At 36.6% G+C, this 62,566-nt stretch overlaps 1 protein-coding gene and 1 long non-coding RNA gene across 3 annotated transcripts; both read left to right on the top strand.

The window, feature by feature from the left end:
• The first annotated feature begins 6,049 nt into the window (after positions 1 to 6,049).
• LOC131994031 (uncharacterized) lies at positions 6,050 to 8,257 on the top strand. Its single transcript, XR_009396385.1, has 3 exons — positions 6,050 to 6,498; positions 6,615 to 6,783; positions 7,110 to 8,257. It is a non-coding gene; the product is annotated as an uncharacterized LOC131994031 (long non-coding RNA).
• An 8,107-nt stretch (positions 8,258 to 16,364) lies between these two features.
• On the top strand, positions 16,365 to 58,892 carry LOC106088627 (puromycin-sensitive aminopeptidase). Of its 2 annotated transcripts, none has more exons than XM_059360111.1 (7): positions 16,365 to 16,457; positions 16,751 to 17,118; positions 47,484 to 48,300; positions 48,364 to 49,468; positions 49,527 to 49,746; positions 49,833 to 49,955; positions 58,312 to 58,892. In XM_059360111.1, the coding sequence occupies exons 2-7, from the start codon at positions 16,990 to 16,992 to the stop codon at positions 58,519 to 58,521; spliced, it is 2,604 nt and encodes an 867-aa protein (XP_059216094.1). In that variant the 5' UTR covers positions 16,365 to 16,457; positions 16,751 to 16,989; the 3' UTR covers positions 58,522 to 58,892. The 2 variants fall into 2 exon arrangements, with proteins under 2 accessions (XP_059216094.1, XP_013109678.2); XM_013254224.2 differs by lacking the exon at positions 16,365 to 16,457 and adding an exon at positions 16,465 to 16,584.
• The last annotated feature ends 3,674 nt before the right edge of the window (positions 58,893 to 62,566 follow it).

Consider the following 62,566-nt stretch of genomic DNA (forward strand, 5'->3'; position numbering starts at 1 on the left):
ACATAGTCGGAGCGATGAGTACCGCGCCCACAAGGGCACCGGGACTATTCTACATATCCGACCCATAGCCATACAGATTAAGTTTGGGGCGCCGCTGTGGCTATGAGACTAGGAGAATGGACAGAGGAAAGAAGCCAGACACAACATCGCGGTATAATCGAGCCAACGATGGGAATACCTGAGACGGCACTTGAGGTCGAGTGCGAGGTACTCCTGCCAGCGGCACAGTCTTGAATTGGCTGAACACTGGTATTGTCGTCTGGAAGATCGTACTACACAGATGGATCAAAGCTAAAGGACAGAGTGGGCCTGGTGGTCTACATTGAGACAATGAGGGATGGATTACTGTGGGAAACGCAAGAATAGAAAAAAACGGACTCTTATAATGTTGGCGACTCATGCCTTATTTGCATCCATTCCCCGACAGAAGACAAGTACAAGCAGACCAAGGATATTTTCTACGAGCGCCTAGACAGAGAATACGATCGACATGACATTAAAATCGTTCAGGGAGAGTTAAATGCGAAGACAGGGAAGGAAGGAATTTTTGGTCCAACAATCGGAAATTTTTGCCTCCACTATATAACGTGCGACAATGGATTTAGGCTAATAGATTTCGCCGCGGCAGAAAACATGGTAGTTAGAAGTGGAGAAACATCTCTTCCGAAGATCTCTACCAAAGAATGATCACGTAGAGACAGATGGAAGGCATTCATCCATCGTGTTAGATGTACGATCGATCCGAGGAGCAAATGTAGATTCGGATCATTACCTTGTTGCGGTAAAGGTTCGCACCCATTTGAGTATGTCGAGAAAAGTATGATCTGACAATGCAGGGAAACTGAACATTGAAAAGCAGCAAACGCAACAAATTGCCACGGCATACTTGAAAAGCTCACTTTGTCAGTGGAAAACCATTGCCCATTTCATGGTAAATGTCCATTGTACGACCAAGAGAGTCGTGATGCTAATGAATCCAAGAATGCGGCATACAGGTAATGTGGATTTACAGAATTACCTCATTGACTTTAGGTTTTAATCTTTAATCTTGTATGCGATGAGGAGGAGACTTATTCTTCTGTAGTTGGCACATTCCGTCTTGTCTCCTTTCTTGTGTACGGGACATAGTACGCTGAGATTCCAACCATCGGGTATGCGTTCTTCTAGCCATACCGCGCAGATAATCTGATGCATACGCCTTATCAGCGTGTCGCCTCCGGTCTTAAACAGTTCAGCCGGCACGTTATGCGCACTTGGACCTCATTTTGACTAAGAGGTATGCATTCTATATCATCATCTGCGATAGGTTATGAGGTATCCTCTTCGCCAACATCGTCGGATACCAGCTGCTAGGACAAGTGTTCTTTCCATATCCTCAGAACACTATCTGTATCAGATTTCCTTCTTTGTCTCTGTAAGAGGTTGCGCCTGTACCAAAGCAATCGGTTTGATGTTTAATTCTTTGGTAGAGATCTTCGGAAGAGATGTTTCTCCTCTGTCCTTTTCTCAGCATATCTTTCCTTCGCCTGGCGTGTTGCTACTGACTGTAATGTCGCCCTGTATGCCGCATTCTTGTCTGCAGTAGCTTTTTGGCACTCATGGCGTACTATGGTATCCAAGTACGGATGTTGCGGCTCTTTCCATGGATTGGACAATGGTTTACCATTGCGCTGCTATACTATCGGGACAGGGTGTGCTTTCTTCAAGCAATTGCGTCAACCAGTTAGTGGAGTATACTGCTGCCACGTGTTGTGTTTGCAGTTTTCCGACGTCCAGCTTCCGTGCAGTGTCAGATCGTACGTTTCTTGCCACACTATGACGAGTGCGAACCTTTGCTGCAACAAGTTGTTGATCCGAACCGATGTTCTCCCCTCGGATCGATCGTACATCTATCACGCTGGATGAATGCGTTCCATCTATCACAACATGATCTTGAATTCTTGAGTTTTGATCGGGTGACAACTATGTTGCCGTGTGATTCCTTCGACGTTGGCATCTGGTGCCGCTAACCACCATGTTTTTTGCCGCGGCGAAGTCTATAAGGCTCAATTCATTATCGGAAATTTCTTCGACTGTTGCGCCAAAGATATTTTCCTTCCCTATTTTTGCATTAAAGTCTCCCAGAACGATTTTAATATCATGGGTGGGACAGCGGTCATATTCACTTTCTAGGCGCTCCCCGTCGGGGATTGGGCGTATATAACGCTGATGTTGAAGAATTTTGCCTTTGTGCGGATTGTGGCTAGCCTCTCATCCATCGGAGTAAAGCTGGAGACAAGGTGTTTAAGTCTCCGACTAACCACAAATGCACAGCCAAATTCATGCCTCGTTTCATGGTAGCTAACACCACTCGGTGTTGTTGTGAAGCCCTTCCCGAGCCATCGCACTTCTTGTATGGCATTAATGTCTGCCCTGTATTTCTCCAATACATGTGACAGGACGTATACTGCTCCCTCTTTTTAAAGAGTCAGGACATTCCCGGTGCAGATAGGCAGATCATGGTCCTTAAAACGATTGCGGGGGTCGTTAACATAGGGGGATCGGTTTTTAATCATCTTCGTTGTTTCAAAGTAATATCTTTAAGTTTTCCGGGTGACGGGCTACTAACCCGGTGCGCCAAACCATGTTTTATAGTTGTACACGTGAACTGGTGCACATTTCAGTTCACTACTTTTAGCGGATTAGAGGCAGCTACCCAGGTGACACCGTGGGGAGGTTTGTGTCCACATTTGAGATGAAAGAAAACCAAGATAAGCCTGGATTTTGCTAAGTCAAAACTAATCAGAACCGTTGTCTTGTTGTAACATCCCCAAGTCTCTGGGTGACTAGTTTATAGCAATTTTTTAAAGCATAAAAATTGCAAAAACAATTTCCGCTACGAAAATATCAAACATGCGCTGATTTTTTATTTGTATGCCAAATTAAACGTAATATCTACATTTAACGTGAGAAAAATAATTGGGACACTTATGGTTCTTAAGCGACTAACTGCAAAACTAGAAAAAGGAAAGCATGTTTTGAGTTACGGACTGGCCATCAGGGCAACAACAACCAGGACGATAAGATCACAAACAGTTTGGAATGTGAGAAGGAAATTAACGCCTTCTCTGAAGACGGACACTTATGGTTTTTAAGCGACTAACTGCAAAACTAGAAAAAGGAAAGCATGGTTTGAGTTACGAATGTAGCCAAATTTTGAAATATTGTAGCTTATTTCTTACTTAACGATCTCTTGTATTTAAAAAGGGCTGGGATCACCCTAACATAAAGTCGGTTCAATTCTGGCGAACCAAAACTGGTATATCTACCAACGAAGCTTAAATATTCATTTAATTAAAATTCATCTGAACCAGAGAAACGCAATCTTCTTATTTAAATTTTAACGATATTCAACAGACTTTCAATCGAAGAAAGATTCGGAGACTGGGGGACACTCCAGGACAAACTTGTTATATCAGTTGGAAAATTTGTCTTACTCGCCTGTGGTCTTCCGATAATGTAAGGATATAATTCTGTAAAATTTCAACGTCATTTGAACATATTACGATGACCTGTATACAATACAAGAGGCTCACTCCGTTGTGTGGAAACATTCCCAAAATCATCATATTTCCACCGACATGTTTGACGGTTTATTCGATGTACTTGGGGTTTCTTGTGACTTCAGCCTGTCCCATTTGACCTATAAAAAATAAGTTTTAGCTATCAGATAAAAGAATTTTGCGCCTTTATTCTTTTGGCCAACTGAAAACATCATATTTGACTGTTTCGAGTAAACCAACCTTTATTGTACAGATTTTTTTCTGACCGTTCTATGTTTCGCCTCATAATTTTCGATTTTCTGGCGCAAGTTTCTTATTTAGGTATCCATTTCGTAGCATTTTCCATCTGAATTGTCCAAACTGTAACCAATTCAGCGACTTTCCGTTATTCATTTTCCAAGTTTGATCAAAGTGTCCCGATCTTCCTATCTTCAATTAAAATAAAATTGACTACTGTCCCTATTATTTCGCATAACCAAAACTTTTACTTGTATGCAATAAAAAATTGTTATGGACTATCGATCTAACTCACACTTTTCGCGCTTTAGGATCCTTTATTTGTTTGTATATCCGCTGTCCCTATTTTTTCGCACATAACTGTAAAAATACACTTATGCAAAATCGGTGTGTAGGGTATGTGGGGAGGATGATGAGATGTTGGAGCAATTCTATGTAGAGCGGACGAGCTTGCGAGGCAAGGTACTACCTTATACACTCCAGGGAAACTGGAATCTGTGGTGATGTCTCTAGCGACATGTAAGCTAAGTCTTCAGTATTGCGCCCGAAGGGCAACGGATGATAGATGGGTTGTGGGGGGTTGTCTTGACTTGAAGAGGTATACCGCTCCAGCGGACGTCTCAGTCTTTGTGTTTGTCATGACAGGTCACTGTCTGATCGGAAAACATGCTGACAGACTGAAGGTTGCAAGTAACGACTTTCGCAGAAGATGTTAGGACATCGAGGAAAAAGAGACTATAGAACATCTTTTGTGTGTGAAGAAGGAGTTCCACTTTAGGTTCTCATTTCATTGAGAACTCGCCAGTTTTTAGCGGATGTGAACATTTACAAGTTGTTGTGCTTTTTAATGCGATCTAGATGGTTCAAGGGACAACTTAAAGACATCTTCCTTCTTCTGTTCCTGTGGCATCACAATGAACGAAAACGTCTGTTTATTTATTTCTTTGGTTTGCATTCTTATTTATGTGTGAACAACAAGATTTAAAATCTTATAATTACAGTGTGTGATTAGAATTCTTATTCTAAGAAAGGGAAATTGTTTTTATTACAGAGATATAGAGATTCATCAACAATAATTAACCAAAAAGAAAAATAGCAAAAACAAATAAAAATAATTTAATTTAATTAACAGCCTTTGAAAGGATTTTGAAAATTTTGTGTGGACTTATTTGCGTTGCCAATAAGTTGAATAGATGATGGGAGGGAGTTCCAAAGAGGGTTACAGTAAAGAAAAATTGCCACGAAAACGTTTAAGTGATAGCAGATCGCCACTCAAACCTAACCTAACTATGAGCATCACACCCGCCACGGGATAGCTGTGAGAACCACACAGGCTGGAACATTGAGGTCCGATCTGTGTGGTGTTTATTGCTGTTATGAGCTTAGCTGCGAGCTATCGTGCGCATCCACAGGTTGCGGGTAGGGGAATGCTCCTTACGGCACCGGCTCTTGCATAAATCCTGAGAGCTTATGGTGCTCGATATGACAAGGCGAGTTATAGGCGCATTTAAATAACCAATGGCCACCCTGTTCCAGCGGCGATCGATGCTTTGGACCCGAACGAAATTGCTCATCTTATTTTTAGAAAATAAGTCGGAGGATTAATTGATATAAACTTTGCTGTTCGATTTTTAGCACCTCTTTTGGTAGTACTTCTAGTTCAAACGAGAGCGTAGTACTTATTATATTTATTGAAACTACAATACATACTAAGAATGGTACAAAACGATGCAATTCAAATATAGATTAAAGTAAGTTGTGTACTTTGCTAGCGCAATTCTATTTTGTTCTGACCCACTCCTACACTAATTCGATTTCAGATAAGACCCTACTCTTTAATACCACTTACTTGAGACTTAGGTTGTGCCGATCGTTCTGCTTGTCCGCTCGGAAGGATATGGATTTGATTTACAAATTGGTAATCTAACGGCAAATGCCTTTCTATATGAGGATCAGATTCGGTTTTGTTCTCTACTTTAGACTGCCTTCAAATTTCTGTTAAGTCGGTTTACCCATCACCCATATACGACGATGTTATATGGTGAGGGCGAAGCCTCACAAAATTGGCGAAAATAGTGCATCGTTGTTTGCGCTGAAATGTATTTGTATTGAGAAAATTTCGCATGAGTACTTAAAGCCCATTAAAATCAAAGTGTAGATAAAATATAATGTGAATTTTCTTCATTAACCCTCGCCTTTTTTATTTTTTGGCACACCCTGTTATATATGTATGTATGTACGTAATCTTTACAAAATAAAAGAAATAAGGCATCTCTTTTCTTATGGCATTTGAAGGACGCCGTGAAATTCCAAATTAAAACGTGGGTACAGATATAGCGGTATAGAAATTTGCATAAACCTAATTGTGTGGACCGTGCAGACATAGCTATAAATTGAATATGTATAAAAATGTGATTAAATGTGGTGCAAGAACAGCAATGCAAGCCTGGAAGGCCAAAAATGGTAATATGCCATCAACATTTTAGGAACGCAGGAACGTTTAGCGGAACCTGTTGTATAATTTTATTTATTGCCAAACTAGTGGATTTCGGCGAAGTGTTCATGACACATAACAACAATACAATTTAGTTAAACTTGGCATACTTGTTTTCTCAATCTTAAATATTTGGGTGCATAAATTTCAGGGTAAGAAAATTGGCCATTCTCTACACATCGCAGGGAATCCAGATTTAAAATTGTATTAAGTCCCATCACAAAGGTAATTTTCCAAAAACCCGTTTACATATTGTATCCCGACGCGGGATATATATGAGCATTACGTACGCTTGAACTTGATCTGCGATCTGTTTAATGTTCATCGTTTTATTGTTGTAGCCACGTGACATATGTAGTGGTGTCATCCTCGTCAAGCTTCTATAGGCGAGCAAGCCCGTTCCTGTCCATAGAAACGATCGCCGCGGGAACAAGATGAGCGTTAGTTATTTAAAGGCGGCAATAACTCACCTTGGCGGCAATAACTCGAACCTCATAGGCACTCACATTGGTATGTATTTACAAACTTAATGAAGATTTGAAATATTGGGTTGCCCAAAAAGTAATTGCGGATTTTTGAAAAGAAAGTAAATGCATTTTTAATAAAACTTAGAATGAACTTTAATCAAATATACTTTTTTTACACTTTTTTTCTAAAGCAAGCTAAAAGTAATAGCTGATAACTGACAGAAGAAAGAATGCAGTTACAGAGTCACAAGCTGTGAAAAAATTTGTCAACGCCGACTATATGAAAAATCCCCAATTACTTTTTGGGCAACCCAATACGTTTATTTGACAGCTTTTCATTATAGAACTGTCATATAAACCAATTTTAAGGTTTCATTACGTTTTGTGAATACGGCCGTCAGTATTTAAGCGACGACAATTGAATCTACTCCAGCATTCCACTATACGCAAGCTTCAGGTGATAAATACGAACAGCACACAGATCGGAGCTCAAAGTACCAGCCTTTGTGGCGCTCACATTTATCCCGTGCCGAAGATGTTCACCATTATCATGAGAAGCCCAGCTGAGAGATACCGAGCGCGTTTACAGATAGTGGACAGTGGAATTGCCGTAAAGTATAGCTGCAGTCTCGTACAATCAGCGGTTAAAGTGGCGAATTTCAGTGAGATACAGAAAGGCAAAAAAATTAATAAATATGTGGGTACCATGGTTGAATTAAGAAGGTTGGCTCAATTGCCCAGCTGATGGAATTGCCCAACTTCAGAGTTGAATGCAAATCACACTAGACCGTCAAATGCTTGGTTTGGATTTTAAATTTTTTTTCACAATTTAATAGTTTTAATTTATAATTTACACGTTTATAATTATAAATCTTTTGATCTTGTGGTGGCTACACATGATAATACATATAACGAGCGTGTGTCGAATGATAGCAATCTCCTATGATCAGATGTAAAAATGACGGTGAGAAAAAAAAATCATTTTGCTGTGCCAATCGACCATTTTTTCTAACACTGACAAATTTTGACGTTTGGCAAAAATCAAAAGTAAACATGATGTGCGCGCCACATAATAACAGAAAAAAGACAGAAAGTAATAATTATTTGCGTAATGAATATTTTTTAAAAAATATTTTCCATTACTGCTAGCAGTTTTAAATTGCTAATACGAACGTTGCAATATGGAAATATTTTAGGTCTTGCTTTGGAAAAGAGGAAAACATGGCGAGTAAGACAAGTTGTGTTTTTTTAAAGACATCTGTATTAATTATATTAATGAAGTTTTGTACATGAAACCTTCTTCACGAAAAATGAATGCAAATGCAAATTTGCCTCTATTTTTTCTATTGTTTACATTAAAATGATGAACGAAACTCATGCCAGTTAAACAAACTTTTAGTGATTTTTCTACGACGCTGTAGAAAATCACTAAACGGCGGCATTTCAATCATTTCAATAAACTACAAACACAATACTGTACTTTTGTCATTATTGTTAAATAACAACCTTTTAGAATCTCCTTGCCAATGATAATAAACAGTAATTTTACTTATATTATGCCAAATTAGTCGTTTTAATTTAGTGACATCTGCCCACAAATTAGGCGGCAAAGTTATGCCGCACGTAAGTTGGTTACCAAAACGCATATGAATTTACAATTACTGACATGGGACTTTGCTCAATGAAACGTCAAGATTTGCTGTACTGTCAAAAATCTTACTAGCCCCTGGGCTTTTCAAAAATTGTTCACCACACTTAACGTCATATTTTTACTATCCCTACAACTTTGCTACCATTCGACAGTAGTATGTAAATTAGGAAGTGTTCGGAAATTCGACAGCATAGAGGTAGTGTCATTAGCACAACAACAAAACCCCATGGTTGAATTAAAAAGGTTGCCTCACTTGCCCAACAACAACGAAATCGGCTATACAATTCTGTGTTGTTGGTGGCGCAAATTCCCACTAGGCTAGGAGAATGGGTAAGAGCTGTCAAATGTGACGCCAAGTATTTTGGGACATTTGATGGTCGAAATCATTTCTTCATCGACCATCACAGTCAGCTCGGTATTCTCCTCATGCGTATTTGTAGTGAACAATTTTACTGAAGATTTGGTGGCAGATATCTTCAGATTTCTTGCTGCGAAATCAAGGCGGATTCAAAAAGGTGGTCTCACGCGAACAGCTATTAACAGCCGGCCCGGTTTGACGGTATTAAGATGTCAGATTTTTTTGCATTCTTTTTGTTTTTATCTTCTTTCTCGCATATTCTCTGCTCATGTACGCACACATATACACACTCGTACACAAAATATTTTGTGTGTGTTGGGAAAACGTCGATCAGCTTGATGACAAAATGACGGATTGCACCATATGATTTGGGGTTGTTGTGCAAATGAAACCACCTTTAATTGTTTCGCCATCCAGCGAGGTAGACGTTAAACTTATCACAGATGTCAACAATGGGGGGGGGGGGCCCTGACGCCATGATCGTACAATCGTCTGCCAGTGATACGATCTCTATGCCGTCTGGAGGGGTCGGAATGGAATATAGGTGGAGGTTAAACAGTACCGGAGATATCACCCCGCAGGAACAGAAACTCCCTGTTTACTCTACGGTGCTTTGACTTCTTATCCCTAAATTCAGCGATTCAGGTCTGACTGGAGAGACGTGTTGGCGATGTCCTCAAATAGTTTGGTATGGCTGACCGTGTCGAATGCCTTCGATATGTCGAGTGCCACGAGAACCGTCATATCGCATTGTTTGGCCTTATTGAAGCCACGGGAAATGTGTGGGGTGATGGCATGCAAAGCTGTTGTTGTGCTATGCAGTCTTCAAAATCCATGTTGATGCTCGACGAATGGAAATTCTCCAAAGAGGCTCGGGAAGAGTAATGGCTCAAGCGTCTTTGCTACTTGTGAGAGAAGGGAGATCGGTCTGTACGACTCCCCCAAACTCGGGTCCTTCCCAGGCTTTAGCAGCGGGATCAATCTGCCCATTTTCCAGACATCGGGAACCATAAGAGTGTTTAAAGACAGGTTGAGGACAGTAGTAGGGTACTCAACTCCAAGTAAATCCAGATTCTTCAACATCAATGTAGAGATTCCGTCGGGGCCCAACGCCTTAGATGATTTGGCGCCACGGATGACATTCGTAAGTTCGCCCACGGTAAATTGTATTGCTGCCCATCGGGTCGGAGACCACGAATTCGGCGAATGGCTCTCCTCCTTGCCCTGTCGCTCTCTGGATGCACAATAAATTGATTTTTAAACAACCTGGCGCATCTCTTCGGATCAGTCACGAATAAGTCGCCTAAAGTAACTGAGGTCCTGTTATTCCGTCTACCGGGGTTCGAGAGTGACTTAACAGTAGACCACAGTTTGTCTAAACTGATGCCTAAGTAACATTGCTCCAAGTGTTTCAGCCACAAATTCCGCTTATGTTCGTTGACTACCCTGTTTATTTTCAGATTCAGCTCGCTGGTTCTGGAGTTAGTGGAGTCCGTACAACGAATCTCATCACGCTCGTCTGTGAGTACCACTGCCTGCGTCGGGAAATTGGGCCGCACTTGGGGAATTCGACCGGCTGGTATAAAGCGAGCGGTTGCTCCGTTAATGATGTCTCGGAATTTCCTCTCGGCAACTAGCACATCCGAGGGGGTGGCAGTTCACCGAAGCGGCGATTGGTATACTTGGTATGGTGAGAGTTATGGGGAGATGATCTGACCCCAAAGAGATGACGGCTTGCCAGGATACGTCACTCAGTAGATCAAGGGACGTTATGGAAATCTGGCGAGCTGCTGCACCTCCTCGTATTCCTAGTGGGGACATCCTCATTCACCATGCAAAACGTGGATCTTTAATTCTGCTCTGCCACGCTGGTCGTTACCTAGGGGAGAATGCAATGACGTGTGATGCGCATTAAAGTCCCATAGAATCAGACGATTAAGGCCAGATAGCAACTCACTTATGTCGGGATTGTAAGCCTGGAAATTAATCGGGACACAACTACTAACCGGCGGTATGTACACGTTGTATAGCTCTATCTCGGCAGTACCGGATCTGATTGCTATCCGCATGCACTCCATGTAGGGGTCACTAGCGCCAGGCGCATGCGAGATGGGTGTGTCACGAAAGGCCAATCCCCCACCTCCATTATTTGTGCGATCCTTACGTAGCACATTGTATCCGTGACATCTGTACAAGCTGCAGGTGTCGGTCAGCTTTGTTTCCTGGATCGCTGCAACCAATATGCTCTTCCGACTCATAAAATCGACAATCTCATCGACCTTGCCACGGAGACCATTGCAGTTCAGTTGCAAAAATGATATACTTCCCGGTACTGGTCTGACAATATTGCGGCTGGGATGCTGCTGTTGCGTATATTGCCGCACGGGAGAGGTCAGGAGGGTAACATAGTCCGACGACGAGGATGCAGAAGTCGACGAAGACAACGCTTGTGACCCACTGGCTATGTTCGCACAGCACCTTGCAACATACTCAGTGTGACTATACTCCCGTAGTGATGTGAGGCCAGAGCAGGATCGGAAATGTACCCACTCCATGCACCGGTTACACCTCACCGACACCGGCGGAGGCGGTTCTGGCAAACCGAACAGAACCAGGGTCCGGGGTTCTTTTCAATCCCGGCACGGACCAGAAGCGTGCAGAGAAGGCACTCCGGGATGTGCCTCTCCCATGACAAAAACAAGACGGACACGTACACTGAGGCGGCAGCTCTTGCCGAAGAAGGATTCCGTCGGGTCAATCCGGTGCGTACAACAGGCTGCCGTGGGATTGTTCTTCAAATGTTTTTTATATTTATATCACTACAACACTGTGTTGTTGCTTATGTGTGAAATATCGGATCAGGTAGTTGCAGTTGCCCAAAAACAAAATATTGAGTGTACTATCTATCAAAATCAGTGATTAGTGCAACTCGGACTTTGTTTATGTTTCTAGTTCGCACCATTTTTCGTTGTTTGTGTGTTATGGCTCTTAACTATAATATACACACACAACCAAAACTCGTTGACAGATAGTGCACTTCGCGAGAAAAAATTGTACTCAGCTGTTTACGGTACACTACCTGTTATTAATAGCGGTGTTCGGGAACTCATAAAATTGTGCAAATTTGCACAAATTTCGTTCGCGTACTTTATTTGTCAGCAGAAGAAAGAGCGAGATAGAGCAAATTTTGACAGTTCGAAAATAGAGAACCTGCAAATTTCTGCTGGGACTTTTTTGCCAGCAGAAATTCGAAACTTTGAACGGATGTTTCGTAAAGGTCAGCTGTTTTATTAAAAGCAGCTGTTACATGAAAATACATAAGCTTACATCAAAATGGATCAAAAAGGCAGAGGTAAGAATAATAAATAAAGCAAATAAAAATAATGAATGAAATCAGCAAGTTTTTCCTTTCCTTCCTTCCTCCTTCGAAATTTATTATCTAGAAAAAGTAATCACGAAAAAATGTCGCGAAAAATAAATATAGTACCAGCCATTAGAAGGTAAGTGCAAAATTTGCGTATTTATTTGGAAAATCTTGAAAAATTAAAATATTGTATCCTTCCAGACACCAAGAACAGAGCAATTATCGGTTTCTTAAGTGTTTTGGTGGAATCATCCTCATCTAAGAGCTATGATGAAACCAACACCGTTCCTTTGAATTTGTTAAGGAGGAAAGATGCTGCCATGGGATTAGGAGTGTCGATTAAGGAGTGTCGCACAATGGGATTGGAAAAAATTAGTGCAAATTAGTCTGCCAATTTTAAACGGATACATATATCTTTCAAGTTTTTTTGCCTGTTAGAGCGAGATCATTAAATTTTACAATTTTTGTTTGTTTCTCTTTCGAGACGAGATGAATGATCGAAGATGCAAATGGAAAAGGAAAGCCAAAGGTAGCAACACACACCAACCACTATGGGAAGCGTTTCGTCTTTGGTTAGAAGACTTTTCAATCATATTAGGTGTGATGGCTTCAAGGGCCGAGTGTTGGTATGTTGTATTTAAATCGTATTAATTTCGAAAACGCATCTATGATACAATTACCATATTAACCAAGCTCGACAACCCTGCTTATAAGCTGTAATTTTTCCAATGCATTTATTTTTGTGTAATGGCAGACATTCTGTCTGTGGTAAATTACGCTTTCTTTCGTACCACACATGATTTGTGCATCTGTTGGAAGATATCTTTAATGATAACACAGTGTCCGTAGCCGCCACATGACCAAATGGAAAGCTCCCTTAGCCTCACATCAGTGGTCGCAGCAATTGGTCTAGCCACAATATCCAGAAGCATAAGGTGGTTAGTCCAAGGTTTCTTTGTCAGCACACCAAGTGCTGCCGACAAGGGACTTGAGAACGTTGTTTCTACTTTTGTGAACGGTGATGACATGTAAAGCAGTTGCAGTCCTATGCAGCGGTAAATTGTAATGGCTGTCCTGCGACACGGATATCACGGAATGGCTCCCCTTCTAGCCTTGTCACTCTCGGGTCAATAAATAGATGTTTATATAAGAAAATACCTCAACACTATCGCCAGCATTTTTTTTTATTTAAGAACTATTTTTTTCTAAGCAAACAAATAAAAAACCAACCAATTCAAAAATTAGCTGTTCCGCCAGGATTCACTAATAGAAGGTTAGGTCACATGCAAAACACAAAGTGGATAGGCCCCATAAACATCATTGAGGATGTCAAATCTGACGATTGAAAATGTCATCATATAGGAGAAAACGTAAACAAAGAATGAATGTAAAAAGAGAACAAGTTGACATCCTCAATGCCAAGTACTGCCAAATATTAAAAAAAAGTATATCGGCTGATCGCTTGGCTTAACCTTATTCAGTGAATCCTGCTGTTCCGCAAATTTTCACTGGAAGTCGTTTGCGTACTTTTGCTAGCAAAAGTTTAAAGAGAGTAAAATGGCCCTTACTCTCCTGTATTTTTTTACTGGAAAAGTACGCGAACACACCTTGCCATGGTACAACTAAGAGGTAATGTCATTAGCACAACAAAAAAAATCTACCCCCAACTACCTTGAGGACAAATGCCGTAAATTGAAACGTCAAAGTGGTTTTAGAAATACACTTTATTTTACAACTCATCTTTTACAAATGTGTTTAATATTTGTATATGTGTGTTATATTGGATCAAACAGAACATTTTTTTACAGATTTAAGAAAAAAATTACAGCTGTGTTATCAAGCCTTTGACATTTAGATTTACTGAAAAATCAAAACAAAAATAAAAAATTGAACTGAGCTGTACGCATGACCTCGCCTTGTAAGTGCATCCTGGTGAACACTGGGAGAAATCAAAATCGCCAAAGTTCGATGACACTATTTTAAAATCGATTACTCAACTTTGACTTTTCATCACAGACAAGAGATTGATATAGATGAATTTTCACTCTCCCAAACAAATGGCAACAACGAACAACGATAAGAAATCTGACGTTTTCTTTTGTTTCATTCTTACGAGTCACCTATGGATTTGACCAAATGGATTTGGGTGAACATAAAATCAGCATATATATACAAGTTTATTAACAAATATAATCTAACAGAGTGTTTTGTAAAAATAATTTAAAATAAAAAAAGTGTCTACAATCCATTGAAAACTCATTTATTGTTCATACACAATTATTTTGAAATTCTCTCTTCTCTTAATTTTCTTATATTTATACAGATGTTCAATACATAGATGAATATCAACTAGATGTATAGACGAATATCAACTAGATGTCTTATCGTTTTCTTTGAAAAATTACTTTGAGTTTCAGCGATTAGAAGTGAGAAGAAGAAAATAATCGGGCAATATCCGATTGTATGAATTATATCAAGAACAAATAAATTTAGCGAAAAATATGTAAATGAACGGGAGGCATACAGCAAACGGTGTAGGCTGCAATATGCTTACATTGAAAACTTACTCATATGGCAATCGACGATTACTTAGAATAGCAGTTGCAAGTGGGTTTGTTTGTAGTAGTTGGATGTCTTCATTTGGTATAAACATATCGAGCCGAGTAGTCTTCATTTGTAGTTTTCGCTACAAATGACAATACTGTTAAGAGCATAGTTTCAACCTCGAAGACATACCTTTTTGACAAATCCTACCGAAGAGTTTAGGTGGTTCCATACGAAATCGTGATCTAGGAAACCAGTCAAATGCTATTAGAAAGCAACAAACACATTTTCTGCCTAAAGGCTGGTACTACGTTTTTTTGGAGAGAAAATTGTTCCTAAATCGTTCTTTCGGGGGTTTGACAAGGTTACCACATTTGATTTTTGGGGTTTCTTTGGCCAAAATGTTGTCATTTACATATAAAAATTCATATGGCACCAACCAATTTATAAGCTGCTTATGTACATGGTTACATACAAATGTGAGCGTGTGACACACTCAAATTCACATATGTTGTTGCCAACAAAACCCACCCCTTCGAAATTAATAAATAATGAAACACAAAACTATTTAAAAGGTATATTTATTATTTTAGAAATCGATTTATTTATATACAAATAGTTTCTTATTTATGCATCCACAAACAATATTTTTTTCCACCCCGAGTAAATACATGTGAGCAAGATCACTAACATTAACAAACACTTAGTTACAATCAAGATATATTCATTTCCAGGTAGTGGCAGTTGCCCAACAACAAAATATTGAGTGCACTATCTGTCAAAATCTATGATTAGTGCAACTCTGATTTTGTGTATAGTACTTGTCGCGCCATTTTTCGTCGTTTGTGCGTGTAATGGTTCACACAACCGAAACTCGTTGACAGATAGTGCACTTCGCGAGAAAAAATTGTACTCAGCTGTTTACGGTACACTACCTGGTAGTTATGTCATGCGAACAACTGTCAAAACGCACTATAAAAAAATTGTGACGAAAATAATGCAAACACATTCCGTACAAATGGCACGAAACGGGCCGAATAAACTCTGTTCAATACCGTTGTCTACGTTGTGTGTTGTTATTTGACTTTTGTTTGTGTTCTGACAAAGAAAACAATTCATCGGATTTCGCTATAATTTAATAGGCCTTTTCGCGGTAAATGAAGTCAGTACTAGGCTTAACAGGCAAAAAGTTTGAAAATGAGTATACATGTTTTGTAAAAATTATTTATAATTCAAAAGCAAAAAAAAAATACAAAATTGATGTTATTGTGGCTAAAACATCTTTTATCGTCATTCACAACAATTTTTGAATAGTCCGGTTTTGTTTCTACTCCTTGAAATTTTCTTAAATTTCATCGATTATTTCTAATCGTTGCAACTGAAGATTTTTAAGAGTCGGATGAGACATCTATGTAATGTACGAATCTATGGTTTTGTGAATTCAGCTGTTCAATTTAAATAAATAGCAAAAGAGAGTAAGGGGTCCTCTTACTCTCCTGCAAATTTTTACTGGAAAAGAACGCGAACAGACCTTATATCAATCTATTGCCTGTGGTGGTGTCGCTTAAAAGAGGCGATGGCACATCTATACCTATTGAACATCTGTGCTTTTCATTTTCACAGAAAGTCGGATAATCGTTTAGTTGAAAAGTCGACTTTTAGATCTCTAATTCCTAGTCATCATATTTTCTCGTATAGTGAGCTAACTAAAACTTCAAATTCATCAATTCATTGCAGAAATTAATAAATTATGCTTAGATATACAAAATACTGACTTTTTTGAGCAGCATTTGTGCAAAGGTACGGATTCAGTAGCATGATATTTTAAAGTTTTGTTGTGAATTTATGGAATCCGCCTGGCTGACTAAAATAACGAAAACAACATTTCAACTACCGGTGCTATACTACTACAACCTTCAAACCCAAAGTCAGTTCCTTGTGATTAACTTAGCTCTGTTGCTTGATTTTCCTTAACAACTTAAATTAGTGCTAGCCAACATTGATACCAAAATAATTTCTGTGTTGTAGAATTCTAAGAATTCTTGTTAGTTGTTAATAGCTTTTCAATATATAATTGTATATTTTTCCAATAGAAAATTGTCATCTGAATTCCCTTATCTCGGGCAAACAGTTTGTGAAATTACAAAAGCAGTTTTATCGCGACTATAGGTCTGTGACATTGGGAAGGCCATCATTAAAGGATTGTGAAGCACCATTGTTGGGAGACCTTTGCGCAAAGTATCGCGGCGTATTGTCACGCACTTCCGCTGATTTGGTGTCCTCTACACAATCGAAAAACAGCTTGGAGAAAAACGACCACAAAACTTCAGACATGGCCTCCGATAAACAAAAGGAGTTCCAACGCCTACCAAACAATGTGGCTCCATCTCATTACGAATTGGAATTGAAACCTAACCTGGAAGCTTTTACATTTGTGGGGAAGACCAGTGTGCAATTGAAGGTATGTATCCTCCTCTGGAGTAAGAGTTTTTTAAGTAGCATATGTTGCAAATTTCACATTTCTACTTTGAACCTTCCTTCTACTTTCACTTTTTGTATCGGTTTAAGATAATAAAGGGGTTCAAGGCTTGTTTTGCAATAGCCTTCATGAGAAAGACACGTATATATTAATATCTATTTTTTTTGTTTTTGCACACACTTGCATTGTCAAAGAGTGAATGCTTAATGCCACCCGTAATATCGCTTTTATGAAGTCTTATGTACATTCGCAATCTCATTGTTGGCGCTCTGATAAAAGTATTGTATAAATAGCAAAATAGCACTTAAATGCTTGATATTGAAATGAAATCATTCTGACTGCATGCTATATGCAGAAAAGTTTACTCTAGAAAAATAGGTATATTAGAAGTTTTTCTTACTTTACAGTTATAAGCTACAACAATTTTAAGAAAGAAGATAAGTTGAAAAATTGTTGTAATATTGTAAAGTCAAAATATCTCTTTCTACTGAAGTTTTCGATTGCTTCCAAAAGGCATGAAATCTTTATTTAAATCGATAGTACGGTCCATATAATTTAAAGTTTGAAGATTATTTCATGCAAATGTTGACCGTAACTGCACCTCAAATGGTTGTTGTAACAGTTTTTTGTGTTCTATCTTTCGTCTGGTTGATTCTGTTGAGTGTCAAGATCCAGGAACTCTGCGACGTTACAGGTGACGTGTACCGTGCGGTCCATGGTTACAATCTGGACATATATCTTGCACGTCGGCGGAACGTTATTGAGCCAGAACAATGGGAGACGGTCGTTCTCCAAGGACTACATTCACCCGGTGGCTATTGACCCCATCTGCTACAGTGTCTGCATGAATGTTGTCTAGATCATGATCGACCTGGAGGTTCTCTCTTATAACGGTGAATCTCATACTCTTCTGGACGGTGGATATCTATCCATAAGATGGTGATTTGGATGGTCTCTGCAATAACAGCCCAAAAGGTATTGCTTAAACAGCATATAGTTATGTTTTCGCACTGGTAGGATCTGTGTCCCCTGATGGAGGAGTCCACATGAGAACTTACGCTGGGCTGTGTGGCATGTGGCACCGTCTTGTTGAAACCACATGTCATGCAAGTAGAGCTCTTGCATTTTGGGTAAAAATAAGTTGGACATCATCTCACGGTAGCGCTCACGTGAGTAAGCTGTTTAAACAAGCGTTGCCAAGAAGATAACAGCTAAAAAATCACCCTTTATCAAACAAATTTACCTTTTGCCACTCAGAGCTGATCAATTGGTAATCCCAACCATTTCTCTTTTAACTTATTGAAAAACTGCCTAGCGTGAATTAAGAATTTTCAAAAATCGTGTAAATTGTTTCGTTCACGCAACACGATGGATAATATTGGCTACTTTGTATTAAGCAAGCAGTTCAGTAGCAAAGACACCTCTCGACAGCCGAAAATCAAACTACACAAGACACTGGTACTACCCGTGCAGTTGTATGGTTTGCGAAGAATGGTAATTGCGAGTGTTTGATAAAGATCCTTCATAAAATATATGGAGAAAGATTTCTCGAAACTGTGTTGTTGTTGTAGTAGCAGTGTGTGGTACACTGAGGCGGCAGCCCTTGCCGATGAAGGAATTCATCGGGTCAATCCGGTACATAAAACCGGCTGCCATGGGATTGAAACTCGAAACTGTGTGTCAGATATTTGAGAAGGTGGGCAGAAGATCGAAGTGCTTGTTTTACGTTCGGCTAGTGGAACAAATCTTATGTAATCGCCATCTATGTAAGTAAAGTTGTAAATTATTTTAAAATAGAAAAAAATATCACACAAATTTTTTTCTATTTTTAAAATTAGAAGCAAGAGTCAATAGTCAAATCATGAAACGATTTTTATAACGAATTAAAAGAAGTGCAAAACAAATAGATCTATTATGTCACACAAAGAATAAAATTTCCCATTTTCATGACTATAACGGATGAATTTTAATGAATATACTTATCATTACTAGTAGATGTCATAATAGATTAGAACTCAACATTTTTTCGAATAACATTCTCAAAAATCACCTAATAATATAAATAAATAATTCATCCGAGACGACCTCGATTGTTCCAAAAAATCTAAATAAATCGCATGTTATATTAAAATTTTTGCGAAAAGCGCTCTGTATAGGAGGAGGAGGGACCCCACATTCTTTGTGAAATTGTTAAAGATACCTATGTGGTCGCTATTATGTGCAGGAACTGACCCATCGGCGGTTACATTTGGTCATAAAGTCATAAAGCTGAATTTTGTACTGATTTTTACGAAGAACCATCTACATTCTGCTTTAATGATATCACTACTTTCTTCTTCGAACTTAATTAAAATCGATCGAAAATCCGTTTTCGATGGAAAAGATGTCCGACAGAAATTACATCCAACTATATGTCGTATATGCTTATAATTGCCATCATATCTTTATAAATTCTAAAGTTTTCCTAATTTATTAGAGATAAAATAAGAAAGGGTGGTAGAACTAAAAATCAGAAACACAATAAGAGATTTTTACGTTAAAGCAGTTGTAACCTTTTTTCTTTCTTTGCCAACTAATTGATGTCAAATGAGCTAGCGGCAAACGTAAGTGTAATATAAAATCTTGCTCTCACAGATAAAAGTCTGCTGACTAATAATATGTTAACGCAGTTTCTCACTTAAGGTGTGTATTAAGATCGTATTTCACAGTGAATAAATAAAAATAAATATAAAAATAAATAATGTTTATGATTGCTTTTTGAAGATAATAGATGTTGAAGGTAAACATTTTTTGATTTCATTCATTAGGGCATTCCCATTAGTTGCGATAACATTTTAATAAAAGTGTAATGTTATCAGTGATATTTTTGTAGTTTTTCACAAAAGTAATCGTAAAAAAACATGGGTATTTCACTGTGAAACACTAGCATAATTCACACCTTTTTGCAAAGGTGCAATTTGACTCGTCGAATTTCATTAAAGATTCGACACATTTTCTTCGTAAAAAGATTTTGTTGGAAGAAAATTAAAAAAATTAAAAAAAGTAAATATAAAAATGTTTTAAATAATATTTCAATCCTTACGTAATGAAATTTGAATTGGCGTTAAGTGGGCGAATGAAACCAGTTACAGCAATTTTTCCCTTCAAGTTTTGGGGGGAAATTGGGTTGTCGAAAGCCACCAATTTTTATATCCCAAAACTCAAATGAAAAAAATTTCTCAAAATTCTTAGGAGTGAGATATCTGGAATTCGTTTTAATGTCTTGTTTCATTAAATGGTTTCTATAATAAAAAAATAAATTTATGGCAATCTGCTGTCAAAAAATTTCTTTTGACAGCAGATCCGATTTTAAGCCAAAATCATTAAATCTAGCTTTCTTCGCTAAATAGTCATAAAATATTAAGAAAATGATTTTAGAGGTTTGGGAAATATCAATATAAATTCTCTAAACTTTGAATATATAAAATTTTATCAAAATCGGTCAACGGAATCGAGTGTCAGGCGTAATGGGTTGAAATTTTGTCTTTAAAAATATTTATTGAACTTTGTCTATTTTAATCTTAAATATGAAGTTTTGTGATTTAAAAAAATGTTACTGTTTTGTCCAGAATGACCCCCCCCCCGAAAAAAATGTGGGGCACCCCACATTTTTTCAAAATCGAAAATTGCCAAAAAAAAAAAATCTATTACTGTGAAATTGGTAAAGATACCATTTTTGTTTTTGAAAATTGTGGTCGTTATTGGGTGCAGGAAGTTACCCATCGTCGGTGACATTTGGTCATAAAGGTAGAGTTAAATTTTGCAATGATTGGTAACACACTATTTATAAGTCGATCCCAATCTTTCAAATCCTTCAAAGTGTGGTTGTCTGCGAATACCTTAGTTTTATAGTGGAATTTTCGACGAATCAGCTTTAGTATTATGATGACATTTATTCATTTGTGCTCATTTTTGCTCCCAAACTAGTTTTATGATTTCAACATGTCATTGTTTTTGTCGGTCTATGGATTTAAAATAAAATTTTAAACACAAACAAATTGAAAACATTAAGCAACTAAAATTGTTAAATTTTTCAAAAAAAATAATTTTGACCAATTTGTACGAGGAACCATCAACATTCTGCCTAAATGATGTTGCTAATTTCTTCTGCGAACTTAGTTAAAATCGATCGACAATCCGATTTTGATGGAAAAGATGTCCCGTAAAAATTGCTTCTAACTATTGTCGTATATGCTTATGAATTCTATCATGTCTTTATAAGTCCTAAAGTTTTCCTAATTTATTGGAAAATAAGAAAAGGTGGAAGAACTAGAAATCAGAAACACGAAAAGATTTCTAAGTTATTGAAGTTGTACATTTTTTTCTTTCTTTGCCCACTAATGGATGCCAAATGACTAAGCGGCAAACGTAAGTGTAATACAAGTAAAAGCGTGCAAAGTTCGGCCGGGACGAATCTTGGGAACCCACCACCATGGATTCTGCTAAAAATTTATACAAAATAAATTTAGTTGAAGGGCATATTATTATTCTACATACCAAACTTCTGTCAAACCAGCAAAAATTAAAGCTTCCAGGAACCGAACAAGGATGATCGAGAAGGGACCGGTTTACATGGGAGCTATTGGGTTGCCCAAAAAGTAATTGCGGATTTTTTAAAAGAAAGTAAATGCATTTTTAATAAAACTTAGAATGAACTTTAATCAAATATACTTTTTTTACACTTTTTTTCTAAAGCAAGCTAAAAGTAACAGCTGATAGCTGACAGAAGAAAGAATGCAATTACAGAGTCACAAGCTGTGAAAAAATTTGTCAACGCCGACTATATGAAAAATCCGCAATTACTTTTTGGGCAGCCCAATATATCAAGTTATAGACTGATTTGGACCGTATTTGGCACAGTTGTTGGAAGTTGTAACAGAACATCGCATGCAAAATTTTAGCCGAATCGGAAAAAAAATTACTGCTTGCAAGTAGTCAGATCGGAAGGTCGGTTTATATGGAAGCTATATCAGGTTATAAACCGATTTGGACCATACTTGGCACAGTTGTTGGATGTCACAACAGAACACTACATGCAATTTTCAGCTAAATCGGACGAAAATTGCGAAATCCAGGAACTCAAGAAGTCAATTCGGGAGATCGGTTTATATGGGAGCTATATCTAAATCTGAACTGATAAGGCTTATTTGCAATACCCAACGACCTACATCAATATTAAGTATCTGTGCAAAATTTCAAGCGGCAAGCTTTACGCGTTTGACTGCTATCGTGATTTCGACAGACGGACGGACATGGCTAAATCGACTCAGAACGTTGAGACGATCAAAAATATATATATACTTTATGGGGTCTTAGATGAATATTTCGAGGTGTTACAAACGGAATGACTGGATTAGTATATCCCCATCCTCTGGTGGTGGGTATAATAAAACTTGATCTCATATTTAAAAGTCTGCTGATTAACATTATTTTAACACATTTCCTTACTTAAGTTGAGTTTATATTCGAGTTTCACAGTGAAAATTAATATTCTTCACGATTACTTTTTGTAGATACTAGATTTTGAAGCAAGAAGACTTTCTGATTTCATTTATTAGGGCATTTCCATAACTTATGATAAAATTTTAATTATTTTATTTATTTCTTAATAGTAACACACAAGCCTCCTCGGCAAAAAAAACGTATTACAACGATATATACTCCTTAATAAAAATTAAAAAATTTACAGTTACAAAAAGATGTAAGGTTCTTAGCCTAATTCATTTTAATTGGCTCCCCAGCCATAACAAACATTTAAACAGTTGGATTTTTTAACAAGTCCCTTGTTAGCAATACAAAGAGATTCAAGCAACAACACTAAGTTTGATCTGTAGAATATAAGTTAATAAGGCAATACATTCCAATACCTGGTCACACGAATACAGAATGATCGTTCGAAAACAGACCTAAGAGTACGGGGCAAGTTTATCTGAGTTCTCCTGTTCGAGCGAGAAAAATTGAAGTATCTACGCAGTGTTACCGGTGGTCCACCTATTATAACTTTGTAAAAGAATAAAATATTTCGTAGATCAATAAAACGGTCAATAGAAGTTCCCAAAAAGGTTTTGACATACCCTGAAATGTGGCCACGAACACGTACATTATATACAAACCTAGCTACTGCATTCATCACCCGTTTCAGTTTTAGAAGATTATAGTCAAACGTTCCTGACGTTATCTCCAAGCCATAGTTGCCGAATACAACCGACGCAAAATACCATAAACACGAGAATAAAGAGAGAGTCAATATGACAACCGAAATTAAGGTATTTATCAATCACTATCCCCAAACATTTAATCCTATTAACAAAATTAACGCTAGAATTCCACACTAAAATATCAAATCCAGGCTGCGTTATCAGTGATATTTTGTAGTTTTTCAAAAGAGTAATCGTGAAAAACATAGGTATTTCACTGTGAAGCACGAACTTAACAACCACCACCTTTTTGTAAACATGCAATTTGACTCGTCACATTTCATTAAAGATTTATGTACATAACAGATAAGGAAATCATTATTCGCAAAATTTTTTCATTGTAAAATTATTTTCTAAGAAGAGAATCAAAACCTCAAAAACAAAATTGTTTAATAATATTTAACTGTGCTCAAATCTACGGTCAAAGCCAACAGAACTAACAAATTTCTACTAGAATTTTCGTCCCTTAATCACTATGAGCTCCGTATCAATTGCCCGTATTGAGAATTATGGAATTCCAAGAAGAAAAAAAGCAAAATGATTACATTTGAAATAATTATTTTAAAATGTAAATTAATCGGGGTGGGGTTTTAAAATGGTTTTTCCGAGTCTTTAAGATTTTTCATTTCATCGCTAATGTAATTCAAATAATTTATATTAAATATTACTAATTATTCTCTGGAAAGGTTTTTCAGTTTTTTGTTAGTACAGCAAAATATTAAATTTAAAGTCGTTTTTTAAACAATATTTTTTTTTAAAGATGAAATTTCAATTAAAATAATAATTCGGAACAACTTTTATAAGCATTTTTTGGCAAGAAAATTTAATGAAGTTTTTGGCTTAAATAAACTTTTAAAAACTTTTCGTTTACAACAATTACAAAAACTTTATCTTTTAAAAAAATTAAAAATTAATCGCCAGATTCGGTCTTTAAAAAAATTGCATAACCCATTCTAGCTCAAATTAGGTAAGAGGACGACTGAAAACTGAAAACAGTTAAAACAAGTAAAAGCGTGCTAAGTTCGGCCGGGCCGAATCTTACATACCCTCCACCATGGATCGCATTTGCCGAGTTCTTCTCCCGGCATCTCTTCTTAGGCAAAAAAGGATATAAGAAAAGATTTGCTCTGCTATTATTATATTATTACACGTTGGAGACCTATGTAAAATGTCAGCCAAATCGGATAAGAATTGCGCCCTTTGGGGGTTCAAGAAGTAAAATAGAGAGATCGATTTATATGGGAGCTGTATCGAGCTATAGACCGATTCAGATCATAATAAACACGTATGTTGATGGTCATGAGAGGATCCGTAGTACATAATTTCAGGCAAATCGGATAATAATTGCGACCTCTAGAGGCTCAAGAATTCAAGACCCAAGATCGGTTTATATGGCAGCTATATCAGGTTATGAACCGATTGGAACCATACTTGGCACAGTTGTTGGATATCGTAACAAAACATGCCGTGCAAAATTTCATTCCAATCGGATAAGAATTGCGCACTCTAAAGGCTAAAGAAGTCAAGACCCAAGATCGGTTTATATGACAGCTATATCAGGTTATGGACCGATTGGAACCATACTTGGCACAGTTGTTGGATATCGTAACAAAACATGTCGTGCAAAATTTCATTCCAATCGGATAAGAATTGCGCACTCTAAAGGCTCAAGAAGTCAAAACCCAAGATCGGTTTATATGGCAGCTATATCAAAACATGGACCGATATGGCCCATTTACAATACCAACCAACCTAAACTAATAAGAAGTATTTGTGCAAAATTTCATGCGGCTAGCTTTACCCCTTCGGAAGTTAGCGTGCTTTCGACAGACAGACTGACGGACGGACATGGCTAGATCGACATAAAATGTCACGACGATCAAGAATATATATACTTTATGGGGTCTCAGACGAATATTTCGAGTAGTTACAAACAGAATGACGAAATTCTTATGGTGGAGGGTATAAAAAGATTTTTTTTTTTAATTTTAAAATTCAAAAAATAGCTACAGCGGTCAAAAAAAGTATTCATCATTCAATGTTTTTTTTTTAATAAGTCTACAAAAGACAATTGGAATAAAAACATATTAAACTAATGATGCAGTAGTGCTTGTGTGATATATATGTACACAATTTCATTGTTTTTAAAGAAAAAAATAGTATTTATTGGAACAAAAAGGGCCATTTTACAGCTGAACACAAAAAATTAAACAAAAAAAGTATTCATCATTGCAAAAAAACAAAAAAATAAATAACATAATTTAAAAAAATTAATACATACTTTGTTATTCGACCACCGCGTCTTATAACTTCTTTTAAACGGTTTGACATCGATTGGACTAATTTAGCGGTTATATTTTGGTCTATATTAGTCCATTCCTCCATTATCACCTGTTGCATTTGACTCTTGCTCGAAAAATTGCGCGTTCTCAATTTGCGTTCGAGATGTTCCCAAAGATGTTCAATTGGGTTCAAGTCGGGACTTTGAGGAGGAGTTTTAATGACTTTGGGGCAGTTATACAGCATCCACATCTTGGTATTTAAAGCAGAATGTTTGGGGTCATTATCTTGATAATATTGAAAGTTATTACCAAGCCCAAGTTTTACAGCACTATCTTTTAAATTCCTCTTTAAAATGTCAATGTAATACTTATGATCCATTACTCCATTAATAATTTCAAGATTTCCCGCTCCTGAAGCCGCCATACACCCCCAAACCATTAAACCACCTCCACCATGTTTTACAGTAGCAACTGTGTTTCGTTCTTCAAGCTCTGTATTTGGTTTTCTGTACACTATGACCTTTCCATCGCACCCAAAAAGATTAAACTTGCTCTCGTCTGCAAAAATGACCGTTTTCCAAAATGATTCGGGCTGTTTTACATACATTTTTGCGAAGTTTAGCCTTTTCACTCGGTTTATTTTATTTATAAAGGGCTTCTTACGTGCAGTTCTTCCTCTGTAACTATGCCTTTTGAGTGTATTTCGAATTGTTTGTGTAGTAACTTCCTTCCCTAAATATTCCATAGTGTTTTTACGAAGAATGGTAGCATTTGTCTTCGGAGTTTTCTGAACTTGCCGCACTAGCCAACGCACATCTCCAACTGAAAGTGCTTTTGGTCGACCAGATCTTGGTTTATTGTCAACAGTTTTCGTTTCTGTCCACTTTCTGATGATGGATTGTATAGTAGATCGTGGTCTATTTAATATTTCACTGATAGTTTTTTGAGTTAAACCATTCCTGTGGTGTTTTATTATCAAAACTTTTACCTCATCAGAAACCTCGTTTTGCTTACGACCCATTTTGACAAAAACTATATTTTCAATGAAATTAAATATTTGCTGTCAAGGGCAAAGCCTCCTTTACTAAATAAAACAGAAAAGGGGGATTCCCAAATAATATTTGAATTTGACTTTGATGATAGCACATCAATGATGAATACTTTTTTTGTTCTGTTTTTGGTGTTATTATATAAAATTGCATTTTTTGCGCTAATTAAATTTATTTTTTGAATTTATTTTAAAACATATTACGAAAAATAAACTATTGCATAAAACTGCATTATTTGTTTACTTTAAATTTTCTTCAATTACCCAAAATAAGTGAATTTATTATCAATTTTGCTAATGATGAATACTTTTTTTGACCGCTGTACGTCAATTTAAATTTTTTATCAATATATAGAATTTCATCAAAATCGGACAACGAAATCGAGGGTCAGGCGTAATGGGTTAAAATGTTGTCTTTTAAAATACTAATTTTTCTATGGAAAAAATTTTAAGAAAATATTGTTTAGGACAGATAAGCCCAATAAGAAGACTAGAAATGTTTATGCAAAATGTAGAATCACAAAATGTAAAATTTTGAAGTTTCTCGCTGAAATTTAGTCCTTAAAAAATTTCTTTTAAAATAAATCTTTAGAGAAAATTTTATTGAATTTTTTAAAATTTTATTAAAATTTTGCCATTAGAAAAAATTAATTGAAATATTGTCTTTAGAAAAAATTTTAAAGAATTTTTGTTATTAGAGAACGCTGCGCTGAAATTTTGTCTTTAGAAAATTTTCATTAAAATTTGTTTAGAAGAGTTTGTTTTTGCTAAGAAATTCATTAAAATTTTTTCCTTAAGAAAAATAATTTTAAGGCGTTGAAGTTTTGTCATTTTAAAAAATGTTACTCAAATTTTTTGTTCAGAATAAACTAAAATAAAACCTAAATAAACCTAACATTAGACAAAATCATTTTGGGGGGCTCGAGCTCAATAATGCAAGCTAGAGGATACAACACATCAATCGTGGAATGACGAGTTTTGACGCCTTGGTTAAGGAGTCCATCATCAGATACCGCTTTTGTGTGGAGGCTTCAAAGGCCGTACAATAGGTAGGTTATACTTACGTAGGTTGCGGCGGAGGAGTGGCCATCCCACCTATCGACACAACTACAGTGATCAGTGATTTTTTTTGGCATTTTTCGAATATTCATAATTATTTATTTCAATATAACAGAGCAATACCGTTAACGCTTGCAAAAAAAAAATACTAATTTAAAACCAATAAGGAAAGGCAAAAGTCGGGCGGGGCCGACTATATAATACCCTACCCCACCGAGCCTACGTACTACTTTCAATACAGACTTTAATTTTGCATCTCTATTGAAATATTGAATAGAACCTTGTAAGATTTTCCTACGGTAGGACCTAAATTGTGGATACTACAGCCTTATATCGGATGAAAGATGTTTATGAGAGCTATATCTAAATCTGGATCGAGTTTGAAGAAATTTAGCACACGTCTAAATCAAAAAAAAAATCTCACGCTAAATTGTTCAAAGATCGAACCAATATTGCAGCTTCTATAGCCTTAAAAGGCCATATCAGATGAAATAAATAAATGGGAGCTATACCTCAATCTAAACCGATTTTTATGAAATTTTGCACATGTATTGAAACGTTAAATAAAACATTTCATTTGAAATTGTGGCGACTACTGCCTTCAAAGGCCATATCGAATGAAATATATTTATGGAAGCTATATCTAAATCTGATTCGATTTTTTTCAATCAATAACGTTCATTCTTGGACGAAAAAAGTGTCTTGAGCAAAATTCCATGACAATCGGACAAAAAATGCGACATATACCTTGATCACAAGAATACATGGACAGACAGACAGACAGATGGACGGACAGCGGACAGACGGTCATAGCTAATAGAATCAGCAAGTGATTCTACGCCATTCGGTATACTTATAAATGGGTCTAGCTCTTCTCCTTCTTAGCGTTGCAAATAAATGCTCAAAGTTATTATACCCTGTAACCCACCACTGTGGGGTGAGGTATAAAAAATACAACAATTAAGATTTAAAAGATTATAGATTATAATAGAGACTAAATTTAACTTCCAATGAGGTATTTCGATATAAAACAGCTAAATTTTTATCACGCCAAAACTTAAAACCAAATAATCAGACCTGGTCAATTTTTACCTTCAAGAAAGCTGGGATAGCAAGAAGCATTCTCGCCAATTTTCAGCCCTACAACTCTACTAGTTTTTAAAATATTCATTTTATACGGCTAGATTGGCCATTTCGTCCACTGTGCGCTGGCAGGAATTGAAGTGCGAATACACTGTGCAGATTGGAAATATCGCTATCAAACAGGTATATAAAGCAAAAAATCTTGGTGTAATTATCAATTAAACACTAACATGTGTCAGTGACTGGCAAACACTATAAAACACATTTATACACACAACAGAACATCAGATCTCTTTTAGTGAAATCATATTTCTTACCTGTACTCCTATATGGCTGTGAATTGTTTAGCCAATGTGACTCGAGAAGCAGAAATCGGTTGGATTTGATGAAAGTGTTTCAATGTTTACCAAAAAGTAGCAGGTATCGTAAAATTGGTAGATCTAGTAGATAAGTTGTAATGATACCCATTCGATATCGTCTCCTGATACCAGAATGGCAATTTTTCTACAATGCTATTCGCCTTTGGAACTCTCTGCCTCCTCATATTCAATTTATTGGCAACGGAAATGCTTTTAAGAAAGCTTTATATGAATATTTCTAATAATTTTGAAACCTTGTATTAATGTGAAACATTCTCCACTTATGAAAGGAAACTTATTTATTTGGTTAATTGTTTAATTATCTTATCAATTTTTTTTTTGTTTAATGCGATTTTTTCAACCCAATTTTCAATTTTACTTATTTAATCAACTATTGTAACAATCTTATTGTTACAACGAAACTCACATACTACAATTATAAGATTTAAAATATTGCTGTATGTGAATCTGAAAACAAGTAAACAAACAAACAATAAAGAACTGGTGACAAACAATATCAAAAACTCACACCAACCCAAGCTCAAACAGAAGCTAAAAGAGGTAACCTTGAACGCTGACGAAATTCTGATTTCTTTAGATGTCGTATCCACAAAATTCCTGTACATACAGCAATAAAATTAATTATGAAAGTGTGGGACCTTTTAAAAAGACATACAAAAATATATATATATCCAACTCTGGACCGATCTGGGCCAAAATGAAGAAAGATGTCGAAGGGTCTAACGCAACTCAATATCCCAAATTTCGGCGAAATTGGACAATAAATGCGGCCCAAGACTTTAAATCGAGAGATCGGTCTATATGGCAGCTATATCCAAATCTGAACCGATCTGTGCCATATTGCAGATATATGTCGAGGGGCCTAACATAACTCACTGTCCCAAATTTCAGCAAAATCGGTTAGTAAAAGTGTTTTTTATAGGCCTAAGACCCTAAATCGGCGGATCGGTCTACTTCGAACTTAACCTGCTTATGGACAAAAAAGAATCTGTGCAAAGTTTCAGTTCTATATCTCTATTTTTAACCAGTATATATTGGGTTGCCCAAAAAATAATTGCGGATTTCTCATATAGTCGGCGTTGACAAATTTTTTCACAGCTTGTGACTCTGTAATCGCATTCTTTCTTCTGTCAGTTATCAGCTGTTACTTTTAGCTTGCTTTAGGAAAAAAGTGTAAAAAAAAGTATATTTGATTAAAGTTCATTCTAAGTTTTATTAAAAATGCATTTACTTTCTTTTAAAAAATCCGCAATTACTTTTTGGGCAACCCAATAATATATGTCAATATATAAATATATATGTACATGAGAGCTATATCTAAATCTGAACCGACTTTCAAACAGGTCGTTTAAAAATTGTTGTTACTACGGTCATATAAGTTCAAATCGGACGATAAATATGTATGGGTGCTACATCTAAATTTGAACCGATTTTGATGAAATCTCGCAGATATGTTAAGATCAGTAACAAAACAATCCGTGCCAAATTTTGTGCAGATCGGGTACAAATTGTGTTTATTACAGCCATATAAATCGTGCGATATATATACATAGGAGCAATATCCAAATCTGAGCCGATTTAGATGAAATCTTGCAAATATGTTAAGATCTGTAACAAAACAATTCATGCCAAATTTTTCTTTCCTTACTTTCTTTCCTTTAACCGCAATTGCCACGTCATCAGCATACGCGACCACTTTAACGCCTTTGTCTTCCAGAGACAATAATATATTGTTAATGGCTATATTCCAAAGAAGAGGAGATAGTATACCTCCTTGAGAAGTTCCTCTGGTGACCCATCTTTTTAGATCCACAGATCCCAAGCCTTCCGTAATGTATCTTTTAGTTAGTAAGTTATTAATCAACTTTCTTACGATAGAGCTGATGCCTAGAAACTCCAACGCCTTCATGATTGACGTCGGTTTTGCATTATTGAAAGCACCTTCAATATCAAGAAATGATACCATTGTATATTCCTTGACAGCGAGAGAACCCTCTATGTAGCCGACTAGGTCGTGAAGGGCAAGTATTTTTAATTCATTGTCTATTGTTTTATGGAACTTTTCACTTACTCTTTATACTTTTAAAACGAAGAATATTGAGCATATATTGAAGATAAGACAATGACATTTTTCGTTTGATTAAATATACATTTTTAGATTAACAGCTCACAAAATTAAAAGATCACAAAAAAGTTATGGAGGCTCTATAAACTACCAATAGGCATTTGCACCAAAAACCGTATTCACAAACCTTTAATAGCCTGTTAATGGTTTTGAAATCTTTGCTGAGTGAGCATAAGTTAATGTATGCTCTGACCTTCTTTGACCAAATAATAACCTCACTTATTGTAATTTCTGCATACATCGCAAAATAATAATATTATCTAATAAAATATTTCGATAACAATTTTGAAAAAACAAATAGAATTTTTACGAGACTTTGGGGAATGATCTTCTAACGATATGCAGTTAAATATGTTTTATGGTACGTTATTAATTAACAAAAATTTCATTAAAAATTTAAAAAAAAATACAAAAACAATTTCTTTTTGTGTGTACGACAGATAATCGAAAGTCTTTGGAGCGAACGCGTAACATTGGTGCCTTCCATTGTTTTTGCATGGTGTGAATCATCTAATTGCAAATCTATTGCAATAGATTGAATTCATCAAAAATTCATTTAATGAGTTAAAGGCGTTATATAAACCAAAAGGAGTTGTTTTAAACTTACGCTAGTTATAATTCATTGCAATTTGAGATATTCCGATGTCTATATGTGGAAATTTTGTGATTTTGTAATTAAATAAATAAACCAAACCCAACATCCGACCCTGCACCAGTTTATAAAAATAAAGAATATTTGTATGTTAAAAATTGCGTGCTTATTACATCCAAGTTGCTTGTGACAAGAACAAATGCATTTGTTCTTAGGGAATTGAAGCTTTCTTTTTTGAGTATTGTTAAACAAATAAGTTTGATAATATCTGGAACCGACTATCACAAAACCGAATCAATAACCCGTTTTTAGCACTAGCACTAAAATGGCATGGGTCTACCAAAGCAATTAAAGAATCGCACTTATTATCGTTATTCAGTTGCTACACTCAAAAAAAGTGACTCAAGGTTGAGTTAAAATAAACTACTTTCGAATAAAGTTGAACTTCATATAGCGCTAAAGACATTTTTATTCGTTTTTAGTTAATGTAGATCTAAAATACAGTTACATCAAATGAACTTCGTTATGGTTCAGCGTTAAATGGAACTAAATTATTCTTTACTCAGTGCATATGAGGAACAATCGTGAAAGATAGTTTGAACTGAAATCAACACAATTGATGGAATGCATCTGAACAAAATTTTGGCATAATCTCGTCTTCTATTCCCATCAAATTTAACCAATGCGCATGAAATAATACATTTAATTGTAGATGTATTATTTATTCTCATATTAATCCTTTGTTTTATTTTATTAATATATTTCAAATTTACACGTTGCGAATATAAATTTCGTATATATTAACTATTTAAATAAAAACGTTCCTACATTTAGTTTTCAATGGCTTTGGAAAAATTCTCAAATAAGTCGCATAGGAGTAAGCACCATATTTTCCCAGAAGTTTCATATAAAGATTTTTTAATAGATTGTTAAAAAAGAAATGAAAGTGTTGAGTATAGACATGTTCGTCTGTAATTATTATTATAAATCCTTTGCGAAATCATTTGCGTTAAAATATTCTATCGCTACATAAATTGTAGATCAAACAAACAAAGTTAAAAAAAGATCACTTAAACAACAGAATAATTTTTGTTTTTATACCCTCCACCATAAGATGGGGGGTATACTAATTTCGTCATTCTGTTTGTAACTACTCGAAATATTCGTCTGAGACCCCATAAAGTATATATATTCTTGATCGTCGCGACATTTTATGTCGATCTAGCCATGTCCGTCCGTCTGTCCGTCTGTCCGTCCGTCCATCCGTCTGTCCGTCCGTCCGTCCGTCTGTCTGTCGAAAGCACGCTAACTTCCGAAGGAGTAAAGCTAGCCGCTTGAAATTTTGCACAAATATTTCTTATTAGTGTAGGTCGGTTGGTATTGTAAATGGGCCATATCGGTCCATGTTTTGATATAGCTGCCATATAAACCGATCTTGGGTCTTGACTTCTTGAGCCTCTAGAGTGCGCAATTTTTATCCGATCAGAATGAAATTTTGCACGACGTGTTTTGTTATGATATTCAACAACTGTGCCAAGTATGGTTCAAATCGGTTCATAACCTGATATAGCTGCCATATAAACCGATCTTGGGTCTTGACTTCTTGAGCCTCTAGAGTGCGCAATTCTTATCCGATTGGAATGAAATTTTGCACGACGTGTTTTGTTATTATATCCAACAACTGTGCCAAGTATGGTTCAAATCGGTTAATAACCTGATATAGCTGCCATATAAACCGATCTTGGGTCTTGACTTCTTAAGCCTCTAGAGGGCGCAATTCTTATCCGATTGGAATGGAATTTCGCACGACGTGTTTTGTTATGATACCCAACAACAGTGCCAAGTATAGTTTAAATCGGTTCATAACCTGATATAGCTGCCATATAAACCGATCTTGGGTCTTGACTTCTTGAGCCTCTAGAGGGCACAATTCTTATCCGATTTGAATGAGTTTTAGCACGAAGTATTTCGTCGTGATATCCAACAACTGTGCCAAGTATGGTTCAAATCGGTCCATAACCTGATATAGCTGTCATATAAACAGATCTGGGGATTTGACTTCTTGAGCTTCTAGAGGGCGCAATTCCATCCGATTTGGCTGAAATTTTGCATGACGTATTTTATTTTTACTTTCAACAACTGTGTCAAATAAGGTTCAAATCGGTTCATAACCTGATATAGCTGCCATATAAACCGATCTGGGATCTTGACTTCTTGACCCCTAGAGGTCGCAATTATTATCCGATATGCCTGAAATTTTGTACGACGTATCCTCTCATGACCATCAACAAACGTGTTAATTATGTATGTTCTGAATCAGTCTATAGCCCGATACAGATCCCATATAAATCGTTCTCTCTATTTTACTTCGTGAGCCCCAATGGGCGCAATTCTTATACGAATTGGCTGAAATTTTACACAGGTCTCCAACATATAATTTAATTGTGGTCCAAACCGGACCATATCTTGATATCGTTTTAATAGCAGAGCAACTCTTTTCTTATATCCTTTTTTGACTAAGAAGAGATGCCGGGAAAAGAACTCGACAAATGCGATCCATGGTGGAGGGTATATAAGATTCGGCCCGGCCGAACTTAACACGCTTTTACTTGTTTTAATTGCTAATGCTTACCCAAATTTCAGGACGTTTCACGCTGTATGTTCGGCCTATTCGCGAAGTGATTATAACTAGTTTTTGCTATACCACTGCAGCATATTTAATTTCTTTTTGTAATCATATTCTGAGACAAGAATATTTGAACAGAAAGAAGAGATGGATATCGTGACTCACCAAATTTACCTTGGTAATTTTATTTCATATTTTTGCATTTTTATAACCTTCACTATAGGATGGGGGGTATACTAATTTCGTCATTCTGTTTGTAACTACTCGAAATATTCGTCTGAGACCCTGAGACCCCATAAAGCATATATATTCTTGATCGTCGCGACATTTTATGTCGATCTAGCCATGTCCGTCCGTCTGTCTGTCGAAAGCACGCTAACTTCCGAAGGAGTAAAGCTAGCCGCTTGAAATTTTGCACAAATACTTCTTATTAGTGTAGGTCGGTTGGTATTGTCAATGGGGTCTTGGGTCTTGACTTCTTGAGCCTCTAGTGTGCGCAATTCTTATCCGATTGGAATGAAAATTTGCACGACGTGTTTTGTTATGATATCCAACAACTGTGCCAAGTATGGTTCAAATCGGTTAATAACCTGATATAGCTGCCATATAAACCGATCTTGGGTCTTGACTTCTTGAGTCTCTAGAGGGCGCAATTCTTATCCGATTCGTATGAATTTTTGCACGAAGTATTTTGTTATGATATCCAACAACTGTGCCAAGTATGGTTCAAATCGGTACATAACCTGATATAGCTGTCACATAAACAGATCTGGGGGCTTGACTTCTTGAGCTGCTAGAGGGCGCGATTCCTATCCGATTTGCCTGAAATTTTGCATGAATTATTTTATTTTCACTTTCAACAACTGTGTCAAACAAGGTTCAAATCGGTTCATAACCTGACATAGCTGCCATATAAACCGATCTGGGATCTTGACTTCTTGAGCCTCTAGAGGTCGTAATTATTTTCCGATTTGCCTGAAGTTTTGTACGACGGATCCTCTCATGACCATCAACATACGTGTTTATTATGGTCTGAATCGGTCTATAGCCCGATACAGCTCCCATATAAATCGATCTCTCTATTTTACTTCTTGAGCCCCCAAAGGGCGCAATTCTTATTCGAATTGGTTGACACTTTATACAGGTCTCCAACATATAATCTAATTGTGGTCCAAACCGGACCCTATCTTGATATCGCTCTAATAGCAGAGCAAATTTTTTCTTATATCCTTTTTTTGCCTAAGAAGAGATGCCGGAAAAGGAACTCGACGAAAAGGTTTATAGGAAGCGTTAAATTCAACATGACAACATGTTTATATTAGGTAAATAAAAACGTTGTTTGCTTTAGGATTATTTAACTTGTTCAGAAGAAACTTGGTTAAGTAAAACTGACTTCCCGAACCCAAGTTAATGAACTATTTGCCACTAATTACAGATGAGTAAAACTTACTAAAAATTTGCATTTTTAATCAAAATGCCCAAAAAGTAATTGCGGATTTTTTAAAAGAAAGTAAATGCATTTTTAATAAAACTTAGAATGAACTTTAATCAAATATACTTTTTTTACACTTTTTTTCTAAATCAAGCTAAAAATAACAGCTGATAACTGAAAGAAGAAAGAATGCAATTACAGAGTCACAAGCTGCGAAAAAATTTTTCAACGCCGACTATATGAAAAATCCGCAATTACTTTTTGGGCAACCCAATATATTGGCATTCAAATATACAATGCTTAATATGTAGTTTGCTATACATTTCCCATTGGATTTAGACAAATGTTGCAATTTTTAGATTAGTGGTAAAGGATTACCAGATTAAGGATTTCATTAAGAAAGGCCAAAACTGAAACGTTGATCTTTGCTTTCGAGCGTAGCGTTGAAAAATCCAACTCTGCAATCAAATCTCACAAAAGTTAAATAACTTTCAGCTTTAACAACTGAAATCGAACGTAACTCTGTGTTGTCATACGTGAAGTTGTATTTTTAGGCATCAAAGTTAAAAATAGTTTTAACTTTTGTGCGTTGCTTTAGTGGGAATTATTTGCAGAGTTACATTTTTCAACGCAACACTCAAAAACAATGCTCAACGCGCTCTCATTCTACTTTGGCCTGAAGTTCCGTAGATTCACTGTTTCTCACAGTATCACTTTGATAAAGATTTTCAAAATTCAAACAGGTGTATGTTCGACTTTCATTACTTGTAGAAAATCCTTTTGGAAAGCATCAGTTCTCTATCTGTGCATTAAATATCATTTCCAACTTCTGTTTTAAAAATTTCTGAAATGCAGTTAAATAAAATCAAATAAAATTGCTACGAATACTTCCTATTGTAAGTTTTAATGCTTATCCTCAATGAACTGATAAAAAAGTGATATTCATTATATCCAATTTATTATTTTGTTCTTGGATAAAAAAAAAATTATATCAATAGGAAGAAATTCATCATTACGGAATTTAAAGCAAATTTTTATATATATCCTGTTTACTAAGATTCCATCGCAGGATATTGTCCGGCTTTAGACCATTGTTTAATGCTTTCTATTCAAAGAATAGTGTAGCAAACAAGTAAAAGCGTGCTAAGTTCGGCCGGGCCGAATCTTATATACCCTCCACCATGGATCGCATTTGTCGAGTTCCTTTCCAGGCATCTCTTCTTAGGAAAAAAAGGAAATAAGAAAAGATTCGCTCTGCTATTAGAGCGATATCAAGATATGGTCCGGTTTGGACCACAATTAAATTATATGTTGGAGACCTGTGTAAAATGTCAGCCAATTAGAATAAGAATTGCGCCCTTTGGGGCTCAAGAAGTAAAATAGAGAGATCGATTTATATGGGAGCTGTATCGGGCTATAGACCGATTCAGACCATAATAAACACGTATGTTGATGGTCATGAGAGGATCCGTCGTACATAATTTCAGGCAAATCGGATAATAATTACGATCTCTAGAGGCTCAAGAAGTCAAGATCCCAGATCGGTTTATATGGCAGCTATATCCGGTTATGAACCGATTTGAACCTTATTTGACACAGTTGTTGAAAGTAAGAATAAAATACGTCATGCAAAATTTCAGGCAAATCAGATAGGAATTGCGCCCTCTAGAAGCTCAAGAAGTCAAGTCCCCAGATCTGTTTATATGACAGCTATATCAGTTTATGAACCGATTTAAGCCATACTTTACACAGTTATTGTATATCATAACAAAATACTTCGTGCAAAAATTCTTTCAAATCGGATAAGAATTGCGCCCTCTAGAGACTCAAGAAGTCAAGACCCAAGATCGGTTTATATGACAGCTATATCAGGTTAAGGACCGATTTAAACCATACTTGGCACAGTTGTTGGATATCATAACAAAACACGTCGTGCAAAATTTCTTTCAATCGGATAAGATTTGCGCACTCTAGAGGCTCAAGAAGTCAAGACCCAAGATCGGTTTATATGGCAGCTATATCAAAGCATGGACCGATATGGCCGATTTACAATACCAACCGACCTACACTAAGTATTTGTGCAAAATTTCAAGCGGCTAGCTTTACTCCTTCGGAAGTTAGCGTGCTTTCGACAGACGGACGGACGGACATGGCTAGATCGACATAAAATGTCGCGACGATCAAGAATATATATACTTTATGGGGTCTCAGAAGAATATTTCGAGTAGTTACAAACAGAATGACGAAATTAGTATACCCCCCATCCTATGGTGGAGGGTATAAAAACATTTAAAAGTCAGCAAATGTGTGTTGTTGTTTACTCTTATTAATTCGAATTGAAAAAGTGAATAAAATTTTTTCGAACTACAGCGGTCAAAAAAAGTATTCATCATTAGCAAAATTGATAATAAATTCACTTATTTTGGGTAATTGAAGAAAATTTAAAGTAAACAAATAATGCAGTTTTATGCAATAGTTTATTTTTCGTAATATGTTTTAAAATAAATTCAAAAAATAAATTTAATTAGCGCAAAAAATGCAATTTTATATAATAACACCAAAAACAGAACAAAAAAAGTATTCATCATTGATGTGCTATCATCAAAGTCAAATTCAAATATTATTTGGGAATCCCCCTTTTCTGTTTTATTTAGTAAAGGAGGCTTTGCCCTTGACAGCAAATATTTAATTTCATTGAAAATATAGTTTTTGTCAAAATGGGTCGTAAGCAAAACGAGGTTTCTGATGAGGTAAAAGTTTTGATAATAAAACACCACAGGAATGGTTTAACTCAAAAAACTATCAGTGAAATATTAAATAGACCACGATCTACTATACAATCCATCATCAGAAAGTGGACAGAAACGAAAACTGTTGACAATAAACCAAGATCTGGTCGACCAAAAGCACTTTCAGTTGGAGATGTGCGTTGGCTAGTGCGGCAAGTTCAGAAAACTCCGAAGACAAATGCGACCATTCTTCGTAAAAACACTATGGAATATTTAGGGAAGGAAGTTACTACACAAACAATTCGAAATACACTCAAAAGGCATAGTTACAGAGGAAGAACTGCACGTAAGAAGCCCTTTATAAATAAAATAAACCGAGTGAAAAGGCTAAACTTCGCATAAATGTATGTAAAACAGCCCGAATAATTTTGGAAAACAGTCATTTTTGCAGACGAGAGCAAGTTTAATCTTTTTGGGTGCGATGGAAAGGTCATAGTGTACAGAAAACCAAATACAGAGCTTGAAGAACGAAACGCAGTTGCTACTGTAAAACATGGTGGAGGTGGTTTAATGGTTTGGGGGTGTATGGCGGCTTCAGGAGCGGGAAATCTTGAAATTATTAATGGAGTAATGGATCATAAGTATTACATTGACATTTTAAAGAGGAATTTAAAAGATAGTGCTGTAAAACTTGGGCTTGGTAATAACTTTCAATATTATCAAGATAATGACCCCAAACATTCTGCTTTAAATACCAAGATGTGGATGCTGTATAACTGCCCCAAAGTCATTAAAACTCCTCCTCAAAGTCCCGACTTGAACCCAATTGAACATCTTTGGGAACATCTCGAACGCAAATTGAGAACGCGCAATTTTTCGAGCAAGAGTCAAATGCAACAGGTGATAATGGAGGAATGGACTAATATAGACCAAAATATAACCGCTAAATTAGTCCAATCGATGTCAAACCGTTTAAAAGAAGTTATAAGACGCGGTGGTCGAATAACAAAGTATTAATTTTTTTTAAATTATGTTATTTATTTTTTTGTTTTTTTGCAATGATGAATACTTTTTTTGTTTAATTTTTTGTGTTCAGCTGTAAAATGGCCCTTTTTGTTCCAATAAATACTATTTTTTTCTTTAAAAACAATGAAATTGTGTACATATATATCACACAAGCACTACTGCATCATTAGTTTAATATGTTTTTATTCCAATTGTCTTTTGTAGACTTGTTAAAAAAAAAAAAACATTGAATGATGAATACTTTTTTTGACCGCTGTATGTATTTAGATACGACCATTCACTTCCGCGATCAAAACTGGAATTGTTTTGGAGTCTGGCATTATTAAGCATTTTATTAATTTTTTTCAATGGACATTTAGCGATTTTTAAAGGTATTTAAATATTATGGCACTGGAAAAGTTCATTTTTTAAGAACACATAAATTCATCAGCAAAAAAACTCGGTCTGATCAAATGAAATACTGCTAAAAATTTCTTTAACATACATTATGTGGATAATTTAAAAAATATCTTAAAATTGAACACAAAGCTTTAAAGATCATTAAATTAGCTTTCTATTAACATATTATTTTGTAATAAGTTATGTTTGCCAGTAAAAACCGTAATAGGTACTTTATTCCGTTTTTCGCTCCATATTATTCATATCTTGAATAAAAACTGCTTTATGCTAAACGATTACACAAAACAAACATAGTGTAAATCTGAACTAATTTAATAGTGATAATTGGTAAAACTTAGCGGGAATGAATTGCCAAAGGATCTTTAAAAAATATGGCACATTCTTCAATAAGAAGCAGAGATGATTGCATGAATGCTATAGAATGAATGTGAAAAATGCTAAATGAAGTATTGGAAACAAATTAAGCATCGATTTCAATATTTTATGTAAATTTACGTGCAAAACAAATTAAGGACAAATTGTCTAATTAAGAAACTTGTAATTACATTAATCGAAACTTGGTATTCCGTGGTTTCGCTTAGTTCAGTAAAAAAACCCAACCCAAGTTCATTTTACCAAAATGTTAAGTTGAAACTTGTGCTTCTATTAAGTTGCACAAAACTATTCAAATTTAGGAAATTTTATGAACTAATTTACAAATTTATATTCAACTTGAAGAAAATCGATTTTACGGATCATTGAAATGAAAACAACGAAACTTTTATATTGAGCTAATAGAAGCGTTGTCTACCAAATAAATATTTCACTTGTTCCATAAAATGTTGGTTAAGTAAAATAACTTACCAAATTCAAGTTAATGAACTTTTTACCTCTGATTAAAGACGTGAACAATTTATATAACGCTTGCAATTGTTCCTTGTTTTATTCAAAATTTAACCAAATTATATTAAAATTGACTTGCTTAATTAAATAAATTGTTTAAGTTGTTTATGAAGCATTTTTTCTGAGTGAAGTAAATTTTTGTGAATACGGCTGTAAGAGTTTAGATTTATTTATTCAAATATGTAATCCTCTTGTAAACCCTACCTAACCTTAAAAAATACTGCCCCATTAGCGAGACAAATAGGGTCTCTACACCAAAAAAAGTGAACCCATGTTTGAGTTAAAATAAACTGTTTTTGAATAAAGTTGAACTTCCTATAGCGCTAAAGACATTTTTATTCTTTTTTAGTCCATGTAGACCTAAAAAATAATGATAATATCATCCCTTATGATTCAACGTGAACTAAATGGGACTAAATTATTGTTTTTGAGGGCATATATTGAACAAACGTGTATTAAAATTTGAACTGAACTCAAAATTTTTGCAAATTTGCCCATGAACATTCCATTAAGGAGCAGGGGAAACCTCTCACATTTCAATGAGTGCTGTCCGATTCAAGTTTAAGCTCAATGATAAGGGACCTCCTTTTTATAGCTGAGTCAGAACGGCGTGCCGCAGGGCGACATCTCTTTGTGGAGAAGTTTTTACACGGCTGCCATACCAAATGGAACAGTAGCTCACAAATGTCGCCATCGCTGAAAATTTTTCCATTTTTAATACTTACAAAAAAAAGGTGTACGTCCATCTCTAATTAGCATCTGCGTTTTTATTTCACTGCTGCATAAATTGCAGTTCGAATTTCAGTTTAAAAAGTTCCTGTAATCAAAGTTCCAATAAAATAACTGAATAATGTTTGGTTTGCCAAAATGTTGAGCCGTGTTACGCTTTATTCTGAGCAGAAGCAATGATAACTAATTTTTGCTTTACCACTGCAATTGCGGCATATTACATTTCTTCCTGAAATTGTTTTCTGAGATGAACAGAAAGAAGAAAGGGTTATCGCCCTCGCCAAAGTTACCTTCCTAATTTTATTTTAGATTTTTAATATTTTTCTTGTTACCGTTCACGACTTCTCTCGGAGAACGCGCACATCAAACTTATCGTTGTAAGTTGAACTGTTTGTTCAACACGGGTTTGGTTTGCTTGACTTATAGCTGTTACCTGTGTGTTTATGCACACGCACATGGAACAACGGCTTTTCGTCGGCGGGCCCATACAGTTGGGTATTGCTTTGAATGGTTTATGACACTACGCATGGTGCTCAACTACATATTTGTTTTTTATGAACAGACAGACATATGATGAATCTGTCACAGCGCAGGTTAACAAGTATATTGTCCGATCGACAGATGAGAATGTAAAAGAGAATTTTTCTTTTTTAAATAAGAATTTGTACGAGTCATAAACATTAATGGTAATTTTATTTAGAGTTTTTAACATGGATCTATTATCGTATACCAAGTGAAGTCACAAATAAAACATTCTTTCATATATTCTATTTTTAATCTAGGCTTGGTATTACTGAGTAGTTAATGGATTTAATCATCTCTGTTACAAATTTTGTCAACTTAAGTTTATCCTTAAAAAAGTTTATATTAAAACATTTATTTGAATTAAACTTATTCAATACTACTCAAATTAAGTAAGTTCGTAAACTATTTTAAGCGAATATTTATTCAATTTGAAAAACATAGGTTGGTAGCAAATGTTGAACTCAAAATAACATATTTATATTGGGTTAATAAAAAAAACGTTTGTTTATTTTATAGGAATATTTAACATGTCGAGAAATAACTTTGTTCAGTAAAATGACTTCCCAAACTCATGTTTATGAACCAATTGCCACTTATTACAGATGAGTAAAACTTATTAAGAACTTGCAATTTTTCCTTGTTTTAATCAAATTAGATTAAAATTGGCTAACTTATTTGAACTAATTTATTTTATGCGCACCTTTTTTTCTGAGTGCATATATTTAAGTTTTTAATTAAATAAAAATTTTCAGTATATATTTCATATCTCATTTAATTTTGTTTTGCCAATTAATTAGCCAAGTCGTCAGAGCATATATGGCTATAGTACTACATATATTTTAAAACATTCAATATAAAATTTCTTAAGAATAAAATAAATAGTAGGAGAATTGTATACTACTCAAGCGAGATTTTTAATTTTGCGTAAACACTATCAGCCTTATTTAAAAAAAAAGTTAGGTAAGGTGGGTTTAAGGTGCATTTTTGTTATTGAACAGTTGTTGTCTAATAAACCTATTTTAAAATTTTGAATTCAAAAACGTTTGATAAGAAGCCAATAGTTAAAATAGACTTATGAACAAAAATTCGTTTTGTTCTGGCAACATTTTCAGTTTCCATAGCAATTTTCATTTAGTGCCGATTTGAATGTATCCGAAACCCTGGGTAAAAAATAAATGTGAGCATGTGTATTCTCATTTTCAATGTAATAACATATGAAATATACACCTAATCTAGATTTTGTTAAAAAAAACATAACTAAATAACAAAATTCTGTAGTACGGAAGAAGTGTAATTTGCCATTGACAGAATGTCTGTCATTACACAAAAATACATGCATTGGGAAAAGTACAGCTAATAAGCAGGTTTGTCGAGCTTGGTAAATGTGACACGGCCCTTGAAGCCATCACACCTAATATGGTTGAAGTCTTCTAACCAAAGACGAAACGCCTCCCATAGTGGTTGGTGTGTGTTGCTATCTTTGGCTTTCCTTTTCCATTTGCATCTCCGATCATTGAGTTCGTCTCGAAAGAGAAACAAACAAAAATCTGCAACTTCAAAAATGATATTTTGTTTTTCTGCTCCATGAACCGGATCTTATTCGGAATCCGAGTTTGTTTGTTTGTTTTACCATACTAATATATGGCATCTCATGAAATTATTTATTATACTGGTCTCGAGGTGTTTACGAGGAAAATGAAGGTGGGCTAATTTGACGCACCACGTTTCCTTAACGAAACGATTTCGATGTCTGACAAGGTCAAATATAGGTGTGGTCTTGGACAGGAAAGTGTCGCATTCAGGAGCGTACTGAGAAGGCTCACAGATGTTTGGTACTACGTAGACGGGCCGTAGACTCGAAATGGGACCTTAATCCGAGGATAGTACACTGGCTTTACAGGAGCGTGGTACGACCAATGCTTACTTACGCCTCAGTAGTTTGGTGGACTGCTATGGAGAAAAAGTGTAACATAAGGACTATACAACAGGTTCAGAGAACATGTTGTCTTGGCATAGGCGGAGCGATGAGGACCACGCCCACTAGGGCACTGGAGATTATTCTAGATATCCGACCCGAAGTGAGAGGCAGCCACTGCGACTATGAGACTTAAGGCGATGGGAGAATGGATTGAGGACGGGAGCAGATCATCCCATTACGGTATAATCGACGATAGGAAATCTGGAAGGAAGGGAAGAGTTTTCCGATCGAATACCTGAGACCGATCGCAGGGACTACTGCCAGCGGCACACTCTTAGATTCACGGAACCCTAGTATTGCCATCTGGAAGATCATGTTACACGGATGAATCGAAGCTAGAGGACAGAGTGGGACATTGAGAACTAAGCGACTGAGATCAGTTTTAGACTGTCTGGCCATAACACGGTCCTGCAGGCGGAGATCTGGGCGATCACGGAATGCGTGAAGTGGTGTGTTGAATGAAGGGCAGACAATTTGGCGGTAAAGGCCATTTTTGCTTTGTCATTGCCCGGCTTTCGCGTCTAACAGATACCGGCACTTTGGTGGGGACACAATACCAGACATGAACCAACTTAGGGGCGTGGCATGGCAAAACAATTAAGGATTTTGTAAGTAGCACGGAATTCCCAACTTAGATTTTCTTTTTCGAGGTTACTTTTAAGTTTTTAGAGCGCACAAAAGCCGAGTATTTGCTTAGGTGTATATCTATAGTGGCATGGGACGGATTAATATCTGCACCCTCTTTTCAACCTAGCCTAACCTATTATACTGTAATTTACAATTTATTGAAAAATAGCGAAAACAAAGAATCAAAATGTACATTATGGATGAAAAAATCCGCTTTTCAAATATTTCGTCTTTTTATTAGACCAAAACGTGTAGAATCAAACTTGACCATTTTTCGCCATGTTGAAGTTCTGGTACATACACTGTAAATTTTTTGTGCACAAAATTGGCAGGAATTACCTTTGCATAGTCGGAAATCGAATTGTAGTGCCCTGGAACAAAGATTCATTGGTGTCTAGTTGACTTAATGTAAATTTTCATCTGTAATCCATTTTGTAATTTTTCTGAATGTCAAAGAAGGGTTGAGTATACAATAACTTTTTCAAATTTAAAATAGGTTTAAAAAAAGGAAAAATAGGCTATTATTCGTTTGTGAATAAAGTCCTGGTTATGCTCTCGTAAATATACTGTAAATCTAGATGTACGTGTCAGCTGTTTTGTTTTGGCATATGTATGCACAAACAAATGATTACCGAACGTCTGTGGACAGTAACCGGAATGTAAAATGCAAATTTTGCTCATGAACATTCCACTAAGGAACAGGGGGAAACTTCTCACATATCAATGAGTGCAGTCCGATTCAAGTTTTAAGCTCAATGATAAGGGGCCTTCTTTTTATAGCCGAGTCCGAACGGCGTGCCGCAGTGGGACACCTCTTTCGAGAGAAGTTTTACATGGCATAGTACCTCACAAATGTTGCCAGCATTAGGAGGGGAAAACCACCGTTGAAAAAAAATTTTTTTTTTATGGTCTCGCCAGGATTTGAACCCAGGCGTTCAGCGTCATAGGCGGACATGCTAACCTCTGCGCTACGGTGGCCTCCGGAACCGGAATGTAAAATTCAGTTAAAAACAAAATTTTACGTTCCGTTTTCGTGTCAGCTGATAAAATTTGAAGTTTACACAAATTTCAAAATCAAAATTTTTATTTACAAAACTGATATTCCATGATTTCTCTGTGCAATTTGTTACAATCTACAATATGTTATGCCCATCATGAAAAGATGAGTTAACTAGGTGGCCAGTCCGACCTGTGGTTAAAAGGAAATAAAATAGTGAGAAATATGTGAAAACACTTGTATACATAAGAAGTAATTACAAAAATAGCGCCAAATCGGCGCAATCGTATCCCAAATCCATGTTAGCACTATGTGGAGAGTCTATTCAGGGATTCCACACGGTCTGCCAAACACTTCGACCTCACTGCCTTTCAAGAACATACACGAATAGCTCCAATCTAGTCTCTGCCTCCATCTTGGAGTCATCTATAAAGGCGGAGGTATCATTCTATTCCAACATAGTAGTCCCCGGATCTCTTTTTGAATCGGTCTCGGTACCAAGTAGTCTGAAACCCTACTCAGTGTCCCCACCGCATACCACCATAGTATCCAGAAGGGAACCTTGATATTTTGCATATCTAGCATTGCGATCATTCTTCCGAGAATACCCATCCCAGAACGTTCTCCCTATCACCCGCCTTCTAATCTAGTTATTGTATATCCGAAGTCCACGTTGATATTCCTCTCACGTAGCATACAGTCCGTGCGCAGAGAGAAATTCGGGCGGTTTAGAGCGGTGACTGTCGACCCATCTTCAATTTACAGGAAGGTCGCCATCGCGTGCTCCTTTAAGTTGGAGAGACGAAATGTTGCGACTTCTCGTAACATTTCGTGGAGCGCCATTTGCCCTTGAAGTATGCTTGAAGTTCTCCGACGTCAGACCCTTTCTACGCTTCAAATCTTTTTTTGATAAAAATATAAAATTGTTTTGTTTGTTATGTCAAATGCTACGTTTCGTAAAAAACATAATTGGCTCTTTACATTTACGATACATTTATTCTACATTTAAGAGAGCATGACCAGGCCTTAACAAAAAGACATATTTTGTCGATTTTCGGTTTATAAACCAATTTAATTTTTTTTTTTTGTGAATAAGGCTGTATAAATAGTAATGTCATAACAATAAGAACAAATGAAATTAAGTTAAAAAAAATCAACCACCAACTTAATACAAGTAAATGAATGAGTGGTAGACTACTCATTTTTATTAAACTCAAAATTATTAAAATGGGATATAATTAATTACGCGGGTTTATCAAGCTTGTATAGCTCATTACGAAATGTATAAGGAGAGAAAATAAAGTGTCTAAAGGCCAGAGGCAATGAATTGTACAGCCGAGCCACTCTGACATGAAAAGAGCGTTCCACTGTAGTACTTCTACAGAGGAGATCTACAAAAACTGAAAAGCTGTAAAATTTGTAAAAAAAAAACAACAATGGCCGAAGGCTTAAAAATCTTCGAAGAGCAACTCAAAAAATCGTGAACAAATGGGGTAATATGTTGTATTATTATGCATACCTTACTTCATATTAGAAACAAGACGTAGTTTACTTTTTTTTTAGTATTTAAACATAAATTTTGTTCTTTGCAGATTATTTCTCCAACCAATCTGATTACATTAAACGCTTTAGATGTCACCATTAGCGATAGCGATTTGGAGTTTAATGACGAAGTGCTTAAGCCAAGTAAAATTGAATACTCCACAGAAAATGAAACGGCAACACTGCAATTTGGTAAAGAATTGCCTGCCGGGTCTGAGGTCAAACTGAATATGTCATTTAAGGGCGAATTAAACGATAAAATGAAAGGTTTTTATCGAAGCAAGTACTTTACGCAAAACGGTGAAGAACGCTACGCAGGCGTTACACAGTTTGAGGCAACTGATGCCAGACGCTGTTTTCCCTGTTGGGATGAACCGGCAATTAAGGCTACATTTGATGTTTCCCTAATTGTTCCGGAAGATCGTGTTGCTCTCTCCAACATGCCTATTATTAAGGAGGCCTCAGTAGAAAGTGGATTGAGGCGTATTTCCTTTGATCGTACACCAATAATGTCAACTTATTTGGTAGCTGTTGTTGTCGGCGAATATGATTACGTTGAAGGAAAATCGGAGGATGGAGTTTTAGTTCGCGTGTACACACCCGTTGGTAAAAAGGAACAAGGCCTATTTGCTTTGGAAGTAGCAACGAAAGTATTACCATATTATAAGAGCTACTTTAATATAGCCTATCCACTGCCCAAAATGGACCTTATTGCCATTTCTGACTTCTCGGCTGGTGCAATGGAAAATTGGGGATTGGTGACATACCGTGAAACCTTTGTTCTCGTAGACCCAAAGAATACTTCGTTGATGCGCAAACAATCGATAGCTCTGACCGTAGGTCACGAAATAGCGCATCAATGGTTCGGTAAGTGAACACTTTGTCGGAATTTAATCAGCATGAACTTATTTTATTACTCCGTTGATATAGGAAACCTTGTTACGATGGAATGGTGGACTCATTTATGGTTAAACGAAGGATATGCGTCTTTTGTTGAGTTCCTGTGTGTTAATCATTTGTTTCCGGAATATGATATTTGGACGCAATTTGTCACCGACATGTACACGCGGGCCTTAGAATTGGATTCCCTAAAAAATTCCCACCCCATTGAAGTTCCAGTTGGACACCCCTGTGAAATTGATGAGATTTTTGATGAAATCAGTTACAATAAAGGAGCCTCTGTCATAAGAATGCTACATGATTACATTGGGGAAGCTGATTTCCGTAAAGGTATGCACACGTACTTAACTCGCCATCAGTACAAAAATACCTGCACAGAAGATCTTTGGGACGCCTTGCAAGAGGCTAGTTCAAAGCCTGTCGCGGAGGTAATGTCTACATGGATTAAATTAAAGGGCTTCCCTGTCGTAAGTGTAGAAGACAAGCAATTAGAGGGGAACAAACGGTTGCTTCGTTTGTCACAAAGCAAGTTTACCGCCGATGGCTCCAAACCCGACGGAGACTACATATGGGTCATACCAATCACCATATCTACCTCGAAAAATCCCCAGACTATCGCAAAGACTTTTCTATTAAACGAAAAATCTTTGGAGGTGGTGTTGGACGATGTGAGCGCAGAAGACTGGATAAAGGTGAATCCAGGAACCGTGGGCTATTACCGAACACGCTATTCAAAAGATATGCTGGAGAAACTTATGCCGGCTGTTCGCAACATGGAATTGCCACCATTGGATCGTTTGGGTCTAATTGACGATATGTTTGCTATGGTACAAGCAGGTCAAGCTAGCACTGCGGAAGTATTAGAACTAATCGATTCATATCGCAATGAAACCAACTATACAGTGTGGACTGCTATTACAAACTCCTTGTCAAATCTTCACATACTCATATCGCACACCGACCTGATGGACCACTTTAATAAATATGGAGAAAAACTGTATCGCCCTGTAGCTGAGCGCTTGGGTTGGGAAGTACGTGAGGGTGAAAATCATTTAGACACTCTGCTGCGCAGTCTTGTTTTATCACGTTTGGTGTCTTTCCGCTGCAACGACATTATTGATGAGGCAAAGAAACGGTAATGTAATATCGCTGTGTAACTGATCTTTATTTATAGCATTAAAATTTATTTACAGTTTCCGTAATCACGCCAACAACGTTTGTCCAGTTCCCGCTGATTTGCGTTCAACTTGCTACAAGGCCGTATTGCAAGAGGGCGATGAAAGTATTTTCAATGAAATGTTAACGCTGTATAGAGCCACCGACTTACATGAGGAACAAGATCGTATATCTCGTGCTTTAGGTTGTATAGGAAATGTAGACTTATTACGAAAAGTCATTGATTTTGCCATGTCTGTAAGTATTTAATAAGGATAGAATATTTATATGTTTTTTTTTTCCTCCAACTATCAAACTGATACACATATTTTTTTTATGTGAAGGGTGAAGTTCGTGCTCAAGACTCGGTATTTGTCATTGTGGCTGTAGCTGTAAATCCTAAGGGTCGAGATATGGCATGGCAATTCTTTAAAGACAACAATCAAAAACTATTGGAACAATATCAGGTAATTCGCTATAACATAAGCAGTAAGACTTTTAGCTAGTTCGTTTATTAAAAGCGCTTTATAAAAAAGTATTGGAATTCTGAATTTTTGCCATTTTATTTTTCGTAGTGCATTATCTATTTCTTTAAAAACTTTGAATTAAGAGACATGAACATTCGCAAGTTATTAGGCTTTTACGCGAACTGGTTGATCCATCGGCAGAAACTAAAAGTCATCTTGCTTCACCAGTTTCAATGGAATCACGATGAACTAAAATGTCTTAGCAGACTGCCACTAAAATTTATTTAATTATTAATTAGTCCTTTTATTGGGCTAATTGTCTTAAGATCAGGATAACGAATATGAAGACCCCAAACCTACTCATCCACGGTTTTTTTTAAAGAAATACCAAAGTAGAATTTTTCTATATTTCTGTTAGGCCGTTGTTGTAGCCACAATTTCACGTCAAGCTCCTGTTTGTGAGCAAGCCCGTCCAAAGGATCGATCACCTCTCCTAGTCTCTTAAGGTTTCGTAGTCCTCCTGATGTGGTATTGGACATACATATCGATGGTAGATATAGTCGATAAGATGACGTGTTTGGGAGTAGTAATTGAAGTTTTTCATGCTACATTGATTCTTTATTTCCGAGAGTCCTTACTACATTGTACAATATGATGGTGTTAATGTTTATTTGCCAGAATTTATAAGAAGGCAACATGCATTTTCTTACCTAATGTCCACTATTTGCTATGGCATTGAGATGATTACTGGTACTACACGCGAACAATTTGACAAGCTAGAGACATTTTTCAATATTGTAGTACGTTTTGTTTATGATCTTCGCCCAGATTTTCTCGTATACATCAACTTCTTTTACCTCGTTTTTATATACCGTTTATGATCGCTCCTTTGTGGACCGCGTAGCCAAAATGTGGAATACGCTTTGGCCAGAAAATTCTAAGTATTTGTCGTAGGCAGCGTTTTATGAAATTTGGACTTTATGGGTAGTCGTTTGTGGCTAGCTCCAAGTTGTACAACCATATAATATAATAGATTTCACACTACTGTTGCAGATTCTGACTTTTGTGTTATGTGAGATGTCACTGCATCTCCAGACTTTGTTGAGTTTAAGAAAGGCGCTTCTAGCCTTGTTGATATGCGTATGTCTGCTTCTGATCCTTCGTCCTTTGTTATTTTGCTGCCAAGATAAGAGAAGTTGTCAACGTCGTCAATGCTATGGTCGTTTATGGTGAGCGGTGTCAGATTTGATGTTCCTTTCCTTGTTCTTTGCTATGTTTGTCGTCAGGCCTTCTTTGGCAGCATTTTCATTCAGTTGTTCCAGTTTCGCCTTTATGTGCTCGAAGCGATGCGCAAAGAGGCATAAATCATCCGCGTAATCAATGTTTCCGAGAAAGTCGTTAATACCCCAGCGTACGCCATAGGATGTCTCAGCATTAGTTGCTTCTAATACGGAGTCTAATAAAAAACAGGATGCAACCCTGCTGCACTCCTCTGTCGATCCTGAAAGCTATGCTCTCTTTTCCATTGAAACGGACTGAAACTTCAGCATTCCTATATAGATCCCTAATTGGTTTCATGATTTTTTCAGGGATGCCCTTTATAAACACCGGGCTCCACATTGAACTTCGCGAAACTGTGTCAACCGCACGCTCGAAGTCGATGAATAAAAGGTATAGGTGTGTATTAAGTTCTGCAGATTGTTCAATGATTATGCGCAGAGAGTGAATGTGGTCGGCACAATAACGTCCTGTTAATGCAGGCGAAATACGCTCCAGAAGAAGACCTGCCATCACTTTATTGATTGCGTTTAGCAATGTAATCCCCTTCTTTGGGATTGTGACCATGATTTCACTTCTTCCATTCCGTGAGGACAGCGTTTGTATCCCAGGCTGTATCCCTGATTATTGGGGTGATCGCTCGAGCTATGGGGTATGCCCCATACCGCAACAGTTCAACAGGTATATTATTGCCGGCCTGATAATATATGGGTGATTTGCCACCCACAATTTCTTTGCAGGTGGGTGGGGCCGTAGATATAACCCTGTGTGGGTTTCGGCGCACAGGGGGGTCAGAGGGTCGGAGCTTACGTCCTTGAGCTAAAGAAACCGCGACATCGCCCTAATTGCTCTTCGGGTGTTGTTAATTCCGATCTGTCCTCATATTTTTTTATTGCCGTTGGGCTTATACTATTGCCGCTCGTTTGTTTTACAGACTTTCGGCTTGCTCTGCCAACATATTAATATATATTCGCTTATCTCTGCGAACTAGACTCTTGACCAGCGAGGCGCGATATTCAGTCCTGGCCGCAATTTTAGTTACACTTGATTTTGCCCGTAGCAGAACCTTGCGTAGAATTTCCAGTGTTTTATTTCCTCTTTAGTTTTGTTGCTTATCCATGGTTTTTAGGATCGTCGAGCAATGCCTATGATAGAGGTGGCCGTCTACGTACATGTTGCTGTTATGTCGGTCCACTTCAGGGTGTTATTTTGCAGCTTCTCCGTTAATGTTGCCTTGTATTCGTGGCATGTTTCGGGGTCTTTTAGGTTTAAGAAGTTGAACTTTGTGCTTTTTCATTTTCAAGTTTTTACATTTCACAATTTTTGTTTGTTTCTCTTTCGAGACGAGCTCAATGATCGGAGATTTTCTTTGCAAATGGAAAAGGAAAGCCAGAGATCGCAACACACATCAACCACTATGGGACGCGTTTCATCTTTGAGTTTGTTTGAGTCCTTTTCACGACGGCTGGGCGTAGACGTAGAGTGGCCACTAAGAGCATGTGGTCACTATCAATGTCGCCTCCACGTCTAGTTCTCACATCCAACAGCGAACCCAGAAAGAGTTTACTGATAAGTACGTGGCCGATTAGATAACGGGTATTTCCACCTGGTGATTCCCAAGTGTATTTGTGTATATTTTTGTGGAGGAATTTTGTGCCTGCAATAAGGAGCCGGTTTCTTGCGCAGAAATCAACCAATCTATCGCCAATGTCATTCCTGGTATCGCCAAGTCCTTGCATTCCCATGATTGATTGTAAATTATTGTTGTTATTGCCTACCTTGACATTATAATCTCACATAACTGAATCGAGTAGGGAATAGAATTGATCCTTTGTTTCGTTTTCATTGGAGTCTATTGGCGCGTAGAATTGCACAATAGATATTTTGCGGAATTTTGAATTAATTCTTGCCGTCATGATATGAAATTGTATGATAGAAGAGCTCGCTTTACTTTCGGCGACAACAAAAGGCCGACTCCATTTATACGGTGGATTTTATTACTTGTGCTAACTTTTTGGTTCGCCCCGCATATTTTATTTTTGCGGTACCCGTCATATCTGACGAGCATTCCCCCAACCACGACCCGGGCAGGCGTCCGATGGGAGAAGTTGCATGGAAACTCTGCATTTTCTTATAACGTCCGTTAATATAATCATCAACGATGTAGTGCTGTGCGATTTTCCGTGCTAAGCTCGGTCCCGAGCGAACCGGATAATTGAGGTTGTACGTCGAAATTTGGTCCCAAAATAAGTCGTCTGTGTTCATAGTAATTTTTATACCCACCATCATAGGATAAGGGTATACTAAGCTAGTCATTCCATTTGTAATACCTCGAAATATTGATCTAGGACCCTATAAAGCATATATATTATTGATCGTCTCGACATTTTGAGTCGAAGTAGCCATGTCCGTCCGTTTGTCGAAATCACGATAGCGGTCGAACGCGTTAAGCTAGTCGCTTGAAATTTTGCACAGATACTTAATATTGATGTAGGTCGTTGGGGATTGCAAATGGGCCATATCGGTTCAGATTTCGATATATCTCCCATATAAACCGATTTCCCGATTTGACTTCTTGAGCTCCTGGAAGCCGCAATTTTTGTCCGATTTGTATTCTGTTATAACTTCCAACAACTATAAAACTTCTCTCCAAAAAAAGTGTCGCAGTGCGGCACGCCGTTAGGACTCGGCAATAAAAAGGAGGCCCCTTATCATTGAGCTTAAAAAAAACTTGAATCGGACTGCACTCATTGATATGTGAGAAGTTTGCCATGTTCCTTAGTGGAATGTTCATGGGCAAAATTTGCAATTTGCATATAACTTCCAACAACTGCGCCAAGTATGGTCTGAATATGTGTATAACCTAATATAGCTCCCATATAAACCGATCTCCCGATTTAACGTCTTGAGCCCCTGGGAGCCCCAATTTTCATCCGATTTGGTTGAAATTTTTCTAATAGTATTCTGTAAGGACTTCCAACTAGAACGGTCCAAATTGTTCAAGTACATGATATAGCTCCCATATAAATTTTGAAATTTATAGGGAAATGTTGCATATAGTGTCTATAACCAGATATAGCGCCCATATTTTAGCAGAATCCATAGTGATGGGTTTCCAGGTTCGGCCAACGTAGCACGCTCTTACTTGTTAATTTTTTTGTGTATTTATTATTTCAATATAATACAAAAAACCATGCGGCCAAATAACTGTGTTACAAGGCAAGCTACCCCAGAAAAATTGTATCTATACGATATGAAAACAGTAAAAAATAAAATCTAAATAAAAAATTAATAAGTAGCAAAATTGACTCCCCAGCCGTAATACACAAAAATATATTTATGAACATACCTGAAGTTTAATTGCCAAAAGAAATTAACTAGGTCAGTGATAAAATTGCAATGAAAGTCGGTCAAATTAACTTAAACGTATATACAAATGTGAATTGTAACTAAGGGGCGGGTACTAAATGGTTAAAATATTCTAATTCCAGCAAAGAGCAACTCTAACTAGCAACGACTTCATATAAATAGAATTCCTAATAAGTGGAATCACTATTTGCGGATTTCTGGCGGACCTACCACTAAACATAAAGCTTTCATACCGAGCAAGCGGTCGCCCACATTTGATGATTTTATGGAACATAAGAAGTAAACGGAATTTAATGAAATCATCAAATGGACAACCTAGGAACTGCTGTACATAATTCGAAATGTGGTCACGCCTATTAACATTATAAACAAAGCGCACGATCGTATTCACGATCCGTTTAATCGACGCTATATGAATTAAGTTAGTACCGGAAAAACCTCAAGGTCATACATAACTTGGGACAGCTAAAGGGTATGAGCAAGGCATTTCCCCACAGAAGTAGGCGAGTAAATATTAGAAGCGTAAATTCTTCTCAATGAACTCCACACCCTACAAGAAACCAAATCAATATGCGATTTAAATGTGAATCTCGAATCGAGGACAATGCCAAGTGCCAAACACCGTTCATCACAATATTAAAATCAAAGATGTTAAGATCATTAGATCCGAACATAATAGCCTTGGTCTTGGATGAATTAACTGTAAGGTGATTAACAGAAGTCCAACGCAAGAGAATCGTTAATACTAGCTTTCAATAGACCCGATGAACAACGATGACCACCAAACAGAAGAAAAACATCATCAGCCTAAACAAAAATGTGTTTGCAGGCAACAGTATCAATAGCTTGTTTCATGTCATTGACGTACAGAATAAACAAAAGGGGACCGAGAATAGGTCCTTGGGGAACTCCAGTTGTTAAAGAAAGCATGGATGACGTTAAACCGTTGGCCGTGAGCACCACACACGCTGGAACATTGAGGTCCGATCTGTGTGGTGCTCATTACTGTCATGAGAAGCTTAGTTGCGAGCTACCGGGCGCGTCCAGAGACTTCGAATTTTCGTCAATTACTGTACTACTGATACGAACTTACAGCTATCAGTTTTAAATGAAAAACTTTATATTTGGTTTAACAAGCATGTTCCTGAGAAAACGAAAATAATTAGATATGGCAAACCAGAATGGTACAATAATAATGATGTGCGGTTAGCTATCCTTAACAGGGATTTGGCATATCGCGCTTCTATTGAAGAACCCTCTGCCAGTAATGACTTGCGGCATAAGAGATACAAGGCTATGGCTCGTAATACTATAAGAAGGGTTAAACGCTCATATGGTGCTCGTTTTTTTGCTGGTTCCACAGATTCGAGAGAATTGTGGTTTAAAATACGCTCTACCGGCAGTCTTGATTCAGTTATATGTGATAGCAATTGTGATATAGATCCTAGTTTGTTGAATAATTATTTTACTTCTTCTAATTCTTACCATGTGATTTTAGCCAAATAAATAGTTCTTACTCTGATAGCCGTAACAACACCCTTAACTTTAGAAATATGTATCCGGACGAATTACAATGTGCAATATTTAGAATTAAGTCGAATGCTTTGGGAACCGATGGTATACCTATTCGATTTATTAAGTTAATCTTACCTTATATTCAGCAGCATATACCACATTTTTTTAATACTATCCTAATGACGATAGTATTATTTCCTGTATTTCCTGTTGCATGGAAACTAGCTAGAGTTACTCCCCTACGGAAAAAAGACACTACCGGTCAAAGTTGTTCTGATTATCGTCCAATCTCCATTCTTCCAGCATTATCGAAGGCATTTGAAATAATAATAAGAGATCAACTTGTGGATCATCTTAATCGTTTTTCATTGATTGACCCTTGTCAATCGGGTTTTAGAAAACACCACAGTACCACATCTCTTATGGTCAAACTTACTGATGAGATCAGGCGTGCTGTTGATAAAGGCAATCCCTGTATTTTGCCGCACTTGACCTCAGCAAAGCTTTCGATTCTGTTGACCATGACATTCTTTTTTTAAAACTCTTTAACAATTTCAATTTGTCGCATACCTCTTGTAGACTTCTTATGTCATTTTTGTCAAATCGCTCGCAGTATGTAGTCTGCAATGATCGTGTTTCTAATGGTAATTCTGTTTCTACTGGTGTACCCCAAGGTTCTGTCTTGGGACCTGTTTTGTTTATGCTCTATGTTAATGACTTTCGTTCTTGTGTTCAACATGTAGATTTAGCAATATATGCCGATGATTTTCAGTTGTTAAGTACAGCTGACACCGGTAAGTTAGAAAGTTGCATCTCGAACCTTGATGAAGATATTGGACGAGTTTGTCAATGGGCTCGGTCAAATAACTTAACAATTAACATTGGTAAAACAAAATGCGTGGTATTCAATAGCTCACGTCATCACTACTCTCCTCAAAATATTATTGTTCAAAACAATGTTGTCACATCGACTGATACTATGATTCGGATATTGTATTCTCCTTGCACATTGCACAAATCTGCTCCAAATTAAACTTTATACTTAAAAAGCTCTACATTTTGAATGTTATTTTACCCACACAATTAAAATATATGCTGGCTCATTCGTTGCTGATGCCTCATATATTGTATGGTGCTGAGGTATATTCCGCATCCAATAGGACTAATCTGCTTAGGCTTCAGAAGTGTTTCCACAGCATACTACGGTTTGTTTACGGTCGTCGTTTTAGACGAGACTATGAATACTTTGCGAAACAATTACTTGGATGCTCTTTTGAGCACTTTCTCAATATTAGATGCCTCTGCTTTTTCTTCAATATCCTTAAGTACCGTGAACCCAGTTACCTTCTTCCTTACTTTCAATTCTTGCATTCGACCCGGAACTCTCAAATTCGTATTGAAAGTTTCAATCACGTTGTATTTGAAAGATCATTTGTAATTCGCTTGTCTAGGCTATGGAATACTCTTCCTTCTAGTCTTAAAAACATCTCAGTATGTCAACAAACTTTTAAGTCTAAGCTAATCCAACATTTCTTATAGGCAACTCAATTGAATTAATTTTCATCCCTGATAATATCTCACATTTGCTGCTTTTTCTTGGTGTTTGAACGGATAATTGTGCGTTAGACTATGTTACTAATTTTTTTTTTTAACAATTTTTTTTACATTCAATAAATTTGTTATTTATTTATTTTAGTGATAGTATTATATTAGACTTTAGTATTGATTTTTGTATTATAAAAACCTGAAAGTGTTCCAATCTATCAATGTAAAGCCCGGGTGGGCGATGTTTGATTAATAAAAATGAATGAATGCTCCATCCGGAGTAGGTGTAACTGCAGTCGCGGACAATCAGCGGTATAGAGCAGAGAGTCTTAGCGAGAGGTCGGGTGGCACCGGCTCTTGCACAATTACTGAGTGCCAACTATGCTCGATATGACAAGGCGAGTTATTGGCGCCTTTAAATAACCAAGGGCCACCCTGTTCCCGCGGCGATCGGTCCTTTGGACCAGAACAAGCTTGCTCACCTACAGGAGCTTGACGAGGATCGTCACCTCCACATGAAAATGTGGTTACAACAACAACAGAGATTTATATTTATAATGATATTTTTAATCAAAGCTTTTCATTTGTTTTAAACTTTTCGTCAATATAATGATTAACATTTCGCTTTTTTCTTTTTTTACTCCTGCAGGGTGGATTTTTGTTAGCACGCCTAATCAAATACCTAATCGAAAATTTTGCATCTGAAGAACGCGCTATTGAAGTTGAAGAGTTCTTTAAGTTGAAACAATTTCCAGGTACCGAAAGAACTGTTTCACAAGCGGTTGAAACAATCCGCCTCAACACCGCCTGGTTGGAACGGGATCGTGATTCTTTAACCGCATATTTAAAGAAGCAATAAATTGGGCCATACTTGAAGAGGCAAATTATTAAAGTTGAGAGAGAATAATGTTTAACCCTAAGCTACAACATATAAACCAAAGCCATTTATAAAGAAGTAACTAACAACAAGTTGCAGATTGCATCCACTTGCAATCGTATTGCGTCTTGATCCATTGTTGTAACACAATTTTTTTTCAAACACTTGGCCATAAATTATTTTTTTTTTTGTTTTTATTTACATGAAATTTGTAAACGAGTTCATTGAAACGTAATTTATTAAATACTTTCATATTGCAGAAAAACAAAAATAATATTTAACATAGTTATGCATTTCCTAGAATTATTATACGTAAACAACAAAAGACCAATAAAATGGATTTTTTGTAAAAACTTTATTACTGGGCAAGGTTGAAAAGTTATGTGCTATTGTAAAGAGATTTTCGATATTGTCATACATGTCTTTCTTATAAGAAAGTGATTTTACCTTCAATGCTTAAGTTGAACTCTTTAGATGAAAAATTAACTATACAACATGCAAATATCTTCATGGGACATTCTGATAAGGTTAGGTTGAAAAGAGGGTGCGAGGGTGCCACTACGGACATACACCTAAACCAGTAGTCGGCTTGTTTGTTTGTTTGTTTATTAATGACTGGCTGAACCGGGCCCGCTCTGCTGCGCCTTCTTTTACTTTATATGGAAAAAATTATCTTTACGAAACAGTAAATTTATTCCGCTTGACTAACAGTATAAGAATATAAATGCCTTTATCTGGATCCTACATGATTTTTATTGGCCTATGAATTCGTTCAGATGGTAAAGGGTCATTAACGCTTGGGTGTTTGATATACTCTATTCTTAAAAGTCTTTATTTCAGCCCGTTATTGTCATGATGTCCGATTTGGGGGTGTTTTCGTGGGTGAGGTGGTCCCCTAGACATTAACGTTTGGGTGTTTGATATACTCTATTCTTAAAAGTCTTTATTTCAGCCTGTTATTGTCATGATGTCCGATTTGGGGTGTTTTCGTGGGTGAGGTGGTCCCCTAGACACTTGGCCCTGAAAAAAATATCAGCATCGTGCTCAAATACCTTTTATTTAAACCCAATATTGCCATTGGTTTAAGTTGAGTTTATGGGATGAGATGTCCTCAAATCTCGTGCTCTTCTCCCCAAAACATTTCATTTGAGCAACACATTGACGTGAGCGGTAAATGTGTTCGATTTAAAGGTGTCTTGGGGAGTGGGGTGGTCCCCAAATATCATTTATTTGAAACCCATATTGGCATTGGCCACAAGATTAGATATCAAATTCGTTTTCTAATCTCAAATACCTTCCTTTTAATCCATTATTGCAAAAGTCAGCAAATATGTCCGGTTTGGGGTATGGGCCCTAAAAACTATCAATATCCAGATCCACTCCCTTTTACCCAAATTGTCATGGTGAGCAAATACGTTCCATTTGGGGGTTGTTATGGGGTGGGACGTCTCCTAAGCAGTTGGTCCCGAATTTTGATATCAGATTTGTAAGTCCTGTTTGGGGAAAGGGTGGACCCCCAGAAACTTGGTCTACAATTTCAATATCCTTATTCATTTGAGTCCCATATTGCTAAGGTCGATAAATTTGTCCGATTTAGGGGTGCTTTGGGGGTTGTGGTGGTCCCTTACCACTATGTCCGACAATTGGATATCAGGTACGTTTTCTGATCCTAAATACCTTTCATTTGTGCCCCATATTATCGTGAATGGTCTAAATATATATTTGGTAGGTTTTAGGGTGCGACGGCCCCCTCTGCCCCATCCGGAATTTGGATAGCAAATTTTTATTTTTAGGGTACTATAAGAGAGCACAAAAAATTTCGCTTAAATCGCACCACTCATCAACGAGATCTGGCGTTTCTGAAAATTATGGTAAGAGGGAGGGTCCGTCCCCCCTTCAGATATCAAAAAATGTAGTACCCTATTTTCACCACGGGTTCATTACGCAATTTAATGGAAATTGGTCCAGCCGTTTTTGAGACTATAAGGAACACACAAACAAACACAAATTGACTTTTATATATAAGATACTAGGCATCACAAGATACAAATCTTATAAATGACGATGTCGGTTAAAAAATTTTAGAGCACAAAGGCCATTCCCTTAAGTCAAATAAAAATACATTAAATAATATTACAATTTAAAATCAATCCCAAGGCAGCCGTTTGTATGTACCGGATTGACCCGATGGAGTTCTTCATCGGCAAGGGCTGCCACCTCAGTGTATAACACACTGCTACAACAACAATTTAAAATAATAATATTGGGTTGCCCAAAAAGTAATTGCGGATTTTTTTAAAGAAAGTAAATGCATTTTTAATAAAACTTAGAATGAACTTTAATCAAATATACTTTTTTTACACTTTTTTTCTAAAGCAAGCTAAAAGTAACAGCTGATAACTGAAAGAAGAAAGAATGCAATTACAGAGTCACAAACTGTGAAAAAATTTGTCAACGCCGCTATATGAAAAATCCGCAATTACTTTTTGGGCAACCCAATAAAATATATATTGTTCTTAGGACTTGTTTTTTAACTAGTATTTGAAAATTGTTTTTTTTGGAAACGTGTGGCATTACTTATGGTTTGTATATTAGGGTTGGCATTCTATTCTGTTTTCGGTATAGTCGCGGAAATCTTTAATTGTTCCGCGAACGAAATTTGACAGTTATGTTTCGTTTTTGTTTTCGTACCAAAAGACGTTTTTTATCTGCACTTATGGTTTGACTATTTTTTTCACAATAGAATATCAAAAAGAATAAACGAACCATTTAAACCAATAAAACAAAAATGATGCCGACAATAATGCCACTAAAATCTCTTTTTGCCATTTTCCTCACAATAAACAGAGTACTTCTTTCTCACCCATTTTCCTCCAGCGTTTCGCCGACTTTTTTTTTTGTATGGAGTGTGACAGCATTCCGCCTGAAAAGCTGAACAGAATAGTCAGCTTTAAAGGGTAAATTGTTCCAAAAACGAATGCTGTTGAAACAAAAAAAAAAAAATAGTTTCTCGGAGTTTGACATTTGAAAGCGTGATAAAATGATTTTCAGACAGACCTCTATTTGATTATGCAAAACGTAGATGATTAAAGAGGTATTTAAGCACTTTTAAATAAATAATCTTTTGCAGCTGAATTATGCATTTCACTTTTAGCAGATTTAGAAATTCTGTCTCTCATTTTCTTGTTAAATATATAGAGAGAGCAATATTGTTATAGACTATGTTTAGATTTTTGAAGTCTCTCAAATCACAGTTTGCGAAGACTTCACATCCATAAAGAAGAGTTGGTATAAGGTATGATTTAACTAGAAGCAAACGAACTTGGAAGGGGGAAGAAGTTTTCACGGACTATAAACATCACAGCATTCCTTGAACTCCCCCTTTTCCCCATTTTCAAAAACGCCAGATCTCGGAGATGGGTACACTGATCTTAGCGAAATTTTGTATGCCAACTTGTGGTACTCGAAAAACACGAAATTGGTATAAAATTTTCGGGTCAAAAGGGTCGGGTCGGGTCGGGTCCCAAAAACCACCCGAACAGACATGTCTACCGATTGGGACAATGTGGGTATCGAATGAAAGGTATTAAGGAGTAGAGTACGAACTTGGCATAAAAATGTCACACTAACAGCCCTATTCTGAATTACAATTCCCTGGGAGTTTAATCCCTACTCCGTTTTCCCCTATTCTGAATAACAATTTACTGGAAGTTTGTTCCCAGTGAAAAAAGTAGCTATTCTGAATCGAAATAAAAGGGAGAATGAGACGATTAAACTTGGGAAAAATTCCTCCAAACAAGTAAAAGGGAGATAGGATTACTATTGGGTTGCCCAAAAAGCAATTGCGGATTTTTTTAAAGAAAGCAAATGCATTTTTAATAAAACTTAGAATGAACTTTAATGAAATATACTTTTTTACACTTTTTTTCTAAAGCAAGCTAAAAGTAACAGCTGATAACTGACAGAAGAAAGAATGCAATTACAGAGTCACAAGCTGTGAAAAAATTTGTCAACGCCGGCTATATGA

This window comes from Stomoxys calcitrans, chromosome 1, assembly GCF_963082655.1.
Source record: "Stomoxys calcitrans chromosome 1, idStoCalc2.1, whole genome shotgun sequence".
In the NCBI taxonomy this organism is placed as follows: domain Eukaryota; kingdom Metazoa; phylum Arthropoda; class Insecta; order Diptera; family Muscidae; genus Stomoxys; species Stomoxys calcitrans.

Coding starts and splice junctions, on each gene's coding strand:
- LOC106088627 (XM_013254224.2), top strand. CDS start 16,503: ATGGAATCCGCCTGGCTGACTAAAATAACGAAAACAACATTTCAACTA. Junction 49,747..49,832: donor TCATTGATTTTGCCATGTCT/GTAAGTATTTAA, acceptor TTTTATGTGAAG/GGTGAAGTTCGTGCTCAAGA. Junction 49,956..58,311: donor AACTATTGGAACAATATCAG/GTAATTCGCTAT, acceptor TTACTCCTGCAG/GGTGGATTTTTGTTAGCACG.